Here is a 72,089-nt window from a genome sequence, read left to right on the forward strand (position 1 = left end):
TAGAGTGAAAGAGAAAGCTGAGTAACCAAGTTTGACTAAGGACAGAGACTTGAGCAACATCATACATTATGGTGGCAGGAACATCAACAATGGTTGATATCACAGGGTACCAACATCAGGGTGAATGGCCTAGAACTATTTCCACGCGTTCATTCCTTCTACTCAGGATTCTTTTTCCCTGAAAGTCTCAATGGCATTTCTTGGGCTGGGCCCCCACCCTTGGTCTTTACTGACAATTTTAACATAGTTATATCCATGAAGAAGAGTGCTTCCCCAAAGCAAAAATAGGGCCAAAAAAGAAGGAGATTGGAGAATGCAGACTGGGCAGGCAAAATCAACAGAGACTTTCTTCTAACACCCTCACTGAATTGCAAGGGGCTCATTCATATCAGTCTTCCCAGAACACAGCTCAGTGTCAGGCTATAGAATGTGCATAGTGTATGTTAATAATGGATCACAGTAGGTACTGCCAAAGGCATGGGACTGGGATATAGAAAGGCAATGCCATCCAACACAACTTGACTAAGTTAGATGTTTTGGGAGACAACAGATGAAACCAAGCAGAAATAGGATGAGAGGAAGAAACAAGAGAAAGGCACACTCTAAGTCAATCACACAACTCTACAACAATCAGAGGCAGCACATCCTTTTGAAGAAAGGTCCAATGAGATGAAAGATCAAGGTGCCGCATGTACACATATATCATTTAGACTATTTCTTGATTTGTATATAGAACCTCCAACTTTAAGACAAAGCTACGAACAATAGGAGACTCTGCCAATAGTGACTACAGTATTTTCCACTGGGTGAGCAGTGAACTACTGATCACATATTGATCTGGTAGATACATCCTGACATATTTTTGTCAGTATTATCATTTCCGAACATGAAGGGTAACAATATTTTGCCATTCGTATTAGGAACTACCATATATTGCAGGACACAATTAGACAAGAGGCATTCTTTATTGAGATTGAGAATGTTATATGAGCAATTATATAAAATATGTCAGTGCCTAGTCATGTCTAAATCAATATTGTAGCCCACTAATGTTTACATGCAATTTATGAAAGGCTGTGTGTACAAAGCTCTTTTTAAGTGCAGGTAACTTTAATAACAACATACATGCAGGAGTAAATATTATCTCACACTTCATTCATGTGAAATGTGATATTATGAAATGCACTAAAATTTTGCACCAAAATATATATGAAAAATAAGTTGCAACAATAATGTTCAGATTCTAAGATAAACATAAACAAAAATGCTGTACAATTCTAAAACAACCAAAACATGGTTTTCTAGTCCAGAGATAGGGCCACTCAAAATGCTAAGGGAAAGTTAAATTATACGTTACCCATTATTGGCTTATCCTGAAGAGTTTGAGCACTTCTGCACTTTGCTAATTATTTCTGTTCCTCCACAAAGATATCTGATCCGCTAGCTCAATCAAAGTTGTTTAATAACAACCTTCTGTATATATATATATATATATATATATATATATATATATATATATATATATATATAGGCATTGATGGGAAGAAACCTTGTTCCAAAAGTACACCCCTTCTCTAATTGTGTTTTATTTGAAAATGGCTTTATGGTCTCAGTTAAGAGGAGTCTTAAATGTCAATCCTTCAATACAAACTAATCTTTCAAAGAAAAAATTTTCTTCAGAGACGAGGGGAATAAAGGAGAAAGAAAGCCTTTCTCACATAAAATATGCTTGGGAAATGCCTATTGAATGAATCAGTGATCCCAACTTGAGCCTGAGCTGCTACCGCATTTCAGAAAATTCTGTCTGGACATCTCAAGCAAACTGGTAAAGAGGACCTGACAGAAGTTAATTTGCTTCAGGGGATGAAGAACTTTCCAGAGAAAGTCATCCTGAGAGAATAAAAGTGACCCCAAAACAATGACTTGGTTGCTGAAGAGAGAACCCAGGCACTGGTACTCACCTCTTTCCATTCCCTCCCTCTGATTGTCTGTCTGGCACCAAGGAAGAGAGAGGGAGGGCTCCGGGTAAAAACCCAACATCCTATTTCAAAAAACTTCATACGGATAGAGGCGCCAGCAGTGCCATGTGTGTACACTTTAAAAGATTCTAACAAAAAGTGGGAGAGGGGTCTCATCCCCCATTTTGCCACAGACCTTCCTGAGGTTTGGCCACTGAGAGAGCTCTGTCTTGTCCCTTGTATACCCATCAGGGGGCTGCAGTGCCTGACTCCTGGGCAGAGCAGCCATATCATGTCTGGCGTCTCACAAGCACATGCGGGAATCCTTGGATTTACCATTTCAGGGGAGCCCAGATGTGGTTTGAGCAGGTGATAGTGAAAGCCTATAAAATTTGGGACATTACTGATAATGCAACTCTGTGGTATCTACAGATTAGTGAGCCTGAGTCAACTTGGAGGTCAAATATATTAACAAGTCCTAGTCGCTTTAAAACACTTTCCCCTTCACAAGATTTGAATTCAATCAAAGTAAGAAGACCGTGATGTCACAGAAGACTGATGTATCAAGACAAAGGATAACGGTGGGAACTATCTGGTTTATCCTGGATAACAGGTTGTGACAATTATCATTGTTTTCTTTGAATTCCATTGTTGCAGTTAATCAATTCAAGCAACTCCTAAGCTCCTTAAAGAGTTGCTTGATCTTTTACAAAATGCATTCTGAATAGTTTCTTTCAACTGTTTTAATGTCATCTTGTCCCATCATATCTGATAAGCAAGAAAAATTAACTCATGTTGACATCCTCCCTACTAGCGATGCAGAGCTATTGAATTATCTAAAGATGGCTCTAAATATCAGCCTTTAAATGATAAGTAATCTGCAAAAAGCACACATTGTTTCCTACATGCCATGTCACATTTCTACCTTTTCACTCTGCATTGTGCTACATCCTGCAATGTCAGCTAATGTGGAAAGCAGCAGTACACAACATGATGGGGTGACTTCAAATTGAATGAAAGCCTCTATTCAGGCTGAGTGTCCATTTTATGCCATCCATTAGGAGAAATATAAGGGCAAAGAATGAAAGGTTATTTTCAGAAACCATTGTTTGAAATAAGCTATGCTTCCTTGAACACTTACATAAAATGTATCTCTCGTCTCTGTATCTTTACTCTGTAATTCATTATCGTGAAAGCCAATTTAAGAGATAAATTCTATGCCATTTCCCTAATCAACTTGCACTTATGCATGCTGTCGCTTCACTCCATAATATAGTTTTTGGCTTGAAATCATGGACTTTTTCAAATTGTGGAGTTGGAAAGGACCTGGGAGATAATATAGGTCAACACATTTACTGTGCTGATGAGGAAACAGAGCCAGGACGTAAAAAGATTTGTCCAAAGTCACATTGCTCATGAGTGGCTAAGCTCCTGCTAGAACCTGCATCCCCTTTCAGTCAGTGTCTTTCAATTATACCATGTGGGATGAAAACTGCTATGAGGAAATGCAGCAGGCAGGAGAGCACCTTGAGATTATTCACAACACTATAAACAAAAAACAATTAGACCTAATGTGCTCTGATTAAATTTCTACTTTCTTTTCATTTCTTGTCACATTTCAGTGGTTTAAGAGAGGTTGCTATTTACATAAAATGGTCAAGAAACAAAATCCTGTGACCTTGGTAAGACACTGTATAATAAGCTACGAATAAAATGAATAGAAAGCCTAAGAAAGAACCAAAGAAAACAAGATCGAGGGCAGGGAATCTGGAGAGAGAGAGGAGAGAGCACACTTACCACCACCTCGCTATTGCTCCTATTTCTGAGGTGAGAAAATCAAGGATCGGAGCCATTAGCTTGCCCAAGGTGACCAGGAAGCAAACATTTATCAAATCCTCTCTCAGCTACCTTTCCGAATAACAGTTGCTAACTAGACCTCTCATAGCTTCTTCTCAATTGTCTTCCCCATATAAATAGCCATAATACTAAATTTGCAGGTTCAAATTAGGTTATGGGAGACACTGAAGGGAAAGGACAAAGAGCAGTCAAATTCCAGAAAGGTACATCTAAAAGCTTGCTATATTTCAGGGGGTAGGAAAGGGGGTGCACGGAAGGATTTCAGGGGAACCGCAATCTCCCCTCCCCTCTATCACTAAGGCCTAGCACAACAATCAGTGCCTGTGTTAAGGATTTTTGTCCTTTGTGCACAGATTGCCCCTGCTGAAGTTCGTGCATGTTACCTGCCATGTTGCTCTCATTAACACATTTAACCAATTCAGTTTGTCTTCGCCACTAGACTCCCTTAGCTCTGTGATGGTGGCACCCATCCCCAACTTTGCTTCCCTTTTCAAATGTACATAAATCATTGTTTAATAATACACCCTTCCTTCTTAAAAAGGGAGACATAGTACCCAGTTTCAGGCTACTATCAGTTCCCCCATGGTCTCTACTCCCTCACGGGCAGTCACACAGTGATTGATGTCTCCATCGGAAGTAGACAGGGGTATCTAGACCTGAAAATCTGAACATTGCTCCCTGATGTTTTTCATCCATATCTTGGCCTTCTAGCTCTTTTACCAGCTGTTCTTCCACAGCCTGAAAAGCATTCTGCCAACCTAGAAGACAGATATAAAAGAGGACTTAAAAGAATGGGCTTTTTTAGTATTGTTCATTGACCTGGCACCAGCACTCCCAACACTAAGCACTGGTGATAACTTTAAAAGTTTCTTGTCCCCTTTGACATTTTCCAAAAGTCTCTGTTCTTTCTGAGCCTTAACCTTTTGGACTCTCTTCTTGAAGCTTCCTGCGTGTATTTCATGTTTGTGTTAGGTCATTTACTCACTCTTATTTTCTTTGAGCAAAGCCTTTTAAACCCAAATGGTTAGACCTCAGCCAGACTTAGAACCTCCACAGATACCACCCTTTTTGAGGAAAGGTCTATTTCAGAAGTATATTTTCAGAATTACATTTAAAGTCTCCTTTTTTTGTCCTGAGTTACCTTGCCTAGTAGAGTCTTGGCTGTGCAGAATCCTGAGGCAGAAGGGAACATCAGGAGCTGAAAGGTGGTAAAAAAAAAAAAAAAACAGACTAAAAGTGTTTAAGACAGGGGTTAGGGATCTTAACTTACAGCCTTCTAACATTAGCCCTAATAATACTAAGAAGGACATCATTGCCTCTCCTCTCTTCTACTGAACACCATAGAGCCACTTCACAACCTTGAGGAGAAGGGAAAGGAAGAGGAGAGAGGTTTTAGGACTCTTAGGCATAATCATTGTTAACATTTCTGATTGAAGCCATTGGGAGGAAAACCAATGGCTAAAGTGAGATTTGATATGCTCTGCAGGAGGCTGAGTAGCCAATAGTTAGTATAAACAGCAGTGTAAGGTGAGTTTTCACACATCAGGAACTAATGCAACTAACCCTGAATGGATAAGAGGCACCTACATTTTCACATCTGCCATTCATGGAGGCTCCAATGTGCACTAAAATTTGCCCCCACTCCAAGCCCCATTTGGACCCAATGATTCATCATGGATGCTGAGATATGGCAGGTATGCAACAGTACCCCGAGTCTCTCTCTGCCCACCTGTATGTCACACCTTCTGTCACCAAGCATCATGTGGCTTGTAGTCATTGACTCACCACTGCCAGCAGTGGAGGTGCCAGTAGAGACAGGTGTTCCTGCTGCTTCTTTTGAAGTCACGGTGCCCCCAGATGGCTGTCAGAAACCAGTGACTGAGTACCTCATGTCTTCTTCCTCCCACTCTCAACTTTCCCCTTCCCAGAGCCCATTTCCTTACTGCAAGGTTGGAGGGCTCTGCACACTCCAGAGAAGCTTCCAGATATGGTCCTCACCACCCCAATAGCCACCACTTCAGGAAACCAACCTGGTACCTCTGAGAAGGAGTGAGCTGCCTTGGCGAGCTTCTGCTAAACACAGGAGCAAGACGGGGAGCATACTTTCAATTGTCAGAATTTTCCATAACCTGCCAATCAGTTGCTTTTGCAGTCCTTTATTATTATTATTATTATTCCAGTCCTTCAATGGGGAGGCTTGTGCTCATTTGCATGGCTGCTTTTTAAAGATGAAACCCAAAAGGTGCACGAATGCTCTAACGTGGCCGCAATTTAAGCCATTCAGAGAACACAGCAAGATAAATAACCATGCCATGAGAAATTACAGCATTATGTACTGCAATAAATATGACAAATGATAGGCCAGATATTCATTGGCTCATAACAGTTGGCAGGCATAACCATCTGTGGATCCAAAGTTCGAACTATTTGTTTTTTCTCCTACAGCTGCCTTGATCTTTGTCTTCCTCAGCTGGAATCTCTGGCCTTTCAGGTAGCCTAGACAACCTTGAAAAACCTTTGGCTTTATTAGGTTTTAATTAAGAAATGCAAGTATTGTCACAGAAAGGGCAAAATTCTCTGTGTGTATGAGACAGAAAACACAACCAGAGATCTTATGCCCCTTCCTTAGCATAGAGAAGCTTTTTACTTGCATAGAATCTGAAAGCAGGAGAGACAAACCTAAGGATAATTAAGAAAAATGATGGTGTTTGTTGCCACAGAAGAAATAAATCTTCTGTGTCTCTCATTTATTTATTGATTAAACAAGCAACCCTACAATGGATTTAAGTTCCTGCTTTTGTCACTAGAAAGGTAATACTGAAGTCCATTATTTCATTATGTGAAATGTGAATCTATATTTCTCATTTAGAACCTAAATCCTCTGCTTAGTTGAAATCTCACAGCTTACGCCACTGATAAGAGAAAGCCTAGTGAGCCTTAATGTCGCCACAGCAAAACTGCCCAATTAGACCAGCTGTTACACACAAAAAAGTACACTGTAGACTTCTGATCCAGGATCTTGAGAGTTTGGAGTTGGAAATTCCATGCTAAGAAAAATCAGATTTTTAAACAGGTGTCTTTCTAAACATAGCTACTTCTTGCTCTTGATGCTCTCTTCTAAGCCCAGGATATAAGGAAGGATTTCATAAAAAAGGTGGAGAAAAGGATTTTTCAGGTGGTGAAAGATGCTAACAGAGTTCTCTGTGATAGAAACCTTTTCCCCAGTTACACAGTCGACCTGGGAATGAGACAGCTGATCAGCACAACTGATTTTCTGATTAATAGGTATTTTGTCTTTTGTATGAAAGTTTCTCTTTCAGCCCTTACTAAAATAAAGCAAAATGACCATACCCAAGAGCAAAATTATTTCTACCCTCCTGACACACAAAATACCAAACCAAATAGTCATCAAAGGCAGATTTTGGAAAAACAAATACCACAGGATTAGGAGAGCACTCAGCTACCATTTTTGATCCAGGTACCATACCATCAAATCAACACTGGGACAGGAAAGTCAATCTATTCAGCAATATTTATTAACCAAATATGCATTGAGCATCTTCTGCATACAAAGCAACAAGTAGAGTTTGTGGGGATTGAGGGATAAAGATAAACAGACACTATCCACACTTTAAAGCTTCCAGTCCTTGAAGATGAATAATCATTCTTACAGAAGTCAGAGAGGCATGAGACACGCGAGGGATATGCTCAGTGTTGGGGTTTCAGAGGAGAGACGGGGTGAGCTCTGAGAACAGAACAAAGGGAGGTTTCCTGGAGGAGATGGGACTTGAACATTCTGACATAAGGAAGTAGAAGAACACCCCAGACACAGGAAGAAACCTGAAAATACAAAAGCAGGAAGATAGAAAAGTCCTTTTGAGCCAAATAGAGTGAGAAAATGATCGAGGTACCAGGTGTGCAAACAAGCATTGAAAATCATCTGTTCACAAACATTAACTGAGCATTTGCCTTAGTATATTTCTGGCACTTGTCAGATCACTGTGGAGACAGTAGTGAATAAAACAGAATTTCTGCTCACCCAGAGTTATTTCCTCTTCGGGGAAGATATATATTGAAAAACTATATAATTCAGGAGATGTTTTTAAAATATATAAGTATTGAGTAGCTGAGGTTATAAAAGGTGTTCAGGAGAATTTCTCTGATAACTCTTGAACAGAAACCTAAAGTGAAGGGTAAGTTAAGGGTCTATTTTGGGAATTACAATCCAGGCAGAGACCCTGAGGTGAGACTCGTAGTGTGTGGCTAATGACAGAGAAGGCCAGGATGGCTGAGCAATGGTGAAGGAGACAGGAGGGGATGTCAGACAAATGGCACGGAAACAAACGGTGGTAGCTGGCCACATCCTCAGAGCTTGTCTACCAGAGTTAGGCCTTCATATCTTCCTCTGGGTGGGATGAGTAGACATTGGAGGGTTTAGAGCTCAGGAGTGACATGACTCACCTTACATTTTGGGATGGTTACTATGGCAGCTGTGTGGAGGATAGACAGAGGATAGTAAGGATGGAATCCAAGAGACCCATTAGAAGACCACAGCAACAGCACAAACAAGATGATGATGGCATGGATGAGGAGTACATTGTGAATGTGAATATGGTTGGGGCAAGAAACATTATAAACAGTATTTATAGGGTGCTTATTTCTAGTCTAAATTGACCAAAATTTCCCTTCTTCATTTAAAAAAAATTAGCTATACAGTTGCAAGTTCATTTTGGCCCTGGCAGACAATCATACCATTCAAAACATACGAATAACAAAATCAGCTGGGATTACTCAGCGGTCCCAGCTATGACCTCCACCTCTCCAAGCCATGGTGTCCCAGCTAATTTGACGGATAGCATTCATGATGCTGTTGCAGTGGACTTTCTCACCCAGGGCTTTTGGGACACCAGTTCTTTCTATTCACGGCTAAAACGGTTCCTAGGTTAAACAGCCAACCTCACTCCTCTCTACTCCTCTAGCTCATGTGAACCATTAAAAGTAATGTGATCTTCGTGTCTAACAGCCACTCCTTCCTTCCTAGTAAATTCAGAATAAGCCCTCTCCAAGATGATAGATCAGGAAATGTGTGGCAGCAGGTGCTGTCCGTGCTGTCAGGAAGCAGAGGAGCAGGGAGTGAGTGAGGCCATTTCCTCTCCATAACTAGTGCTGCCAAAGAAAGATTGTTGGCTCCGCATCCTTCCACATGACTTAGGAATACCGCTCTCCTCACTTAGCCCTTTCCCCTGGCCCCTCCCCGTCCAGGGCACCACTCTGACTTCTAAACTTCTATTTTTCCCAAATCTCCTATCACAGCATCATATTATTATTAACACAAGTTATCCTGTCATGGGAGAGGTGCTTGCTGATGGCTCGGGTATCTCCACAGTCTCATCACTGATAAGCTCTTAATATCACCCAGGTGAGCACTGCCGCTGCAGATACCTCAGATCGAATGGAACACACAAGGAAGACCATATTTCCAAATGCCTGCGGCAACCTCTAGGTCAGTTTCCTTCTCTGACCCAAAAATAAAAACGGAAGGAAAAGCATCCACCAGCATAACGTGAGGAGAAATGCAAGGCGATGTGTCAGAAATAACAATGCAGGTCAAGCGGGCATTTGTTGTTCCTGGAAAACGATGAGTGAGATTTCTTCTCCCATAGCTACTTTTGCTCCTCCAGGAAAAAAATAATTCTGTATGAGTCATTATCTTTCAGAGCAATGGAACGTGAGGATTTTTCCCATTATGAAATGACGGCCCCATTGTAAACCTAGGAAGAGCATTCTTTCTTGGTATGTGATATTGTTTTTTAAAAACAGCAATTATTCACATAATATCATTCTCAAAAACACTTCAAATGATTTTCAAGCTTTACTATACATATAAGTCACCTGAAGACCTTGCTGAAAATTAAATTCTGGTTCAGAGGGCCTTGGTTGTGGCCTAAGAGTCTACATTTCTAACAAACTCCCAGGTAAAAGTCACTGCTGTCGGTCTGACAATCACATGTCATGGAGCACAACACTAAAGAGTATCTTCAGGTTTATATTTTTGGTTACTCTGTATTTTTTTTTCCTTTCTAGAATATTCCAGCTCCTACTAGATTTGGATTTTGATCAGGACCTTTGCTCTCCCAGTGCTTGAAAGTTCTCTGAGAGCAGTATTTTGAATAGCTCTTAACAATTATGGTTGGTTATGTATTACTGTCCTCAGTGTTGCTGGATTCTTTATGATTCATGCTCTGCATTTTATTATTGTTAATATGTAAGTCACCATGCTGATGAGTTGATGTGGGAAAACGTTCTTTCATAACCCTTGGAAAGTTCGTAATTAAATCCTTTAGAAATTCAGTAAGCAAGAGTCAAATTGTTAAGAGATACTGTATTTCTTTGGAGGGAAAAATTTTAAATGCTACTTTTTTTACTTGCTCTTTTGTACAGTGAGAGCTCTGAAAAATCTTAGAAGAAAACTTAGAATAAAAGTATTTTTATTTTACATTTGACTCAGATCTTGTAATTTCAAAGAAAGCCGTTGAAGATAGATTGATTTTGATAATTTCCTTCATTCCACTTAGCATCACCTGGAGCCAATCAAGAGAAATCAAAATATCTTGCTCTGACATTTAGGTGTAAAGCAAAAACAACACCTTTATGTTTTAAACTTCACTGCTTCTGAAAGTGAGAGGTTGAGAGGCTGAAGGGTTGAAAGTTCTGCTTCATCCATGCACATAAGAAAGGAATACAGCATTTGGCCCACAGATAAGTTCAAATCAGGTTGGCTAAGCTGGTATTTCCACCTGAAACTTCTGTTAAGTGGAATCTGTTGATCAAGCCAAAGTGTATCTTACAGTTCATTTTGCAGATAAACATCCTCTAAAGTCTGTGGTTGAGAATATTTCCTTCCCTTAAAACCCATGCCAATTTTAAGATTGTCAATTTATTTTCAAATTGCAGAGTTGGGATGGTATTTGAGTATGCAGGAGGATATATTGCTCAATTGTCATTTAACCATAGATTAAATGTCTGCATAAAAAGGAATGCATTTTACAATTTTCAAATTGATGAAAGTTTTATGGGGAGATGTAATGAGAATGAGGATGTATTTTATGCAGGAGGAAATGCTGTCTGGCACTGAGAACCACAGACAAGAATTTAAGAGTCTAGGATTAAATTGGTGGCATCAGAAAAGATGCCTTCAGGCATGGATGCTCCAAGGTAGGTCAAAAGAGCATCCACTAAATCATAAATGCCCACTGCTTCTTTTGTAACCTCAAAGACTTTGTGGTTCCCAGGTGAAAGGAGAGGGCAGGATCACCACAGATCTGTCTGTGTGAAGCTGGGCACGGTATTAAATGGAGTGTAGCCTGGAGCACAAGTAACATAACATGGTGGTCAGAGGCATGGGTGCCCCAGCCACACTGCCTGTGTTTGAATCCGCTGACTAGCTGTGTGACCTTGGGCAGGTCACTTAACTTCCTGTGCCTCAGTGTCTAAGCAACAAAATGAAAAATAATAATAGCATCTACCTTGTAAGGTTATAATGAGGATAAAGTGAATAACATTTGTATAATGCTCAGATCCACCCCTGTGTAAGTGTAAGCACTTTGCACTTGTTAAATACAACAAGTTCTTGAACAACGGCGTTCCATTCAACGTCTTTTCATTACAAAGTTGATGAGTCGCCGTAGGAACTTATCTCTGGTGTATGTCAATCAGTCTATGGTAAAATTGGTTTTGTTATCCGTCATTCTCCTTAAAGTCACAGAACCTATTGATGACACTAAGAGAGGACTTACTGTAAATGAATGAATAATAAAGCAAGGTGGTTTCGGTGTGCATTCACGAGGTTCATATTGCCTAGTTTCAAATCTCAGCTCTGCCACTCTACTGGGCAAGCTGTGAATCTATCTGAAGAGCAGGTTACTCATATAATACTATCATTATATGAATGATCTTGGGCAAGTTATTAGCCTATCTGAAGCTTGGTTTATTCATGTAGAAGTATACTTCCTAAGGTTGATGTATATTATTAGCTACCTCCCCCATACTAATCTTGTCATCAAATTTGATAAGTATGTCGCTAACTGAAAAATGGTTTAAGCGTGAAACGGCAAATGAAAGGAAACAAAACAAAAATCCCTGTGGTGTTACACCAATGGTATGCTCTTCCAGGTTAGCATTCACGCATTAATCCACTCTTTCTGGGCATGGTCATTCATCAGTTATGACTCTGCTTCACAGCGCTGCCAGGCAGCCCATATTTGACTATTTAGTTCACAAAAATAATCTCTTCTTACTGAATGTTTTCCAACACACAGTACACAATGATAACACCAACATTTATTCAGCACATTAATGTTTTGCAAAGCCTTTCACATCCATTGTTTCATTGAACTAGACACATCGTAAGAGGGTCATTTGTCTTTGAAGGAGTAGCTCTGAGGAAATTTCCAAATTTAATTTAAAACCATACTTTCACTGCTACCAAAAGTTATCATTAAAACAGTATTTCCATTGGTGGTTTCTTTCTGGTGATAAGCTGTAGTCACTGCATCTCCCGGTGTTTGCTGCAGAGGACAAAGCCACCAGAACATTAAAATAGCTGCTCACGTTCTCTCCTCTCCTCTTCTCTCTGCCTTCGTCCAATCCCATGTTACTTATTATTTGGAAAACATCTCTACTTAAATTAAAAGTAAATTCTTTGTTTTCCCTTGTTCAAAATCCCGATACATTTACCATTACTGTGGTATGTAACTACATTTTCTTGAGCTCAGTACCTCAAGATAATATGTCTGCTGCCTCCTCCACATTTAGTCAGTGTACAAACTAAACCTCAGTGTTACCCCAACATCCCTAAACCCACTTCCTCTTCAGCCTGACTAGAATCTCCTGGCCCAACTTAATAATTTATTAACTGGACTTCATTTTTACTTTATTAAATGAGCAAATATACAGGTAACCTACTTTCAAAAGACACCTGAGGTGACTTAAACACACATGAGCAATCGAGATTTCAGAGGAAGAACAAAAGGGACAGCCTTCCGAGGCCTCTCTCTTGCTGTCCGGACATTCAGCCTCAGTCTTCCTTCTTACCGACATTCTGCACACAGACACAGGTCACTTCACTTAGATAATCACAGCCTTCATCGCACGCTGTGAAGTGAATGTAAACTGTGTGGACCACAAAATCTTCTCCAGACCCCTTTTCTCTACTTTCCCCATTTCAGGATCCTCCATTTCAGGCAGGCTCCTGGAGATGCCCTGAGCCCAGTTCTCCCTTGTCTGCTTTCATATCTTTCCTGAGAAGTTTCTTTTATGTATTTAATAAACATTTATATCCAGTCCTTAGTCTGTTCAAGTCTCTGTTTGACGTGCGTTACACAGATTAGCTCACATCATCCTCACAACTCTCATGGGTAGAATTCTCATCCATCTTACAATGGAGGAAACTAAAAAAGAGAAAAGTTAAATGGCTTACACAAAGTTTCAGGCTGAGTAGCCGAGCCAGGATGGGACTCTAGCAACTGGGCCTACAGCCCATGCTAGACTCCACTCTGTTTCCACTCGACTCTCTTCGTGATGTATATTGATCTGCTTGAAACCCCCTAAGATGTGTATTGATCTACTTGAAGCCCCGTTAAACTCCTACAAGGTCAGAGCTCATGCTGCTCTGACATCCCAGCATCTCCGAGGCCGTTTTGCTCCTCCAACATTGACTTCAGTGGCCGGTTACTCCCTGGCATGAAAAAAATAACTTGAATTTATTGAAAATGAGTTTAATGGACCCTGGTATTTCTGTATTCTCTGAAGAATGTAAATTTTACATTGATCCTCATAAAAACACATTTGAATTGAGAAATGTAAATGTATTGTCTAGATCTGAAGGGAAACAGAGATGAAATAGAAATAAAACTACATCCCAGACTTGTAACAAAAATATTTTTCTAAGTTTTTCTTTTGGAGAAAATACATAACCTTTATAAGAAAACACAGAGGGAAATAATTTTAAAAGAAATTAAAATTTCCAGATCTACTTAGTAACTGTGTTCTCCTCTTCCACTCACCTATAATAAGTAAAACTCTAGAAAGTTTCTAACTTACACAGACCTTCTGTTTCACCAGTCTAAGTATTTTCACCTCTAGACTTTTGTATTGTTTTCATTATTTCATACTGCCTAATAAATTACAAACGATGCACTGGCTTAAAATATTTATTATCTGGAGCACCACATGATCAGTGAAGGGTGACAAATTTCTGTCAAAATAACTCACCCCCATTGATTTTGTGTGAAACCTGGCTTTGCCTGTTATTACCTGGCTCTGTAGGAAAAAAAAAAAAAGTTTAATCCTTCCCTATTTCTCTGTTTCTCCCCAACGATACCACTGCCAGAATGTAAACTGTTTCTCAAAGAAATCTTCTCTACCTCCATGACTGTCACAGAAAATGCATTGTGCCACTTATGGAGCAATTTTGTTCTCTAAATGGGTAGCAACTGAATGTTAAAGCAGATTACTTCACACTAGAAGAATATAGGTTCAGGTTTCATTTCTCAATTTTTTTAGTTAAAAATGCAATATTGGTGAAAAAATTATGATATATTTTACCTTTACCATTTAAATATTTTCTTAATTGCAAATATTTTTGTTGCATTGTTGAAGTTTTAATAAGCATTGTGTCATTTTGTTTGTACCAATATAACTTGTATCAATGAAATAAAATATTTTTAATATATGTATGCCAGTACTTAAGTGACAAGCATCAATAAGATGTAGCCCACATCCAAGACAAGATTGTCATTCAGCAATACATTTGTGAGAGAAGAATATACCTCAAACACTAACCTTTATAGACACCCTAAAGCTTATAACATTAGCACATGATCAAAAAAGCACCACAAATAACTGAGTAAGGAATAGCTCACTCACTGTTGGGGAAATTGGCCGTTTGGGGTGGGGGTGGGGATGTCGTTTATTATACCACATATCAAAATGTATTTAAAAATCTAAATGTAAAATATAAAACACCTGAAAAATATAGTAAATATTTAATCATACGAGTGGGCAAGAATTTCTAAGCAATAGAAAAAATCATATGGATAATGGTTAATTATTTTATTAGACCACTTTAAATTTCCAAAATCTAAAACTAGCATTAGCATATTAGAAGTAATATATTGGGGAAATATTTGACAAAATTCTAGTACACAACATGCTACATGAAGTATTTTGGAAAAGCTTATTTTTAGTAAGAGAAGGACTAAAACATTATTAGAATAATGAACAAAGAACATGAATAACTCTATAAAAGAATAAACACAAGCTACCAATTAACACAAACGAAAATATTTCCTCCTCAATAATAATCAGAAATGCTAAGTAAAATATATTTTTCAACTATCTTATTAAAGCATTTTTTAATATTTAAACATTCACCTGTGATGACGATGTGGGGAGAAAAGCATTCTCAAAGATTGTGCCATGGATTTAAATTGATGTAAACTTTCGTGAAACCTATCTGGCAATATAGAAATCAAGAACTTTAAAAAAATTACACATTTTAGCCCAATAATTTTTCTTTTAAGAATCTAGCTGAAGGCACTAACAGGCATTTATGTACCAGAATATTTGTCATAATAGTATTTGGTAGCAAATTTTCTGACAATGAAGGAAGGAACACTTTCAAAATTGGTAAATTCATGATAGGCTATTACGCAATTATTTTTAAATTCATAATTCAAAGGAAGATTTCATGTCTTCAAGTAATGCTTTTAATATGTAAATAAGCAAAACTGGCAAGATACTCTGAGGTCTGACAATTAAGTTCACGAACTTGTTGCAACACTGTTGCTAAGTGTTTTTTATATCAAAGGGATTATTCTTTATGAATTTGTACCAACTGGACAAACCTTTAACCAAATTTGTTGTTTAGAAGTGCTTAAAAGGCTCCGTGAAAATGTTAGACGACCTGAACTTTTCGCTAACAATCCATGGCTCTTGCATCACGACAATGCACCAGCTCACATGGTACTGTCTGTGAGGGAGTTTTTTGTCAGTAAACAAAAAAACTGTATTGAAACACCCTCCCTACTCACCTGGTCTGGCCCCCAATTACTTCTTTCCTTACCCAAAGATAATGGAAATATTGAAAGGAAGACATTTTGATGACATTCAGGACATCAAGGATAATACGACGACAGTTCTGATGGCCATTCCAGAAAAAGAGTTCCAAAATTGCTTTGAAGGGTGGACTAGGTGCTGGCGTCGGTGTATAGCTTCCCAAGGCGAGTACTTTGAAGGTGACTGTAGTGATATTCAACAGTGAAGTATGTGGCACTTTTTCTAGGATGAGTTCACAAACTTATCTTTCCAACCTCGTATACTGTGCATAACATGATCTCCATTTGAATAAAAAAATAATTATATATTAAGGCATTAAAAAGGCCAGTATTTTAATAGAGATTACCTCTGAGTAATGAGATAGCAAAAAAGTTTTGTATTTTTCTTTGTACTTTTTTGCATTTTATATAATGACAATGTATTACTCTTACTATGAGGAAAAAATAAGATATATGTATTGACAGAAATATACTTAAGGTAGGAAAACTAGCTTGTGGGATGATTTGGAAAACTTAAGTTAGACCCATTCATAAGCAAAGTAGATGACTGCCTCCAGTAAACTAAAAATTTGCCAAAGATAAATTCCCAAAATGATCTCTCCCAGTCCTCTTATTGATGTGCAATTATTGTTGGGAGACAAATCTCCATGGGTCTCTCATGTTTCAGCATGCCTTTATTTTTTACTATCTTCTCTAGTGTGTTTGTTCAGTGAACAGCCTTGAAATATATACTACCTCCCTTCAGAGCAAAGGGCAGACACACCTACTGCCTATTATAAAATATTAGAGCTCACTAAGTTCTGGATTCGTCTCCCGTGACACAGCCTGCTGCATGTGCAGGTATCACCTGGCCCTTTTTACACTGCTCTGTGAGAATTAGGGCCAAAATCTTGCTATTGATATTGCTATGAGTAATAAATTGCCCTTTATCTCTGACCTAAGCATCTCATATCTTCTGCCAGCATCCATGAAACTATGACAGTCAAACTTGTTAGCTTGCAAGTAGGGTAGTCTCAAACTCTTCACCGTGCTTCACAATTATCTGATTAAAGATGTATTTCTTTGGCTTTAAAAGTTTTTTTTCTATTAAAATGAGCACATGTTTAAGAGAGATGGCACTTAAGCTTTCTTAGTAATTTATAATTTATTATGTGAAAGAATTTATAAAATTCTTTGTTGTAAACAAATTTATACAGGGGACAATATGATAAGAATATAAAATGCATTGCTAGTGGTTGAGCTCAGCAGACAATGGTATACACAAAACAGGAAAGGAGCGCCTCTTGAAAGGGAAATGAGGAAAAGCAGACAATCAGTGAATAGGATGACCGTGTAATTTATTGTCACTTTGGAGTATGGAAGGAGGTGTTACTGAACAATAGAATACAGTATTAGATTTACAGCATAAAACAAATTACAAAATCACTGTAAAAAATGTGTTCAGGCTACTTTATGCTTAACACCTAGTTTCCTACACCCAGAGATACTGTACCCTGACCCAAAAGAGCATTCCCACCAGTGCAGCAGCACAATGCCAAGCTCAGTAACACTGACTGATTGACAGATGTGGGTTTCAGGCGATGTATCACAGAGACTGGGAAGATTGTTATTTATAGTCCTTGACAGGATATTTGGTACAGTTTTGATGTTTTTTAAAAGAAGGACATAATATATTTTTCAGTAAAAGATTTTTCCCAATGGAGAAATTTACAAGGAAAAGTAGTAGGGTCCACATAAAAGCAAACCAGCTCCATTTTCCAGGATTGAATGCTCTTACAGCACATAGCCCCCACCTGGAAAGCCATCTGTGCTGTGCCAGTGATGATTTGCACGCTGGCATTAACCAACATTGATGTTAGACTTGATTCCCATGTAAATGCTCTTGCAGTTCACCTTCGTAATCTACAGATTGTTTTCAGTTAAGTTGTTGTCTAAGAGAGAAAAAAATCAATAAATGGATAGAGTTTAAAACAAAAAAAACTTTCCAAGAAATACGATTCAATGATGAAAGCGTTAAAAAGAAATGAAGTGGCTGATTCAAACGCTTATACCCTACAGAGGAATCATATCATTGTTAAGTGAACAAGTGAATAAAAATGGAACAACACACTTGAAAACTGAATTTTCAATTCTTGAATATTCCACAGGTTCTTTACCTTTCTGTAATCTCCAAATAAGGGAAGCATGGGGATTCTAAGAGAATTCTACACTTCCAAAAAAACTAGTAAGCAAAATCAAATTCAATCTTAATGAAAATTACCTCTATTTGGATAGGAAAATCAGCTCACGGGGCCAGAGTCCATTTAGGCATATGGAAAGCATCCGTGTGTTCACTTAGTATTGTTTAACTGGAGTGCTCTATCTGCATAATCTTGGATAAAGCCTGTTATGATGCTAGATTTCCCTAACCCACATTGAAGCTAGCTAACTCTATTTTCTCTCTTCTCTGCTTGAAAGAAAAATAAAAAATAAAAAGAAGAAGAAAAGCTTCTGGATTCTTACATGGTGCGTGAATCCACTTAACACAATTATAATGCCCAATTAATCTTAGCAACATGAGTGATGAATCATTTCTCCAGGTGTCTCTTCAAAAGAAAGTAAATTTAGTTTCAACATTTGACTATTGTTTTAACCAACTGTAATCTTGCCAGATTAATCAGGAAACTAATAATTGAACTCAAATCCACATTCACAAATACTCTCTCCCCAGGTACCAACATAACAGCACACTCACTCCCCTGGATACCTATTTTTCCAGGTAATACAAGGAACAATGACTGATTTTTGTCATTTGCTTCCCATTTTTAATCTTGATTTGATGGTATCTCCTGCCATCTACTGATAGATAAAAAAAAATAAAAACAACTTTTTGAATCATTTTGCCATTATACCATAGATGATCAATTGCCATCTTTTGCTCAAATGTGAAAAATCACCTAATTTTAACCTCAGGATTTTCATATCTAGAAACTACCAATAGGTTTGTTCCTAGTAGAAAACCTTGGGTTGTATTTATAATGTTTAACATTTAAAAGCATTATCATATAAGAAAAAAATACCACTGGCTTTGGAGTCACAAACTCTGGATTTTTGTGCCAGCATCCTAGGGCACAGACCTTGTTCTCCTAAACTTAGGTTCCTTATTCTAAAATAAAAGTGTTGGGATGGGGGCACTTCTTCCCAGCGTCAAGATGCTCTAAGTCTTACAGGGTATTTGAGTACTTGATAAATATAGCTCCAAAGACCAGGTTGCTCACAGTTTCACAGGTGGCTCATTAAAAAAATCCAGAGTGCCGCCTTTCAGTCATGGTCACAGAGCCACTCAGTACCTCCCTGCAGAAGGCCCCTCCCCATTTTGTCTGTTACATCCAAACACTGTACTTTCAGCCTGGCCTACCATGTAGCATCTTTAGGAGCTGTTTGCTTGCTGCTGCTCCTCATGCTGACGCAGCATCTTCACTGTGGAAGATTCCTCTGCATTCGCTCAGAGCAAGTCAGCATGGGAATAGCGATTAAGCTGTTGAATTTAAATGACTTTGCCACCAACTCTTGCAGCTGACTCCAACTCCCAGTTGGGCAATAGATATATTTGATTCTTTTTCTAACCTTTGAAGAGCAGTCAGTCCAATGACTCCTTCCTTATCTGAGGGTCACTTATCTGGTAACTTCAAATGTCTAAGATACCACTGAGAACCACCGATGGACAAAAAAATGTCCTGAGAAACGTCTTTAAAGGTCTCCAAGAAGCTGAAATATATGTCACCAAACTCATTTCACTAAAGTTCATGCACTTGACTTAAGAGTTTTCTTCTGTTCCATTCAGAGACATATATCATCAAAATTTCTAAGCTTATCCACGGTAAATTTTTAGCCATTGCCATTTAGAAGCAGCAAATTAGACATGAGAAGAACGTCTACTAAAGGCAGGAATGGCAGACCTGAGAAGTGACAGCCGAGTAGCTGACAGCAAATGCAAAAATGAAAATGGTATATTATCTTAACTAAATCATTTAAGAAAGCAAAGAAGTGCGTAATTCATTTTAGAAAGATTAGCGTTAAAAATTTGTTAAAGTAAAAAGTGGTCAGAAGCCTTAAAGGTATACGTTTTAGATAAGAAAAATTCACTGTGTAGATCTTCACATTTCTAAATGATTTTAGAAAGATGAAGTATTACTGTAGAATAAAACAGGGGACCTGATATAGTTGGGTTCTTCCATGGCCAAGTTCTTCATTTCAAACTTAATTTTTCAGTGAATTTTCCCAGCCTATTCCCATACACCACACCCCAATTCTTGTATTCTTAAGGGTACAGTGTGTTCAATGTAACCTTTTTCTTGATAGTCCAGATTCTTCTCTATTAACATCATTGGTCATGCTAACCTTGGGGCTGACAGAGTTGTAGAATTCTGAGGCCCTCTACAAAGTGGCCCTTGGCCAGGACATTGTTGCAATACTTCTGCCTGTTTTGTTTTGGTTTGTCAACTCGAGTTCAGTTTTGTTAAATGGCTAGGAACACAATTGAGCATGTGACATTCTTCCTTCAGGGGCCTCCCCTACAACTAAATTATTTTCCCAAGCCCTCAGCAAGACCTTCCTCCTCTTCTCTAACATCCTAATTCTATCAGGGCTCAGGGCTTACCCCACCTGAGTTTAAACAGCCATGCAAGGCAGACCAGCCAAGTTTCTCATCACACTTGACCTCAGTTTCCACATTAGCACTGTCATGTGAAGCAAAGTGTCAAAAAACAATAATGTGTAACAGATTGCAAGAAAAAAAATATGAATATGCTGCTGCCTCCCTACGATTTGCCCTTTTACTATCATGCACTGGGGTGTGAAGAAGCACAGCTTGGGAAGAATTTGACCTACTCTGTAAAGGTCATAGAAGTTTTCAACAGAAAGTGATGACTCATGTTCCATACATTCTGCTATTTCAGAGTGTTCAGGAAAAATGCAATCTCGTCCAACACACCCTTTCTTTCCATCATTTTCTTGCCAGGTCACTGTACTTGTGAGTTTCACTACAAAAGGAATTTCAACAGCCGAGGTGAGGGAAATTGCTTAATGTGACCAAAAGTTCAAAATCAGGGCAAGAGAAGTCAGGCTTCTCTATGACTTGTGTTTATGAAAGAGACAGGTTTCATCCAAACACACAGATCTTTCCCATACAAATATGTGGCTCAGTGTTTTGGCATTTTCAAAGCAAAGTTTTAGAGGCTGCCTTTCCTCTCCAGCTCTGTACACACACATATGCACGCACACAAACACCAGCTTTGAAATCGGCTGGTATTGTCTCAGAATTTGAAACACATCCAGCATTTGACCTTAACTTTCCAGCACTTCAGGAAGCAGGAATTCTCACACCCTAAGGCCTCTAGTTAAATGAGGCCATGAAAATCTCTCCCCAAAAGATGCTTAATGGAAGACACTGTGTACGTATCATTTTTCCTTCTCACTGAAAACATACAAGGTCACACTCCAAATTTTGATATAAATTCCTCATTTAACAATCAAGAAATATGGCTACATAACAAACACACAACTTGTGAGATCAACTTGCCATCTCTCTGCATGTGGATCTAGGAAGCAAGAGCTAAAAGACTCTCCCTTCCCAGTGCTCTGTAGGGAAATAATCAGCTCCAGCATTGCTCAGTCCTGTGTCACAGTACTCAACGTTCCAATTTCCAAGAGTCCGATTGGCCAAGTGTGGGGCAGTCCCCACCCCTCAGCCTGGAAAAGGCAAGGAAGGATCTTTGATTGAGAGAACCAACAAGATTGCTTGCAGTGGGAGGGAGGCAAAAACTCAGCAGAAATGGGAACGGATACTGAGCAGGCAAAATCCTCAGGTTAGCTCTACAAGCAGGGAAGTAACAAGATATCAAAACAGATAAAATCTTAGGAGGTTGTTCAAGCTATAATAACAATCCATGGATACTTAGCCAATGTTGTAAGTTTTTCTTAATATATGAGTACGTACTCCAAAAGAGAAAATAACTCAAACATTTAAAAATGGATGTATGGGCCGGCCGAGTGGTGCGATGGTTAAGAACTGGCTTGGGATGCCAGAGGGCCCCGGTTCAGATCCCACATATGAGGGCCAGTGACACTGCCCTCCACAGCTAAGATGCTGAACAACAGCTCAACCTGGAGCTGGACTGCTGTGAGTCGCTGGCGACAGCGTAGGCTGCAGCCCCTGTGGCAGTGGGTTGCCATGGGCTACCGTGTGTAGCCAGCAGCCAGTGTGAGCGGCCAGCAGCCGCAGTGAGCAGCCATCCAGAAGCCGGCAACTGATGTGCCTCGCCCGAGAAGAGCGCAATGATGGTGCCAACTTGGGCCAGTGAAGCAACGTCCTCCACAACTAGACCGAAGAACAAAACGACAGCAACTTGTTTGTTCCCCTTCCCCCAATTCCCCAGCGCTGTTCCCATCCCCCCAATTCCCCAATAAAAATCTTAAAAAAAAAAATGGACGTAAGAACAACTCTGTTAAAGCCATGGAATAGCTTAGTTGGCTCAATTATCTTATCCTATTAAGGGATGTAGGAAGAAAAAAAAAAGGTTTTTCAAGCCTTTATCAATCCTCTGTCAAAATGAAAATTGAACAAGAAACTCCTAATTCAGAAAATTGTAGAATACGAGTATTTAAATGGAAGGAATCTTCACAGGTCAGACTTAGCTCTTATTCAGTGCAAGAATCCTCTTTACAAGATCTCTCAGCTTTTGCTTGCACATGTATATTCTATCACTGCACAGCTCTAACAAGTAGAATGATCTTCCTTATACAGACTAAAAATCTGTTTATCCATGAATCCCGCATATTGATTCTAGTTCTGCTGACTGGAACTACGTAGAAAAAAGAAAAAAACAATTTGCATTTTCACATGACACCTTTCCAACATTTGGATCATGGCCCCTGCCCCCCTACTAAATAACTAACTAACTAAATAAATAAATAAAATCCCCGAACACCTCCAGTTCTTTAAACAGGTTCTCATAGTACTTTGCTGATTCTTTGCCATTCTTAAAGACCTCTTTTATACAGGTACTAGTGATGCATACATGAATACCATCATTTTTGCTCCTATCTTGTTCCAAAAATAAGATTTCTGGTGGCTGACCTTCAGTCTGTCAATACCCCTTTAAAAAATATGAAGCCCAAAATGAAACACAATGCTCCAGAGTCAGAAAGCAAATGAACTGCGTTCAGCACACTTCGCAGATAGACTACCATATGTCACTAAGTGTTTCGGTATCTCATTGAGGAGGAGGAAGTACAAGACTGCAGGGGAGTTAAGACGAGAGTCCTGGGTTGTGTTCCAGTATCATTCAGTGTGAAAAATACCCTATATAAGGAAAACAACAGATGTAAAGTGCTGCTTGTCATACAAAACTCTTCTACCATGGGAATAGCTTATCAGAGTCACAATCTAATGTTGCCTCACGCCCCCTAGGGGAAATGTCCCTGGGATGTGTTAGAAGAGGAAACTGCCTTGAAAAAAAACTTTTCTGGCACATTAGACCTGACAGAAATCAGTTCTGATGTCAGGACTGGGTATGTGGAGGCTCTAACCAGGAACACAGCCGGTACTGAAAACCACCTCCTCACTGCTCCTTGGCGCTGGAGATTTTAGCTAAGAGGGGTGTAAAAAGGGAAAATATGAGGGTTTGGAAGGTAGGACGTTGTAATCACAGGCAGATTTTGTTAATGGGTTATCAAAACCACATTCAGCAAGTTCAACGCATTCCCTGTGCCTACTAGGACACACAACATGTAGGAGCCTCCCTTGATTTTCAGTCAATTGTGAACTGCCTGTCTCTGTGTGATTTTGACAATGCTTTCAGCTAATTCAGAGATTTGAAAATTCAGCCCCAGCAGCCACTTGTGCATTAATAAAGCATCTGAGAGGTTACTGGTTCTGAAACCAGAAGATCCCTTCCATTTTCCCAGCTCACAACCCATACTTCCTCTATTTCCTAAACTTACCTCACATATACAAACATCCACACCATGCTGATCTATGACTTATGTGTGTTAATAGTCTTTTTTTAAATCCAAGCATAATTATTTAATTTCTGAACCTCCTAAGCAATGACAATCAATTCTCCATGCTTTATCCAAAGTCTATTTCTTTATTCTTACCACTAAAAATAGTAGAAGTTACTATTTTTGAAAATGTAACAGTGAACTTTATTTTATTTAGCCATTTTTGAACTCTGTCTTGTCAAAAGAAAAATAAATGAAAGCTCTGCATGGTGGCTCCAGCTGACTCTGACTATATTGTTGCTTATGCAAACCTGAGCTGGGGTTGTAGCATTTCACAACCAGAGGCTAAACCTTGCTTAAGATGAAAGGCATGTCACACTGTTATTCTGTATAAGCATGGAAAGGTATCTTGCACGTATATTTCCGGAGAAGCCTGCCAAAGCCCATCCTGTTTGAAAAGTCAGCCTGTGGCATAATTTTCACTTTGTTGAGAGGCACACTGTTTCCAGTACAACACAAACTGCTGCCTCCCAAAGGCAAAATGCAAGGAGAGCTGTAGGAGGCAAGCAGGTATAGAAATCAGCCTGCATTTTTATCTATAAACATGTTAAACTGAAAATAAAACCCCATGAGGGTAGGGATTTTGTATTTCTTTGTCTGTCTTGTTGACTGATTTATCCCAAACACCTAGAAGCGTGCCTGAAACACATTTTTTAATAATGATATGATTGAGAACAATGGTTCTAAGTTCAAGTCTAAGAAGATGTTGTTCCTGGACCCAACACTCTGCTCATAAATATTAAGAAGTAAATAGTCCCATGTTGGCAAATATCAGCATATAGACCAACGTGGTGACGGGCACCAAAGGAGGCGCCTTGGTAGACGATCATATCTGGATCCATGTAGATATTTTTTAAACTTGTTTTGATGTCTTACTGACCAAGGACATCATTCTTCATGTCTTCCTGCATTATACAAAATGAGTTTACACAGAAAAGACTAATAGTCATCATGGTCAGGCATTCTCTTATGTTTACAGGAAATTACCACCTTCATAACTCTTTTAACTCAAGATATTACAAGGTGTTAAGGCAAAGAATAGGGCATATATGTTGAGCTCTGATACCAATAAAAATCTCTACCAAGTAAGGTGGAGCCAAAAAAAGAGCGCTAGACTGGAAGGAAGGAACTGGGATACTGAGGACCGAGTGTAGACAGGGATGTGAAACTAAAGCTGAAGGATAAATGTGTGGATGCTGGAAACCAGCAGAACAGAGGGCCTGCAGGCAGGATGTTAAGCAAGGATCAGAGCCCAGAGGAAGAGTCCTCCAGCTTCTCCATTGCCCACCTGGAAAGATGGAGAAGGAAGGGGAGATGCCCTTTGGCAGATGTGTTTGGCTCTCACTACAATTCTCCTAATTGTTCTGTTTTACTGTATGCCCATGGTTGTTTAACAAATAGCAGATCTGGTAGATGGAGCAGGGTATCCTCATGAAGATCCTACAAACAAAATTCAATATTGCTATTTTTTTTAAAGATTTTTTTTATTGGGGAATTGGAGGATGGGAATAGCACTGGGGAATTGGGGGGAAGGGGAACAGACAAGTTGCTATTGTTTTGTTCCTCAATCTAGTTGTGGAGGACATCTCCTCACCCGCCCAAGTTGGCACCATCATTGTGCTCTTCCCGGGTGAGGCAGATCAGTCGCCGGCTTCTGGACGGCCGCTCACGGCGGCTACTGGCCGCTCACGCTGGCTGCTGGGCGCTCACGCTGGCTGCTGGCTACACACGGTAGCCCATGGCAACCCACTGCCACAGGGGCTGCAGCCTACGCCGTCGCTGGCAACTCACGGCAGCCCAGCTCCAGGTCGAGCCGCTGTTCAGCATCTTAGCTGCAGAGGGCAGTGTCACTGGCCCTCATATGTGGGATCCGAACCGGGGCCCTCTGGTGTCCCAAGCCAGCTCTTAACCATCGCGCCACTCGGCCGGCCCCAGCATTGCTGTTCTAGTCACACATTAGCAGCATTATCTCTCATAGATATATTAATAATCATAATTAAAATCATAAGATATTTATAACCTCCTCATATATGTGACATTTTTCCTCTAGGAACTTCAAAACTTCATTCATTATTTGTACATACATAAGAACTACAGGTTAAATAACTTACCTATGCCTCTTGTAGCCAATAGCAGAGCCAGAAAAATCCATGCTGACCTATATCTTATACATTTGTGCATTCTATTAAGTTAATACATAGTTTAGTTTGATGGTTTCACAACAATTCTATAAATGAGCCACATATGAAAATGACAGAAATAATATTTACACAGGGTTGTATTATTTTTCAATCAGACACAGAGGCCAAAGATTGAGATCCCTGAGTCAGATATTTTTTATCCTTCAACACTGTACTAATTTTAAGGACTAGTGTCTTTGGTCCTACACTAATTATACTTAGATTGCCCGGCCCTGATGAGCAAGGCAGGGCAATATGTGGTGGGTCACTGAAAAAAAAGTTCAGTTACATTGGAATCATTATCTGTATTTTAGAAGTGTTAAAACCAGCTCTGATGCACAGATTTCTGCCAGAGTCAAGATAACATGGAAAGATTCTCACGTACGTGGAGTTGCGAGAGGAATGGAGAAGAGCCAACTTCTATCATCCAGTACAAATTTCCAAGGGGCAGATTGGGGTCATAGGACGGCCTCCTCAGACCTTTCCCAGGAAAGTCTTCTAACATCCCTGACAAAATCTGCACATGTGGGAACTTGGGAGTCACTCCCAAAAGAGATGACATAGAAACTTCTTTGTTTCCAAGTCATCATTTCATCCCCAATGGAGATGGAAACTTAGCCTTCCAATTAGAAATGATAAAAATTTGGATTGAATGAATATAGATTTTTATTTTATAGACCTTAGCCCCTTAGATGTATATAAACATAAAAATTAAGCTTAAACTCAATCAAATTAATATCTGCCATTTTTCTATAACAGCCATACAGTAGATGTTGGGGGTAAAGATTATGATGATGCCAATATGCTCTTTAGGGACATGAACGCTGGAGAAGAAGTACAAAGGCTATCTCTAGAGCTGCTGGAGGCGCATAGATGAAGAGTCAGAAAGATTACTCTGGTGTGATGTAGGGCAGGTCCTGTAACAGATTTTTGTCTATTTCTTCATTTGTGAAATGAAGGGGCCGAATAAATGATGATGATAGTGACAATAATAATACAGGCAATTGTTATAAGAGCTAACAATGATGGCTTATTAGTTGCAATTTAATTTAATCATCTCAACACCCCTGTGATTTAAATATAATAATTATTATCTCCAGTTTACCTCTGAGGAAAGTGAGGCTCAGAGAGGTTTAGCAATTTGCTTGGCTGTGTGGCAAGTAGCAGTGAACTTGCAAAATGAATGACATTTAACCTTCAGAGCCCCTTATTTGCATTGGCCCCCTTCCAAGACTCTGTACCTAATTTTATATTTTCTATCTTAAAAAGGGCTTCCAAAATTATATATATAATTCCAGGCAGGCCCCACAAAAATTGGATTTGCCTCTGATGCAATCAAGAGGTAGAGTTGGAATGCAGATGTGGGTGATCCAAATCCAAAACCTGAGGTCTTACTCTCTCTGCTAAACTGGCTCCCTCTGTTTCCCAGAACTTCCTAGTCTGTTTGTTATGAAGTGAATTGTGTCCCCTCTACACACAAATTCATTGTATTTTGCCCAATGACACTGTATTTAGAAATAGAGCTTTTAACAAGGTAACTGGGTTACATGATAGGCTTGTTGTCCCTGTAAGAGCAGGAGAGAGCAGAGCTTGCTCTCTCTCCCCGAGTGCATAGACCCAGGAAATACCATGTGAAGACATGGCAAGAAGGCAGTCTACAAGTCCAAACGAAAGCTCTCACCAGAAATGAAATTTGCTGGCTCCTTGATCATGGGCTTCAGCCTCCAGAACGGTGAGAAAATAAATGTCTGTTATTTAAGCTGCTCAGCCTGTGGTATTTTGTTATGGCCGCCCAAGCCGGCTAATACACTATCCTATGCCTGCCTCATCTTGGAGTTTATGTCTCATGTAATAGGACTGCTGACATTTCCGTAAGAGGGTCATTTCACAACGCAGCATCTTAGATATGGCCAGGACAACATCTTTTGGAACCTGATTTTAACTTATTTCTCCTAGAAATAAAAATTCCTTCCTCTTCTTTTTTGATTTTGGGGAAACAGCACACTGTTAAATGTTGATGAACAGACAGCAAAAGTCCAAGTTCTAATCTCAGTTATTCCTGATTTGCTAATGATGTGCTGGAGTTGTGTGTGTAAGTCATTCTAGCATCCTTAGGTTTAATGATTTCATCTACATAGACTTGCTGGGCAAAATATTATAGTTCAACAAGAGTATACTACAGAAACTTTGCTAATATAATGCAACAAATACCACTTGATTTCCCTTTAGATGTATAATAGTCACAAGCCCCTCAGTAAGGAAAGTGAATTAAATGGACAATCAAATCACATGATGTTTTCAATTCATATAGGATACTAAACATATATCAGAATCCATAGGCAATAGATTATTTTTACTTCCCACTAATGCCTTGGTTTTTACTTGTTTCCCTGGCATTCATTCATTCATTCATTCATTCACAAGTATGTATTAAATACCTACTAAGTGTCAGATGCTCTTCTAGGCCCTGGGGCTACAACAGTGTGGTAGACAGAAGTATAAACTGGTAGGATTCCCACTCCTGGCATACCTGCCCTGTATACTCCTCGTCCCTTGAATGTGGGCAGCACCTATAAATAGGATGAGTTACCACTCTCCTGTTTAAGTTACATTATGTGGTAAAGATGACAAGATTTTGCAAATATAATTAAGGTCCCTAGATCAGTTGACTCTGAGTTCATCAAAAGAAGATTACCCTAGGTGGACCTGACCTAATCAGGTAAGCTCTTTAAAGAAGATCCAGAGATCAGAGACTCTTGCTGATCTTGAAGAAATTGACATGTTGTGAGAAATTCTCATGGCTGGAACCCTGAGCAGCTTCTAGAAGTTGAGACTATTCCACCAGCTGACAGCCAGCAAGAAACAAGGGACCTAGATCTTACAACCACAAGGAATCGAATTCTGCCAGCAACCTAACTGAGCTCAGAAGAAGACTCCAAGTCCCAGATGAGATTAAAGCCTGGTCAGCACTTTAATTTCTGCCCGGTGAAACCTTGAGCAGAGAACCCCGATAACCCATGCACAGACGCTGGACCCACAGAAACTGAGATAACAAATGTGCGTTGTTTTAAGCTATTACATTTAAATGGAAATATAATACAGACAGTGGATACTATAGACAAGATTCCTGCTCTTATGGAACTTTAGAACTAGTGGGGTAGATAGGCTATAAGCAACTCACAAATAAAGAGTATTATTTCAACTAGTGGTATACACCATAAAAAAATAAAAAAGGCAATGGAGAGGTAGGGGAGGGAGGCTAAGGCTCAGCTGGAATGGCTAGGGAAGGCTACTCTGAATGATGCGAAAAAAGCCAGCCACGTGAGAATCAATAGGAAGAACATTCCAGGCAGAGGAAACAGGAAGGGAGATGGCCCTCAGCTGCACTGGCCACATCGTTGCAGAATTAACTCTAAGTGCCACATGGAGACACTACTATGTAAGCTCAACGAATGTTTAATTTAATATAAATGTGTAGCTGCCGAAAAAACATGCTGTGGTAGAGTGGGTACTACAGGACATTACTCAGTTTAAGTGCCATTATCTAAAGTTCTAATTATAGTACCCTTTTAAATTTGACTTTTCTTCAACTTTTGCCAAATTTGCCTTATAAGACACAGTACTTAGCACATAATGGAAATCCAAAAGGATAATTATGGAATTGGAGTGAATTCTTCAACTGTATTCAAAGTTCCCTGTTTGTTGGATTCCTCTGGGGTAGACTGTTATTCCCTTTTAGGAAAAAAAAAAAAAAGATCTATTAAATTGGACTTTCTCCAAGACCTCTAATATGTAAGTCAAGATCTCAATTCATGTATTAGTAAGGCTGTGTTACTTGAATAAATACATAATGGGGACACATTGGTAATTTTGGCTCGCTGGCTAATATTGGGTTGTCAGAAAAGGCATGATGCATTTTTGCAAAGAAAAACATAGAAAAAATACATCATGACTCTTCCGAAAACCCAATATTTTTGTGTGTTCAATACAATAGGCACCGTACGGTGTCATTAAATCTGTGAAACAACACTACAGTAAGTAGTAGTAGTAGTAGTAGTAGTAGTAGTAGTAGTAGTAGTAGTAATAGTAGCAGCAGCAGTAGCAGCACAATTTTTTTAATGAAGAAATTGAGGCTTAGAAAGCTTAAGTAATTTTCTCAATATTATACAACTAGTAAGTAAGAAGCTGGGTCTTGAATCCAGGTGACTAACTCAAACTCAACCTGTAAACCACGAGCTATATGAACACTGCAGTGACTAAAATTTAAGCACATTACATCTGTAAACTCAGTAATCCTCATAGCAACCCTGCGAAGTAGGTACTCTTAGTGTTTCTCATTCTATAGCGGAATCTCAGAGAAGTTAAGAAACTTGTCCAAGGGCACTTAACCTCTCTGGGGCTCAGTCCCTCGGGGCATCAATAGTACCTTCCTGTAATGTAAACAGCAGAGGATGGGTTTGATCCCAGACAACCTGGCACCACAGCCACCCTCTGAACCATCACATAGCACTGCTGCCCTGGCACCAAGCCTATGATCCAAAATAAAGGAATAATAACTATAAAACCTACCTGGAATATTTTCCGTTCTTCATTACTCAGGTGGCAGGTTTATATAGCCAAACTAATTATATCTGGACATTTTAACTTATTCTGAATCATTCATTTCTTTAATTAGTGTGAGTTGCCTTTTCTCCTCTCCTCTGGATTCTTTCTCTGTCTTACATTGCTTAGTCAGCATTCAAGGGCTGGAGTAAGGTGTTTTCCCTCCTGGTCCTCCCCAAATCTTGAAATTGAGTGGTAACAAAAATGACATGATCTGCAATTGAAGCCAACAGAATCAATTAAAACAGATGGGAACTGCTAACCTGCAGAACAACCTACTATAAGATGTATCTTGTAAATGTGGGGCTGAGACCAGTGGACTTTCTTGTGTGGTAAAGAGAAGACCAATGTGACCTCTAAATCCAAACAAACTAGAGAATATTTCTCAACCTAAGCAAAATAGCACGTAATATCCTCTGGACACAGATATGACTAGCATGAAGTTCTTATTTAATCAAACGTATTGTAATCTTTCCAGGGCAACAAAATGTGCAACAGGAGGGATGTAATCTTAGTGGAACCTAAAAAAGGAGATCCAAAAAGGAAACACCTGTCAGTGTTTATTCAGCTATGTCCCTGAACGAGAGGGCTCTGAGTCTAGAGCAGTGTTTTCCAGATTGTAGATTGTGACTCACTGGTGGGTCATGCAGTCCAACTGTTGGATAGCAACTGACATTTTTAACAAGTAAGATAGAATAGTCCACAGCATAGTTCATGAGGTAAAATTAAGCATCATTTTGTGGAACTTTATTTCTAATGTACATATTTATATATACATATTTATGTATGTATGAGTTGCATGTGATAATGTTTCTGTGGATCTTGGTCAAAAGTTTAAAAATCATTGATATACAGATCTTATTTCAGTGTTCTAAACCAGTGATTCTCAGATTTGGGGATTTCATGGAACCATAAATCACCCTCCAAAAAAGGAATAATTGGAACCTGCCTGTCATAGGGTTGCCAATATTTTCATTCTGCCAAGTTAAAAAAAAATTTACAAAGATAGTACTATAATTCCCTGAAATCAAGAGGTTTGACATCAAAAATAATAATGGCATAATCACAGAATAAAGCATATTTCATTGAGTTAAATATATTTGGTTTTATGGTAAGTCCATTTGTATTTTCACCATTATTATTATTATTATTATTATTATTATTAATATTTACTATAGATTTGCGAAAATACCCCCACTGTCATTCATTGGAGAATAGACAGAAATGTGCCCAAAATGTGAAAGACCAGTGCATATGGTTAATCTCATCTCAATAAAATATTTTCTAGTAGTATCTACCTTCTTTTGCTTTATTTCAGCACTTACTGAGCTACCCTTCAGACATGTAAGTTTGTACCTGAGGAGATACGACTTCCACGACAAGGAGCCAGGATACAGGAAATGACCACTGTGGTTTGTTATGCCAGGTTGCTCTCTCTTTAATTGCTACACATGCTTTATAAATCACTCTCTTGTGAGTTTAATAGCATGAGTCAATTTCCCCTAAACCTTATCATCTAAGAATGAGTGGATAAGATTAGATATTTGGACCTACGAAACAGAGAATTAGATATTTTAGACCACATGACTCTGGGGGGCAGAGTGGAAGGTCAGCTCATGACAATTCCTGACATTTTAGCACCACTGTGATAAGCTCCGAAAGCTGGCCCCAGAAGTTTACAGTGTTTCCCACGTTTGCAGATGCTCTTCAAGAAAACCACCCAGGAGTTCCTTGTCCCTGGCGGTTACTGCATCCAGACTGCTTCCCATTTTAGGATACTTTTGAAACTTCATCATCATCTCAGCTTCTCCTTAGCTCTTGCCTGGATGTGACCTCCTTCTTTCCTGCTCAATAGCCGAGTTTGAGCAGACTCTGGAAGGAACTCTCCTTTACTTTGTTTTACTTTCATCTTCCCAATGGCTGTCGATGTTTTTGTGCCCAAGAAGAGCTTCCAGAAGATCATCGGTCACGCCCTTCAGATGGCATATGACAGCCTGGACTCCCTCTTTGATAACTTGTTCAATGACAGTTTTTTTAGAGATAACGGTTTCAGACTGATTGTGATAAAACTGTACCATTTGTAGTAAACGAGAACCAAAGTAAGACAGCTTTTGACCAGACCCTACTAATTTGTAAAGTTTTGAAAGCTAAAAGCATATATTACCTCTGAACTGTTTAAACAAAAAGGGAGGTCACCAAGCAAATGGGCATCATGAACAAAATTTAAAGAGCTTGATTAGTCATTTTGATTTAAACATGTTAACACATAAATTATACGCATTCAAAAGATAGTGCTAATGAATCAGAACTTATCTATCCATTAAAAGAAGATTCCAATAGCATTTAAACTTAGAAATGCTTTTTTAGCAATCAGTTCAACTTACCATACATACTTGAAAATAATATAATTGCATTAAAAAAGAAAGATCCTATAATTCAGATAATATTTTTCTCTAATTTACATTGGGCTTCTCCCATTTAAACTAAATTAGTTCAATTTTATGTCAGGGATATTTACACCAGTTTCCTCCACTGGCTTCATTACCCTCTCTCTGCCCTGATTCTTTTAAAGGTCAATCCCTGAACTGGAAAAACTCCATCTTCCCACATTTTCATTTCTTTTACACCCTGTAGAGTGCAATTAGCAGTGAGATGGACATGCCTAATCACCATGGTAGATTGGGGTTCTAAGTAGCTGTTGCAGTGAATTGTATATGCTAGTTACAGTGTCTAAAATGCAGACCAAGTACACTTTTCCTTACAAGGCTCTTCAGCCACAGGTGAACATCAGCTTTCATAACACTTGAAAACTCAAATGCATGCCATGCCTTCTTTGTGCTCCTAGAACTGTGTGGGGTTTTTTTGTTTGTTTGTTTTTTGTTTTGTTTGTTTTTTTCCTATTACAAAGCTTAACTGTGACTTTTTTTTTCCCGTTGGGTATGTATTTCATTGAGAGCTTCTCCATGTCTTTATCTTTGTATTTTCCCCAACTCCACCCTTATGTCCTGTTGAAGGGTCGTGGTGTAGAAAACCATTAATAAATGTTTACTGAATTGAATTAGATCATCTAGTCAAACCGTTCGGGTTACAAACAAGGACACTCATTTCCTCAAGGCTGAGTACTCAATGTCATCCAATTAGTGTCAGAACTGAAACTCAAGTTCAGGTCTTTTGACTTCCCAACCCACTCAAATGCCACATTTGTCAAACTACCTTGGCTGTGAGCAGAAGTGAGATCCAGTGACCAAAAGGTGCTGTGTTGTTTGTTTTTTTCAGCTTTCTATTCATATTTTACTTTTCTTGTTTTTTTGTCTGTTTGTTTTGTTTTGTTTCAGTTTTTATTTAAAAAAAGGAACAGAGGGAGCAGGGCTATCTATGGTCTCTCGGGCTATTAGAGAGAGACACGGGTCCTCTTCTTCGTCTGTTCAAGGTGCATTGTGTGCTGGGCTTGAGGTGTAAGCTGAGCAGGAAACGTAGCTGGGAGTTCTGGGAGAGGTCAGGGGTCAGGACCTTTGCCCCATCCACCCCACCCAGGAAGACTCACGGACAGGGAGGGAACCTCCTGGACCCCAACTGCAGCTCATCCCAAGAGCCAGGAGGGCTAGGACCTAGGCTCCAAGCCACAATGTGGGACTTCAGACCCCTTCTTACTCCAGAAGGAAGAAGGAGGCGTGTGGGGCAGAGTGGCTGGCCTCTCACTCCTGGACGTCCCAGATCCACAAGTTTGTTTGTTAGTATTGTTTTTAAAGTGGGAAATCTGAGGCAATACAAGTAAAATTACTCTGCATAAATGTGTTCAAGTGTTCATTAAATTATAAAATGTTATCACTAGAAAAGGCCTTAGAAATCAAGTGGACGAGTTTTGCAAATGAGGAAAGTAAGGCCTGAAGACACTGAGTTCCTTTTACGTTATAACATATTCCATCATACTTGCCATTAATCCAGTCTGATATTATGATTGTGTCTATGCCACAGCCTAAAATTATTTTTGAAAGAGAAACTCAAAATATGTTTTAATAAAGCAGTCATGGACATGAGGACAGGCAGCCAAACTCTTACTCCCTCAGCACTTGTCACCTGTGCTTGTTACCTGGATTTCTGGCTCACTCAGTAGTTATTTATTTTTTCAATTGAAACAGAGCCATGGCTTCAACTAAGACAACAGTTCTTTGAAGCCAACAAGTGTAAGCCCAGAGGGAGAGGAATTTGGAATCACACATTTTTAGCATTCAGAGATAATTCAAGATACTTCAAGTGCTTTCTAAACGTAAACCACCAGGCAAGTACTGCTTTCTACCACCATTATTCACCTACAAAAATATTTTATTGCTAACACATGTTGCATTGCCAAAATATTTTTGATAAAAAGCATTTATATCAGTGGGTTCTAGATAGATACAGCCTCAATTTAATCAGGGATTCTAAATTTTAACACGGCTATGTGGAAATTACAGAAAGATTATTAATAGGTAATTTATAGAACTCTATTATGTAGATGTTCATTAACTCAAAAACAGAACGAGAGGAGAGGAAATGGTTTTACATTGCTACAATAAGGATTTAAATGATCTATGAAGAACTTCCTGACAAATACCAGACTTGGTTACCAAAATGGTTTTGGAATTTCCTTTTTTAAAGCTTTCAAATTAATATCACTTCCTTTTAAGACAGGGTGAGAAGTTTTTGTTGTTGTTCTTGAATTTTGTTTGTTAGTTTGTTTTTTGAAACAGCAAATAACATTCTCAGTGCTCATCCATCATGATACCTCAAAGAACAAATCCACAAAATAGACCTCAAAATTAACTATTTAAAAATGAGACTTATTGGGCCGGTCGAGTAGCGTGTTGGTTGAGAGCTGGCTTGGGACGCCAGAGGGCCCCGGTTCGGATCCCACATATGAGGGCCAGTGACACTGCCCTCTACAGCTAAGATGCTGAACAACAGCTCAAACTGGAGCTGGGCTGCCATGAGTTGCTGGTGATGGCGTAGACTGCAGCCCCTGCTGCAGTGGGTTGCCATGGGCTACCGTGTGTAGCCAGCAGTCAGCGTGAGCGACCAGCAGCCACCGTGAGTGGCCGTCCAGAAGCCGGAGACTGATCTGCCTCACCCAGGAAGAGCGCAATGATGGTGCCAACTTGGGCCAGTAAAGCAACCTCCTCCACAACTAGACTGAAGAACAAAAGGACAGAAACTTGTCTGTTCCCCTTCCCCCAATTCCCCAGTGCTATTCCCATCCCCCAATTCCCCAATAAAAAAATCTTAAAAAAAAAATGAGACTTATTAAACTCTGAAAAAGGGCATCAAAGGGATCTCTATAATTATCTTCATAGGGGAGATTTAAGTTCAATAAACAGGAGGAGGGTATGGGGGAAGGGGGGGAAACAGGCGGCTGGGAAGGCCTACTTGTTGAGGAAGGGAGAGAGTGCCAAATTAATCTGCTCATCTCACAGTTCTTGGGGAGGCCTAGGGAAATTGATATGGGAAAAAAAATTGATATGGGAAAAAAAAACAGCAGAACTCCTTCCCATTTCCTTCAAGTGTTGTTTTTCAAGGTTTTACAGTATCTTGAGACAACATGCATGGAAAGCACTGTATTATAAGCAAAGCATTATTACTGAGTTACTCTTCTAATTTAAATCTCTTTGCCTCAATTCCTGTTTGCTTTAGGGCTCTGTAATGAGAAAAGCAAACGCTAAGGTTACTATGAGGTTAAGGTGTTTCCTGAGACTGAAAAGGGACAACTTCAACGCCTCATTAGGTATTGCCTTGTATTGTCTTCTAATTGCTTCTTGTGCGTAAATCTTGGTTTTCCCAAAAGACTTCGAACTTCTCCAGGATGAAGACCTTGATACATACTTTTCGTATTGTCTGAGAGTCTAACTCTATGCTGAGCATGTAGCAACTCACTTACAGTAGTTGATTAATTTATCAGTAGGGAAGGCTGAGGCGCCCCCACGTATTTCCTCTGGATATGCCACAAAGTGCTCCGTAATGTGCAAGTCAGAAAGAGATGGCAGAAGAAGTATTCGTTTTGAATATGACATATGCAATGCAAGACATGAACATATTTATGAAAAAAAATTAAATTACATCTTCAAAGCCAAGAAGCTAAATTAGACAGTTATGTTAAGAATTTTTATTTATTTAATTTATATATTTAACACATATGTTACTTACCATGTTACAGGCACTGGTCCAAGCATTTCACAAACATTAATTGATTTAAACCTCATAAAATTTATAATCATATGATAAAAATTATTATTATCCTTGTTTTATAATAAGAACCTGGGGCTTAGAAAGGAAAAGCAATTTGCCCAAAGTCATACTGCCCTGCTGGAATTTGAGCGTGAGACTCCATGTGTTTAACTATTGTTTTTGGTGCAAGCTAAATCACCTAGGAAGGGGCAATGAGAGAGAGAGAGAGAGAGAGAGAGAGAGAGAGAGAGAGAGAGAGAGAGAGAGAGAAGGAGAGGAAAAGATTTCGGGGAGCAAGAGTAAAACAAGAGGAAGAGCTGCCATCTTCAATCTTCCACTCAATGGTTTCCATTTCTGTATTCAAGTCAGCTTTACCATCTCCCAGGGGAAAATATGGAAGAAAGAGGGATAAGGATCAGTGGATCACGCACCTAATCCTTCGAAGGGCAGTACTTGGAAGTAGCCATATCACTTCTGCTTACATCCCTTGAACAGAACTTGGTAACATATCCACACCTAGCTCAGAGAGAAACTGGAAGTGTAATCTTTGGCTGGGTGTACATGTGCCAGCGTGAAATGCTATCACTGTGCTAAAAACAGTATGTTACTACAGAAGAAGTTCCTCTCCTCTCACCTGAATTCCTGCAACATATCTCTGCTTAGATAGCCCTGTTTCAGAGAGGACTTCCTTGCCCACCCTAAAATCCCACCCTGGTCACTCTCTGACACCTTATTCTGCTTTATTTTTTTATAGCACTTATCACTGTCTGAAATTACACTGTATTTTTATTTATCACCTGTCTCCTCCACCACCCCTCAGAGCATAATCTCCATGCAAACAGGGACTTTGTCTCTTGTTTACTGCTGTATTCCCATTGCCCACTTCTTGTTCAGTAATATTTGTTGAATGAATGAATGAATGAACAATGTTTTCTAACTCATCTCCCTGTCTCTGATCTTGACAATAAAACAAGATGGTAAAGAGTTTCATTATCTTAACTGGCACCAGAATTCTTTTTAGGAAGGTAGGAAACTGTCTTTTATGATAATAACAGCATATCTCCTTAGGGTAGAGGATGAAACCCAAGATCCCGTAACTGAATAAAATTTCCCTTCATGAAATAGGAAGTGGAGGTGAGGAGAAAAACAGACATGAAACTGGGAGAAGAGAAACCAGTATGATGCCAGCAATCTTCATGGCTGTGGCCCTGAAGTTTCAGTAACGTTCATTACACTAACGAAAGCTTCATACGAGTAGATTCGTGATGCTTAAAGCAGGGGTTGAGGTTCATAGCTCCGCAGGCGCAGAGCGGGATGGAGATGGCACAGAGGGACATTGGAGTCCAAGAGGCAGAGGAGGTCTTGAGAATGAAGGCTCCTCTAGAATTTCCCAAAGTTGTGGCATTTCCTAAATGACAGCACATGGGGAGTGGAGTGGCATCTACTTTAATGTCAACACTATTCATTATTTTTGCTTCATTGCTCCCTTATATAGGATTTCCTTCTATGCAGCTGCATTTCACACTGACATCATGGATAGGTTACATGGGGACTTAGGCTGGGAGAGGTTAGGCTCACGTAATCATGTGCTTTTCATCGTTGATATTTCTAGTGAAAGTGAGTACTATCCCTCTCCATTGCCCCAGCCAAGGATGAGAAAAAGGCAGGACCTTCAGGCCTTCTACAAAGTGCACCCTGACTTCCATCTGTACCCACTGCAGGATGCAGGGTAGAGTGAAGCCAGATGTGTTTAGAGGATCTTTCCACTTCCCCTTCCTTTCTGCCGAGTTCATTTTATCTTAGTTTATGCTCATCCCACCACCGTTGGTATCAAGCTCCAAGTTACATTTTTCTTAGGGTAAGAATAAATACACAAAATCTTTTCTTTTGTAATGTTATTTTAGGAGTTAAGTTTTGGGACAGTAGTACATATAAAAAGTATAAGACATAGGCGTTCTGGGAACAAACCTAGATTATTAATAGTAATTCTTAAAGAGCTGCATTTTCATTGCAAACTACATGTTCATAGTTGTCTATTACTGCATAACAAACCACCCCAAACCTTAGTGACATAAAACTAAAATCATGTTATTATGCATACAATTTTGTGGGTTATAGTCTTAGGCAGGCACAGCAAGTATGGCTTACCTCTGCTCCACAATGACTGGAGCATGCTATGGGCAGGGAAAGGGACAGGATGTGCTCAAAGGGCTACAGGCCGCTGACAACGGAGGCTCGCCAGGTCTTTTTCTCTCCTCATCCCCTCTGCATGTGGCTCTTCGGCTTCCTCACAGCATGGCAGTCTCAACAGAGTAGAGTTTTAACCTGGAGCTGGCTTCCTCCAGGGTAAGTGTCCCAAGAAACCCAGGAGCAAATTACCAACTTTCCCATGTCCTAGCTTCAGAAGTGCAAGCACGTTACTTCTGGCACACTCTATTTGGCCAAGCAAGTCACTAGGGCTATTGCAGATATAAGGAAATGGAAATTAGAGTCCACTTCTCAGTGGGAAGAGTAGCAAGACCAAGAAGGTCAGACTTTCCATGGGTTTAAATTGAAAAGGCCAACCAAGGAAGCCGCTGAGCTGCCGCTGGTGTAGCAATTATGCTAAAGGGTTAACCAAGCCTTGGGGTTCCCTAAGGATCCAGAATGGGAAACCACAATGGATTGGGACTGATGCTTTCGCCAGTAATAAAGTAGTCATTTTCTTGGAGCGACCTCTGTGCTTATGTGACTTAGAGACCCGAGGGGACAGCAGGCAGTTAGTGATCAGTTTGAGAATTCAGATCCCCACACATACCATTGTGACTGATGTGGCTAATGTCATGTAACCCAACTCCAGTCCCACACATGTAAATCTCTACCCAGTATTTGTCAACCTGCCTAGTTCTCAGTTCAGTCAAGTGGGAGCTTTTATAGGGTAGCAAATCTACGTCACTCATCTTTGCATCCCCAGTGCCCAGCACTCATTTCCCGTTCAGCAAACATTACCGACTGAGTGATTCCTTACTACATTTTGTTGCTGCCCTAATCCTTCTTAAACACACCACTTTCACATGTTCAAAAACCTCGAGGAGCTTCCTGTCTGCTGTTGTACACATATCAAGTCTAAATTCCGCTACTTAACTTCTAAGGAACATGATAGTATGTAATAAGTAGATTTAATTTTTCAAAACTTTCTTTTAAGAGTTGATTGTTGGGCCGGCCGAGTGGCTCAGTTGGTTAAGAGCTCGCTTAAGGGTTTGAGCTCTGAGCAACAGCGGTTCGATTGCCGGCCTGAGCTGAGCAGCCGCTGAGCTGCCAACAGGTGGCAGGATGGCTCAGCTTAAAAAAAAAAAAAAAAGAGTTGATTGCTGAATTTCACTCATTTCTCTCAGACAGAAATAGAACTTCATTTAGGTCAACTAATTGGTGAGTGTGGCTGCTCAGGGTTACCTGCCTCAAACTCGAACTCATCAACGGTGCTTTCTTTCACTGCCTTTGCTTTCCCCTTGTATAAACTCTTGCTGCCCTTAGAATTTGTGTCAGAGTCTATTACCTGGTTACAGCTGTCTTGTACAGGATAGGTTTCCATTATATAGCTTCTAATTCCCATGATTGTAAAGTTGTGCAACAAAGCAAATTATGTCACAGCATGAAACTATTCACTAATGAATTGATCACTTAATAAATATAATTTCCAAAGGTTAGACTTGAAATCCATAAAAATGATTACTTTTGACAAGAGGTGAAAAGAAATGGTATAAAAATGGTGATGGAAAGGGCTTTCAGCTTTATCTGTAATAGTCTTTTGAAAGAAGAGTGTATTTATGTTGAGGTAGATTGTTTCCAAAGGTGGCCACAACAATCTGTCCCATTCTGCTTACCCTTTATCTTGGGACTTAGCTGTTCCTTCCATACAGGAGTCTATTACCTGTCCCCTTGAACCTGAGCTCAGCCTGTGACCTGCTTGGGCTGATAAAATGTGATGGAAGTGACAAGGGGAGCGTTCCAGAGCCTAGACTTAAGAGAACCTGCGTCTTCAGCTACCACTTCCTGGTAACCCTGAGGCATGTAAAGAAGTTTGGCTTCCCTGATAGAGAGCTCAGAGGGAGAATCCCTGCAGGCTGAAAGATCAAGGAGAGAGAAATCCCACATTCTAGTCTTCATCGCATCTAAGAAGCCAGGCATGTGACTGAGACCATCTCGGATTCCATTACAGTTGAAGGAGCATTCCTGGTGAAGATGACCCATCCCAGCTGAGCCCTGTCTAGCCCATCACACAACCATGAGTAAATAAAGCTCATGATTGTTATCATTTCAGTCTCTGAATTTGAGGCTGGTTTGTTGCATAGCAATAGATAACTGTTATGACATGTTACTTGTGTTACTTAAAATTTATTTTTAAAAATAAATAAGCCCAAAAAATAAAAAATGAAATAAATAAATAAATAAGCCCAATTGCAAACCTTTCTTCCTTTTTAACATATAGCCTCTCTCCTTTTCCCACCTCAACCCCATATCTTTAGTGTCTCTATTCATCTAACTGATTATGCAATATCCAACAATGCAATGTAAAATCTGTGCAAATCAATGCAAAATCAGGGCAAAGTGATTATCATTTGAAATTGCAAATCTTTCAAAATATGTAAGAAATCATGAAGCTGATGAAGGTAATGTTAGAGAAGCCCTTGAATCATGGGAAACTCCTCTGACAAATGAGAATCTGCAGCTGGAACAGTTAACATTTTAAGAAGAAAAAAATCCACACAGATGATGGCACAATAAGTGCTTCAAAAGGGAATGATTTGAATGTCAAAATTTAAGAGAGGCTCTTGGGGAACTGATGAGGCCCTCAAATATTTTTGCAGTAATGACCCTCTTTACGATTTGCCCACAGAAGTCAAATGTAAAATGATACTGTATCTATCATGATACCATATAGTTTTGTTACAAAATTGTGCTTCCCCAAATCAACACTTCGTTCATCCTTTGTTCTAATATTTAAGAAATCATTGATCAACTAAATTTTGATAAATTAAGGTAAGTTAATTTTAATAATTTTCTCACATTATTTAAAGATAAAGTCCCAACCAAATCTTTTCATTTTTTTCGGTCCCTATTTTTGAAATATTCACTGTAAGTGCGTTTTGGGGTACCATTTATCTGAGGAAATCAGGGGACTCTGTAAATATCTTTAATTCATCTCCCTAACTAGCAGGTACATTCACTGAGGGCAGGAGCTTGGATCATGCCACATTAGTATCTTCTGAATAGTTCATCAAATCATGGAACTGAGCAGGTAACAGAAACTCAAATATTTAATACATCTGACAACCAATGGCCCAATGATTGATTGGCTTAGGTGTGCAGTTTGCCATTGAAGAATAGCACTTTTCCATTATCAATCCCTGATCCAAAATGAGTGGGCTTTTGTTCTTCTCAAAACTGTTCATAGAAGGCCTATTACAAACTTCCTGCTGAAGCACTTTCGAGGGCTGAATACATTCAAAACAAATTCAAGCATGTGAAGTCATTTTGGGAAATAAGTCCCACATCCTAAGGGCTTGGCTGAGGAGGGCCATGGTTTAGCACAGGTGAGCCACTTCACTGAACAGGAATTTGGAAATGTCAAACATTAGAAGCACTTCTGAAACTCCCACTCAACCTGCCTGACACTCATACTTCTGGGCACGTGTCAATAAATGCCTTGCAGAGATGGGCATTTGAGACAATCTCTCAGTAAGAATTGAAAATTAGTTAAAACACATAGGCATGGTAGGTTCTTAAAGAGACCAGGCTTTATTTACTGCAGGAGGGAGAGTTCCTCTTTCAATTTCACTTCTCAAAAGAAATTTTATATAAAAAAGAAAAAAAAAGTGGTCATTCAAACATTTGCCTTCTATTACATGGTAACAGTCCATCGTGGCCTTACATGTCTTAACATTCCTGAAGTTCAGTCTCTTTTGACTAATCTTGCTTCGCCAATTGCAAAGGTAATAAGAACTGGGCTGTTTTCTTTGTCATTATCAGGGTTACTACCATTCCTTCAGAAATTAAAAACTAATAAATACAAGCTTGCTGCCAGCACCCTTTAAACTCGGCCCCTCCCAGTAGGACGCAAGGAGTTCTGTAGCCCATCAGTCAGTTCTAGGGCAAATGCAAACAATACTTTCCGTTACAATAACTTGTATCCAGGGGGGGGGAAAAGAAAAGAAAGAAAGAAAACAGATTCTCTGTTGCATCTGTAACATAGCAGCCAGAGAAAAGTTTACTAGCTTTAGCCAATGGGAGGCTGTGGAGCTGGGCCAAGTTAGCATGTTTTTCTCCGCCCCCAGATGAAGTTATGATTGAAATAGGGCATTGAACTTATTTTTAAAAGGGAAGAGGAGTAGAAAAGAAAAGCTAAACCTGCAGGAAAGTGCCCTGTGCTGGGGAGAACGCAGTTAGGAAGTGTGTGCATACTTCTGAACCCTGATTGTTTCTCAGCTCTGTAACCTTCACCTCCCACTGGGTGGAGTAGGGCTTTTAAGAGCAACTGGAATGCAGTTCCCCAGATCAGTGTAGCCAGTTGTTGCCTGTCTGAACCTCTGCCAGTCCTAGAGAGCGGTGCTCCAACCAGTGGGTTTTGCTCTGCACCCCTCACCACCGTCCTTCTCACCGGAGGCAAGAAGAAGGTTCCCACCTGTCCAGCCATGGGGGAGGACGCTGTACAAGCTGAAAAGTTCCAGCACCCGAGTTCTGACAAACGGCAGGAGAGGCCAGTCAGCCCCAGCCCAGAGCCCTCCTCCACACCGAGCCCCAGCCTGAACCTAGGGAGCACAGACGAGGCCATCCGGGACAACACGCAGGTGAATGCCGTCACGGTGCTCACGCTCCTGGATAAGCTGGTGAACATGCTGGACGCTGTGCAGGAGAACCAGCACAAGATGGAACAGCGGCAGATCAGCCTGGAGGGCTCCGTGAAGGGCATCCAGAACGACCTCTCCAAGCTCTCCAAGTACCAGGCTTCCACCAGCAACACGGTGAGCAAGCTCCTGGAGAAGTCCCGCAAGGTCAGCGCTCACACGCGCGCGGTCAAGGAGCGCATGGACAGGCAGTGCGCGCAGGTGAAGCGGCTGGAGAACAACCACGCCCAGCTCCTCCGACGCAACCATTTCAAAGTGCTCATCTTCCAGGTCAGTGCCCCCTACTTTTCCTTCCACCCAGCTGGGACGCCTCAACATTCCTGATCTCAGTCGGCCAGGCTCTCACAGCCATTTGTACATCTGCCCTGCCTGTCAGGGATCACACTCACAAGGCACTGCCCCTGTCTGCCTTCATCAGGCGAATGTGAAATCTGCACACAAGGGTGGAAATTTCCCAGGTCACTGCAGCCTAAACCCAAGGCATATGCTCCAGGGTTAGTAGGCCAGGGGTCATTTGTCAAGGAGCACCTGGATGCACTCCATACAGGTTGGGAAGTTGAGCAGGTGCACCGCACCCTAGTCGAATTCATTTGTCTATTTGCATTATGAACTTGGGGCTCTGACTGCAGCTGTTAGCTGGACAGGGCATATTAATTCAGTGGCTGTTTATTAACTCTTTGTGGAAATGAGGTAGTCTTGTGACGTTTTTGTTCATTCGTTTTTTGTTTTGTTTTTTTGAATCGAGAATTTAAACTCATAGCTGTTTAAAGTATCCCTTTGTCCAAAGGCTATCAATGTTTTGGGGGCTAGCCAAATATGAGAGACTGATTCCATTAGAGTTGAACTAGCCTGTTCCTTTTAAGACTCTTTTGGCCAAAGCAATGTTGAGTTCTTTTCTAGCAAATGATGCACTAAAAATATAGGCATAACTCTTTACAAACACACTAGATATGCTTCTCATTGCTCACAGAGACCACAAGTGCAAAGTAAAATAAAAGCAGTGTTATCAGTTATAGTTACAAAGGCAAGTATTGAATATTTTCTGCTTCAAAAGGTTGCCTTAGAGTAAAAAGGCCACTTAATTTTTTTAAAATGCCTCAATGATGCAATTAATGCAGCAAGAGGCTATTTGGGGACAGGGAGATTGCGGGGCTGTTGTTCCGACAAGTTGTGGGCATTTGTGAATCCAAGGGCAGCCCTGCCTAATGCTGGAAGCCCTTCCGCCCAGAGGAACCCAGCCAGCACAGAGCCGAGAAAGCAATTGCCATCCCTGCCCCAGGGCTGTCTTGTTGTGACCATGTGAATAGGAGAGGATTTCAAAGCCATGGAGGGGAGAGGCTATAACCAACTGTTTGACTGTGAAAGGCACACAAGAAGAGCCTTCATCTCCCAAGAGAGATTTAGAAATTGGGATGTAAACCAAGGGACCCTTCTTTTTCTAAATGAATCCTCTCTGCCAAGTTAGAACCTAAGCCTCCTTCCCCCCATAAAAGGAAAGACTCATCTGGCTGCTTTTGTGTCCTCCCCAAATTGCACTCGATGTTGTAAAGCTTCAGGCAGCTGATGTCCTCCTATACCGTGCAGGCTTTTGCAGCCCGGAAATTTTTTTAGCTTCTAATGCAAATAGAATAGCTTTTCATGCACCAGATGAACTGAAGAGATACGTTAACTGTGCCTTTCTTAAGCCATATAAGATCCTTACTTTATTTGCCTAAAAGACATCAGAAATCTTAGCTCTCAAGGCATTTCTAAATTAAATACTGATTTCCAAACAAAACTACACATGTACAGACCCGTTTAAATCTGTCATCAAAGGAAATTTCCCTCCTTCCAGTATGAATCAAGATTATCTCTTGTCCAAGTCCTCAGTTAAGGAGGAAAAAAACAAGTATTTATCTAGTAAAGGAAAATCACCATTTGTCAGGCTCGGTTCTTGTTTTGTTTTGCCACGGGTGTTCTGTAGATGTTGGGGGAAGGGATGGAGAAGATGCGTGACTAAAAATTCAAGAGAATTATAAATCTGACATTTAAAAAAAAAAAAACAATTGTTGGGGAACTTAAAGACACATGCTGCTGCTGAAGCCCTGCCACCGTGTGCTCTCCTGTTTTGTCACCTTGGATTGACAGGCGTGAAATTGCAGCCAGAAATGGTAGAAATTCCCCTTATAGTGAGTAAAAGGTGAAATGGGTGCTCAAGACCAAGGTGGAAGTTAAGAGAATCCAAAGCAATGTGTTCAGGCTCCATTCTGGGCCTCTTCGCAGGCAGCCCCCTGCAGACACTTATTTTTAAAAAGAGCAGCTTTAGGAAACAAGGAACTGGACCTTTCTTAAGCCATGTAAGATCCTTTATTAGCCTGAAGGATATTAGAAATCTCAACTCTCAAGTCATTGCATGATGATTATTTTGAAAAAACAAAGACAAGTGCAGTTCCTCAGTGGAAAAGTTGCTCTTTCTCTTGATTCTTCCTAAGGTAGAGGTTTCTAGGGTCGTAATTATACCAACGGATAAAATAATAACTTGTGTTAGTGAGTCATCCAGTATAGGAGTTGAGAAGATAAATTTTGTCATAAAACAGTGCTTAAAATCCTAGCTTCAACACTTGCCAACTGTGTGCACGTTTTGTAGCTTCTCCAAGCTTCTGTTTCCTCATCTGTACACTGAAGATATTAATAAAAGCAAAAATCTTTTGAGCTGTTAATAAGCCCTGCATACCCTGCTAAGCATCTTACTGTGCTTTTTCCCCAGTTTCCAGATGAGGATGTTGAGATGTTTGTACCTTGTCTGAAGTTATATAGTAAGCAAGCATTGAAGCTGGGGTTGGAACTCATGTTTAATTTATTCTAAGTGTGTGCTCGTAAACATTAATGCTTCCTCCCTCTTATCTCTCTCCTAGGGTGAGGAATAAATGGAATAGCATATTTAAAATGGTTAGTGATTGGCATGGTATAAGAACTCAAGGAATAGAAGCTTCTCCTGGGTGGATCTGAGATGCATTTGCATGGAGAGGAGCCACTCTTGCCTGGTTAGAAATATATCTCTTGGGTAAAAACTGACCCCACCCTACCTAGGATCTTAAAACAGCTATGTTTATGCTTTTTCAGTTGGAACTTATTAAAAGTTACACACACACACACACACACACACACACACACACACTCACGTTCACGCTCACACACCCTGCCGTACATTATATGACAACTACCATGTTGAAACTAGTATCATGTCACCACTGTTCCATGAAAGCAAAGCACTCTGCCCAAAAAGTCTTCCCTAAATAGATGCTTCTCAATCTTTACAGTGTGGCAGAGGGTAGATATTTCCTAGACCTGCAGAGTGAGGAGGGCAGATATTGTACCAGATACCACTTTACATCTTCAAGTTATTTTTGTCATTTTCAGTTCACTTGAACACTATGCTGGCCTTTCTCTTAGTAAACCCATGGGTTTTCTAGTCTAAGACAAAACATTAATGTGAATTAAGACATTGAGGAAAGAAAATCCGTCACCTGGCTTGAGCGTATGTAGTACTATGGTGTTTAGAAGATTGAGTCTCTAGCTTATAAAGTCCTGTTGTGTCCCCCAAACCTGCAGGTGCTTTTTGGTTGGTGGGTGGGATTGTCTACTAGGTACTTAACACTTTTGCATTTTTTAAAATCCCAACCTTTGTCCTTAATTTGCCCTATTTAAAACATGTTATTTATTTACTTAAATCCGTGCTGCACTTAACAACATTGTTGTATTATACCTGCTAAGCCTCTCATGCCTTAGCAATTACTTCAAATTATAACCAGTAGTATCTAAACTGGAGAAAATTCCTCTCCCTTTGAGTACTAAAATAAATTGTAAAATCCTTGTTAAGCTTAGCAGCTTTCCTTTTTACATTTTTCTTTTTTTTATAATAGCTTAAGGTCAATGTTCGAATTCAAAATACTGTGACAGGACCCAGTATAAATGAAATAAGACTCAGAGGGGTTGCTGATTAAAACGCAAATGCTAAAGACTAATTCTTTGCCTGTAAAAACTTATCTTTTACTAAAAATAGCATTCTTATCAAAAATCATTGAATTTACAGGTAAGAGGAAATTTTCTCTGTTGATTGAAGAGACTAGAATTTCACAGGTGTCTGACCCTGCCTGAGGGTGTGATGCCCACTTACGTCCTCTTAAGGTTCTGGTAATGATTATGTGAAAAAGCAGTGTGGGAATGATTTCAAATCCAGAGAAGAAAATGAGAGTACTCATGGACAGCGTACACTTTCATCCACATAAAATTGTGAAATTGGGTAAAAAGAGTAAAGGTTAGATATTTGCCATGGATACATTCATGGAGAATCAAGCCTATAAATGCGTTCAAATATTCATCATTTGGACCCCTTTGATGAGATCACAACGTTAGAAAGGTGCTATAAGTGTAACATCTTCAGACTATTTTTAAATTGATTTTTTTTTACCAAGTCTGTACTTTCTCTATCCAATGCCACTGCTCTGAAAACTGCTAAATTAGTACAGATTTAGAAGAAATGGGATATAGATAATCAAAGACACCTTTACATGACAACTCTCGATGTTTATAGCACGTCAATTAATGTTTCCATAATGGGATATTGGTTTTGATATGCTACTTATCCAGTGCCCTTATACTTTATGAGCTAAACAGAATACTGGTTCTTATTGTTATTATTTACACTTACTGAATATCAGTACTCCCTCAGGCACTTTAAGTGAATAACTGATTATTGCTGGTATTTCTTCAAAAGAATCATTCCTTTCTCTCGTATATTAAAAAATGAAACTCTTTCTCAGATACAGCCCTTCCAAGTAAATATTGCCCCTTCTGTTGTTTTTTTAATCTCTATTTGTTTGAATTGAATGAAAAATGTTCTCCAGTGCAGTTCAGGTCCTATAGTTTTGATTCTTGCGTGAAACAAAAACATGTTTGGCATTAGCAAGAATACTGTTGAGATCGCTTCTGCAGTTTGTTAATTCTTTTTCATGGGATTTAGGTTAATATCACAGAATCAAATATTTTAGAGCTGGAAAGCACCTTAACAATCATTTAGTTAACCTCATTTGATATCAAAGAAGAGGCCCTGAGAAATAAAATGCATAACAAGGTTTCATTTTATTAACAATACAAATTATAGAGCTGCATTGTGAAATGAGTAAAAATAAACACTATAATCTCGTTATGGCAAAGTTCATGTTTACTGGGTTTTCTACATCAGTTTTTAAATAATTCATTGTGATTTGCTTTTTGTTTTGTTTTTGTGTTTTTGTGTGTGTAACAAAGAACACCTAACCAGTGTGATCTTAAAAAAGAATTAAACCCTTGATAACACTGAAAAATAATGAAACTTTTAAATCCTCCAGAATGTAAAAGACTGCTCAGGGATTATAACTAATGCATTTTAGTCTTATGACTTGCCGATTCCACCAACAGCTGCCTTAGGGGTGCAGTTCTAATCAATGGCTTTATCCACTTGACAATCTATACCTCAGAAACACAAATCGGAGAAAACCATCAATGTGTAAAAGAGACCTATAAATCAGGATGTCAGGTGGGCACAGTTCCATTTTAATAACTAGTATTTAGAGATTATTGGCTAAAACATTTCATGGACACAAATTTATGGTCCTCATATCCCTCCAGGATGCCACCACATCCCTGTGGGAATATGACAGTCATTGTTATTTTCTTCTAACAACAGGGATGATAAATTAGTGACAAAAGAGCAAATTACTGGCTTGTCTTTCCTTATTCAAGCTTTTAAATGACTTACTGTAGGCTTCCTCTTCCAATGCTAGTTATAGAATCTCCTTTTCTTAAAAAAAAAAAAACACAAACACAAGGGTGCCAAAAGACTGTATATACATTTTAAGAAAGAAAAAAATTGTATTAAAATTGCAATACTCAATATATTCCAATAACAAAAGAGGGGTACACGTCACATTTGACTTCTGCAATTACAAGAGATGATCCAAGTGGTTACTTTCAGCGTCCAGACACTTCTGATTATGGCGAACTACTACTTGAGCAACGTTGACCAAAGTGCCTGCTTGTATACATTTTTTTGTCACCCCTGGTATATATATGCAAAGACGATTTACTTCCATGAGCTCCAACCCAAGAAGTGTCCAACATGTTGGCAAGTTTCTCTGTGTTGATATCTATTATACATGCACAATTAGGATTATTAATGCACAACGATTCATATAAACAGCAAACAAGCTCAAGTGTAAGTAAAAATGCCACTTCTCAAGAGTTCTTACCATTCTTTTTCTCTTTTATGCTGCAAGCATATCATTCATGTATGTTTGAAGTGTGTAGTTTAATCCTCTCTTTCTCTGAAAAATTCCCAAGGGTCTTTGTGAAAGGTCAGAACCAGGAACAGCTGCATCAGTGGAGCCTGAGTACCTTTTTGAAAATAAATCTGCATGGCAAATAGTCAGCTAGAGCTTGGGGCCTCCACTGGGTTGAACTACCCAAGGAAGCAAGGCAACCCACAAAGGATTCTTAAAGCCATGTCAAGGTGTCACAACACCTAGTAGATATATGGGTAGTATAAATAAGAAGTGACAGAATTGAAGATGTATATTTGATCCTCCCCCATCAAAGAACTATCAATCTTGAAATCAGAATAGAAAGCAGATCAAAAACATGATAACAGTAGGCTGAAGGCCGAAGTGTCACCTACCTATAGGAAGGTGAAATATCAAGTATTTCCTTGAGGTGTGTGTGTCCTGAGCAAGAGAAACATGTGCAGGTGAGACTGGGCACCTGAGGGACAGTACCTACAGAAGAGGATCCACTGTCTGAAGTTCAGGTTGAATTTCCACCATCGTAATAGTCACTTCATAGTCAAATGCCATGCATACATTTTGCTAAAGAATAGAGATTTTAAAGAGAGTCAGTTTCCTGCTTCTAAACAAACATGCTGAAAAAGTAAGACCTACATGTGCTTGGACATTCACAAAATCCTGTGTGAAAGGAAAGGGCTCACTTTCAGAGTGGATGCCATAAGAAGCCACAAAACAAAGACTGTCCATTAGACAGAAGACAAAATACTGCTTGAGTAATTAAAATGACAGCAGAAGCATAGCAGTTAGCCAAGAAGACATATCTCACTTGTTTCCAGTGGCATAAAGACACATCCAACTCATTCTGGATTATGTCTGTTCCTGCTGGGTTGATTTTCATAGCTGGCATCAAAGAGCACTTGTATAAATTTCCCTGGCATTGTACAAAAGAGTTCAATTGGGTCCCCCACCATCCCTCAACTGCCCTCATTATACGCAGTGTGTATCTACCACAGATCACTTCTGATTCACTCAATCACGCACTTTTCTCAAACCATCCTCAAAGGACACATGAAGAGAGAGACAAGTCTAAGATTCAACAGTAACTATGCTTTCTTAATAATAAATTTACAATTAAGAAAAGATGCAATATCGTTAGTTTAATTCTTTCAGAAGTACTGTTAATATGCCTCCCTTTTGTTGAGGTTGAAGAAAGGAAAGTTATCAGAGTAATCCTTCGATTACCCTGAGAGATTATACTATATGAATGTACCTCTTCTCTGGTAACCAAGACTTATTTTTACAGTTTTCCACCTGAATTTTGCCTTCTTCACTGAGGACTTGTAATTATATTTCACTGAGCTCTTGGTTTCTTCCTTTCCGGCGAGCAACTCCTGTCAAACTTTCCCAGGCCTCTTGTCAAACTTTCCCAGGCCTCTTGTCAAACCCCAGAAGTAATTTTGCTTTTGGGCTAAGCATCAAAGCCCTTGCTATTCCTGCAGTCTGCCCCTCTTTCAGCCATGCTCATCCACGGAGAACAAAATCCTTCCTTAAAAATGGAAACCACTGTACCCCTTAGGCCTTAGGTTCTCCTCATTTCCCAGTGACAGCAACAATCATCAAACTTCCTTGTAGGCACAGAGTGAAACCCATTCTTTTTTTCATCTTCAAGCCCAGTTAACAGAGGGACAGTCACCACTCCAGCCACCCTCAGGACTGTATTAGAACGCCACCTTACCCAACATGCACCATTCGACAAAGAGCTGTTGAGCTGCCAGGAACTATTCTAGTCACTGGGGCTTAACAGTGACCGAGAGACAAAAATGCCCACCTTCATGGGGAGTACGTGCCAATGAAATAGAGGCAAGTAGAGATTTGAAACATGGGAAAGCTGCTGTCTGTAAAAGTCCATGTCGTATGTGACTCATGGGAATCCCATTCTCCTTTCGGTTTTTCACTTTGTCTTTTATACTGTGTTCCTAACACTTTTTTTGACACTGCAAACGGGACGGTGTGGAGAGAGCTTTGGAAAACAGAATCTGTGATTTCTTCGCTCTACTAAGGACTCTATTGGAAAGGGCCCTAGTATGTGTGTGTATAAGGGGGCGACAAGGGGCAGTGTCTTTTCAGAGAGTATCATTCAGTGGTTACAAGGAGAGGAATTTTTTTAAGTTTCTCTATATCAAAACTTTGTCCATTTAGGTTTTGTAACAAGAAGTTAAAAAATACATGTAGGCTCACTCTTGGAGCATGTTTTTGACCATAACCCTAATATTTCCATCAAAATTGCAAAATGAGGAGGGAAATTCTTACTGTTAACATAAACTTTGCATGAAGGTTAGATTCCAAATAGAGTTTTCAATGAACTAGATCTATTGGGTTGTCGGAAAAGTCATGATGTATTTTTTTTATGTTTTTCATTGCAAAAATGTGTCATGACTTTTCCAACAACCCAATAGTTATTTTTCAAGCTGAAAGCTTACTGGGCCATCCACAGTGTCATCAAGTAACATCGCAGCTTTGCCTGAAGCCAGGGTGCATGGGTCCTGGAGGCGGGCCAACCTCAGCCTTCTTGTAGAACCCCTAGTGTCCCTGGGAGTGCAGTTTGAAAGCTGCTAATCTAGGTCAATCCTCTTGTTCATATTTGGAAGAAACTGAGACCCAAGGAGATTAAGTTATTTGCTGACAGCCACACAGCCGTTTAGCATTACAGCGAGGACTGGGACTCAGGCCTCCTGTCACACATGCTTTCTGCTGTGTTTCTTTCAATGAAAATGTGAAGGTGCCTTGCTGGCTGGCTCTTATTTTCTAATATTCAAAGAAACATATAGAAGTCAGAAGGATCCTATGCTGTGTGACCCAAGTCTGTCTAGATTCAAGTCTCCCCACTTAGCAGCGCTGGAAAACCATCTTCCTTGCTTGCGTTCTGGAGGCAAGTTCTCCGGCTCTGCTCCCTGAGGCATGGCAAGGGGCAGATATTTGCCTGTGTGCCTGGAAGCTAGAGAAAGAGGTGTGCTGGGAATAGTGGCTGGGGTAGGGTGGGGGTGAGGTTTCCTGAGCCTCTCTCCTCCCTCTTAGCTGTAGGTAGAGGCCAAAATATTCTTGCTCCAGGAAACCCTGTTTAACAATAGAGGCTTGATAAGCCACACTTGGCAGCCTAATTCCCCTTTACCACTCTAGAAGTGGCCATAGTATGCTGCCTCGTCTTAATATTGCCCACAAAGAATATCTAAACCACAAGGATCTGTGAGTGGGTCCCCAGTAAGGCTGGCCTGTGCTTCTCTTACTCTAAAATTATGTCATCAGGAAAATTAGTGTGTACTTTTGAACAGATACCAAGGTTGACCGTACCTTCACTTCTGACTTGTAGTTGGGGAGGGAACCTGATCAAGGCATAACACGGTGTCTGACACTTGAGGACTTCCCGGCTCTCTTCCTGCCCCCACCTTTTAACTTCCAACTAGACCTCTTGGCTCTTTTCCAGTGAGATTTTGGCAAGAGCAGAGCTGGGTAGGAGAGAGGGCTCACAGTAACTTACTTTAACTGCTTTATCTAGGCAGCTTTCTGGTCTATCTGAGCCACAGCCCACTTCCCCCTCTGCCTGTCACTGATAGAGCCCTTGCCAGATAACCCTCATAATCTTCCCAATAGGCAGTTCTTGGCCTTATCCAGCCTAGGGGAAATGCCTTGACCAATTTAGAATTAACTCTTCATGTTCTAGAAAACTGAAGCCACAAACGTTTGGTTTCCATCATGCCAGCAAACACATATACACAAATTACAGCAGTTCAGGACTATTTGTGAAATGTGTTATTCACCTGAAATCTACATTGTCCGTCTTTTCAGGAAGAAAATGAGATCCCTGCCAGTGTGTTTGCAAAAGAGCCAGTTTCCAGCCCAGCGGAAGAGAAGGAAGAACTTGATGAAAACAAGTCCCTGGAGGAAACTTTGCACACGGTAGACCTCTCATCGGATGACGAATTGCCTCACGAGGAAGATGTCCTGGAAGACAGTGCCGAGGAAAAGATGGAAGAAAGTAGGGCAGAGAAAATAAAAAGATCCAGCCTCCGGAAAGTGGATAGCCTCAAGAAAGCATTTTCTCGCCAGAACATCGAGAAAAGGATGAACCAGCTGGGGACAAAGATTGTATCTGTAGAAAGGAGGGAGAAGATTAAGAAATCTCTCACTTCCAATCACCAGAAAATATCCTCAGGGAAAAGCTCCCCCTTCAAGGTCTCTCCCTTAACTTTCGGTCGAAAGAAAGTCCGAGAGGGAGAAAGCGCAGCAGAAAATGAGACCAAGTCAGAAGACAATGACCAGATGCCGAACGACCACGAGGAAAGCTCGTTTGCGGAGGGTCTTTCCGAAGCCTCCCTCCCTGGTGCCGTGGTGGAAGGGAAGGGAGCAGAGGGTGATGCCGGAAGGGCGGCCTCCAGAGGGAGTAACTCTGGCAGAGACAGCAACGTGGACTTGACTATCGTGGAAGATGAAGGAGAGGAGCCGGTGGTCCTGGAACAGGCCCAAAAGGTGCGCTATGAGGGAGGCTCGGTGCTAACCTCGCAGGAGGCAGAGCAGTCGGAGGAAGGGCAGGTGCAGCCGGCTGTGCTCCAAGTGGACCAGACGGCCTGAACGGCGACAGTCAGCTGTGCCTGGCCTGTGCCTTCAGTGAGGTCGGGTACCAGAGCCCAGAGCAAACTCCTGCACAACTCCAGCACCACCCACTCACTACTGAGTTACTGTCCAGGCGGTAATCATTTACAACATAGCAACAGCACACATGTGACCAAGATTTACTATGAAAGCAACCTGTCCGTGGTTCCACGTCTAATTTGCTCTTAGGTTCTATCAATATGTCAGTAGAATTTCTCTAAGATTGTCCAGAAGAGGAAATGGAGCAGTTGAAAAACACTGGTCAATTAGGCTTAGTCAGATACTACTTAAGATACTAATCATGAAATGTGATTCACTTTTTTGTCATTCCATAAGATTGCAGAATAGTGTACCAGTAATATATTGGATTTTCTCAGAACTCTGTGAACCTAATTATTATTTTTAAAGTGTGATATGTAATATACATATGTATTTAAGCTAAAGGTGTAACTACTTTATATTTTAAGAAGAAAGCTTTGTTTAAAAGGGAGAAGAGAAAGTTCAGTTGGCCATTCACTTAATAGAAACCCTTGTTTTATTGAAAATGAAGTAAAAAATGTAAGGTTATAATATTAAGCTAATGAAATAAGATATGCAGAAAAGTCAGGACTATTAGAAAAAAAAAACTAAGAAGGATATGTTGGAAAATAAGAGAAACAAGAAACAAAGAATGCTAGAGAGAATGAAGACAGAGAGGAAAAGTATGTGCTTAAGAGTAGAATATTTACAAGTTCAAGTATGTAACTCTTTATATAACAATGCTAAGTATGTTCCTATATCCTGGAATAATATATTTTTCCTAACATTTGCAAATAATACAAAAAAGCATTTTATTGTGTTAAAGCTGCATTTTTTTCTTAATAAAAGAAATTACAAATATTTCTCTAAGGAAGTTCAAAAGGATGTTGTCTCTTTAACATTGGCATGAACATAAATTTATCTTAGAAATTAATTAATACATATTGCCTTTTCCAGGAAGTTGGATCACACTATTCTTTAATGTAATGTTTTTCGAACTTGAAATAACCCCTACATTCCAAATGTCATGTAACTTTATAATACGTTAAAATCAACAGATTTGGGAAGGGTAGGCTTCTGTTTTTCCTTTTTTTGTACATAATGGTAATTTCATTCCAGGTTATATTTTATTTATATATTAATTTCACAAAATGTTAATGTTTCTTAATTTCTTAAAGCATGCTAGTGTTTATGTATATGTGCACATTTATTTAGACAGGGTAATTTTGCCACTGCCTAACTTTATACTAAAATATTGCTTTGTGTATTTTTAATTATGGAATGCTAATGTTTTGAAAAAACTATTAAACTCTAGTTTGAAGACAGACAGCAGGGAGATAATTCCCTATCTTACTACGTACCACTCACTATAAGTAATCTTACAAATATAGGTAATCCAAGACAGTATTAACAAACTGCTTTGTCTTATAAAAAGGATAAAATTAACAAATGTATTGATGATATAACCTGTATAGCTATGTCCTTATTTTCCAATAATGTACCCCAGTATTTGATTGTTGAACTAACAATGGCTATGTTAAAGAAGACTAAATAAACCAAAATAAAAAAGTATATAACAATGTCAGTTTTTTGGCAGAACAATTTTAGAACAAGCAGAAAGGATTGATTTTTAAACTCCCCTCCAAATGTAGCTGTAATGTTGATTGTTTCAGTCTTGATTTCCCCTATTAAGTCTGCTTTCTCTTTTCCCTGATCTCATTTAGAAATCCAAGTCTCATTCTTCAAGTTTAACTTTCTTGACATCACCTTGCCAGCTCTAGAGAGCATCTGAATTTATTGCAGCATCTTGATGAATTTGATAGTTCCATCTGCATTTTTATTGTTTGGTACTAGACCTTATAATACCTTAAGTAGCCTTGCAAACATGAATGTATTGAACTGTACATTCAGTTTATTCAAACAGATAAACCTTGTCTTCTGCAGTGTCATACACTTGGTAGAAGACTTAATTTCACTCAGGGCCCTAAGCATGCCTGTTTAACCTTTACGAAGTTGCTATCACTTCTTGCCTCTAAGGAGTTGGAGGACACGTAGCTAATGTCAAGTTTACATTTCCTTTTCAAAAATGCTTATGTCATGTAGTGAAAACCTACATTCAGGCATCTTTATAGATTTTACAGGCAAACATTTATTCTATGTTCCACATTCAAAGCATTAAAATCCTCAGCAATAAAACAGAGAATTAGGCCACATAATTGTTAGAAAACACATACTGCAGGGATTACAGAGAGGAGCAATTGTGAAAATGGAAGCTATTTATTCTGTATTATTGTTGAATTATTTGCATTCTGGTGAGGATTCAAAGTCCCCAAATTAAATATATCTTCTCTCCACCCATCCAATAACCCATTTGTAACTTTATGTGCCTGGAGCTCAAGGACTGGATTAGTTTCCCCCCAACGATTGGTTATACATTAATAAGCACTGAGATCTATATCTTAGAAATATAATTCAGGAGTCAGAAGCGTCTATTACATGGATCACAAATCTCACAGAAATATAGCAACGATGTCACTTTTCTACCAGATTTTATTTTTTAAAATATATAGACATATATATTTCAACAGGAGTATTTCCCTCCTTCCACTTAGGAATCTAGTATATGGCTGAATTTCTTTCTCTACATGAAAATAAAAGACTCACACTAAGGCCATTTCTACACAAAATAAAGATTTTTCACATTTATTGTATGGTGAAAGCCCAAAACGTTCCTGCTTTTAGTACTACTGCTCATGCAGAAGATCAAGCTTTGAACCTGATGCATTTCGGTCCACTATCAAGAAGCTGGGAGCTCCTTGGACATAGCCATGCTGCTAGTGTTAGTAAAGGTTATATTGAAAGTCATTTCCTACATTAAGACACTAATGCCCAAGCTCAGTTAATTCTTGCCCAAAAGTTTGTTTACTGCCCTACAGCCCAAGTCTAAGTGATTTTATATTGGAGATTGAGAGTATAAGGAATGGAGGTGCAGGCAGCAATCATTATTAACAGTTCCATAGCAACCACCAGTCTTCTCCTAAAAACCAGGGCTCTGACACTGAAAAACAAGTTTCAAATGAAATTGGCATTGTGACCTTTGTATTCTGCCTGTTTTGGGTGTTGAGATAAAGACTTCTGCAGCCAGGAACTCATTCCTAAAGGGAACAGGCTGTATCTCCCATTATTAAAAATACATTCTTCTTATTTTTTTTGTTTTAACCATTGGATTGTCCTGCAGTATTTGCAACACTGAAATTATTTTTAGCTTTCCACATAAACTGCCCCAACAAAGAAGCCACACATTTAGCAAAACAGCTTGATATTCATACATTTAAAGACTTTCTGCTATAAAATCAATTCATTAAATATTTACTGAGCAATGCAACCATTCGTCCCTCCCATTTGCTAAAATTCTTTGTGCCCAAATCAGTAAGACACAAGCATGGGGCAAGGAAACCAACATTTCTAATAGCTTACTTTACACCAGGCTGGGCACTCCAGTGGGCAGGTGCTGTGTACCTACCACACTCTAGACACAAACACTATCTCATTTAATCAGACACATCCTATCAGGAAGGTACTGTTTTTGTACCTGAAACTTTTGAAGTTAAGTTACTCCAACTAGTAAGATGCTGGTGGGGGAGTGGGGAGGGCAGTAAGGGCAGGTGGAGGAAATTCCAGAGCTCTTAACCACTCTAAGTTCTCACTCGTAGTGTTATAATTTAACTGTTTTTCTTTTGAAGGTTACAGAGTTAAAAGACTTGCCCAAGTTCACATAACTATTGAGTGTCAGAGTCAGTGCTTGATCCTAGCCTGAAATCCAAGCCCCTGCCAAAGCACACTCCCAATTATATCACCCAACTGTGTTTAATGATGAATCACTTTAGAAGTTGTTCCATGGTATGGAATTAACTTCATTTTATCACCCCTTATACAGCATCACATACAGCTGCTCTGTGTAAATGGTTTTGATGATTGTCATATGAACGCTAAGAAAAAGCAGCTCATGGTTCTTGGGGAGCCACAGAGACACTATTATTCAGGTCTGCTGGGGCCATGGAGGGGTTCCTTGGTATCGCCCACTGTCAGTAGCTGCAGGATTCACTTTGGGGCATAGTTTAATAAGGACAAGCTGTCAACAGAGAATACTGAAATCGGCTAATTCAAAGATGGCACAAGAAGTCTGCCTCAAACTTTTTAAGCTAAAGGAGCCATATCATACTAGAGTAATCGCTATATTCTGCCTGGACACATTCTCTCATAGGCTGAAAAAAACAAGCAAATGGAAAATCAGTATTGGGGGGCGGGGGAAGTGGGGACATTATGAAGGTTCAGGAAGCAGGGTGAAACTTGAGGATAGGGAGAACTAGCCTCTGCCTATAATTCCCACAAAATCATACAACTGTCTTTGGCCGTGATCACAAACTCAGACGCCTAAAGGGCGCACACCTGAATAAAATGATTCAAGGAGATGGCAGCAATTGTGCCAAATCCGTTATACATGGACTGTGTCCTGCCTGATGAGGCATCCTTGTAATTCATCCACCAAGAGGTGATGCCTTTTTCTAATTCCCAAAAAGAGATGGTACATTCTAGGGGCCACCCTGGATTGCCATGCAGGAAATCAGGCCCAGTGTGGCCAAAACTTCAACTTCTTTTAAGAAGGGCCAGAATTCCGAGTTCTTCTTACATGAAATTCTCATTTTAAATTTTTGGCACGTAGCTCAGATCATTTTAAATGTTGTGCGAGCCAGTCATAACTGTCTGCTCTCTGGATGCAGCCTAGGCACAGACCACAGACTCTGCCTCCTGGTCTATAGAGATGAAAGCACTGGGGTTGTCCTTCCCCACCCTGATCACAGGCTCAAGAACAGAAGCTACTACCAAGATTGGATCTGCCTTGAGAAAAAGCACAAAAACCTTCTTACAAGAACCCAAAATGCAAAAATACCCATGCCAGGACTGGTAAAAAATTGTTTCTTGCCAATTAGTAAATCTGTAAAAACGATTGCTGTTAATGCTGCATACTTAACGCCCTACAGCGACAGTCGCCAATCATGTTGAAAGGTGGTTATAGTTTCTGTAATGGAAAAGCACCACTTCTTGTCGTTAGCACTGCTAGCTACCTGTGGGTTACCTGCAGAGACCTTGAATGTTAAAGGGGTTGATATTTTGGGTAAACTGAGCATAGGATGGGACTATCCTATTTCTATGTTCCAGTTGAAAAATGTCTACTCCTGTCAATAACTTAGAAGTCCTCTAAATGATGAAAAGCAAGTCTGCATTCTGCTTCTTCATATATCATAGTAAAATTGCCAACTGGCACTCCAATTCTTCAACTCTTTATTGTTCGTAATAAGGTACTAAAGGGAAAGAACACAACTTGATTTTGTGGATGCTTAATTGAGCCTTTAGAGCTCAGAGTTGGGGGAAAAAACCAGTACAGATTCAGCACAAGGGGCAAGATGTCCTTTGTTAAGGAGAAATGTTATGTTTGCAACCATTCGATGCGCAAAGGAAGAATATGGAGTAGCTACATTCCCCAAGGTCCATGGCATGGTTAATTGTCTCCAGACCCCCAGTGATGTGGAGAGAAAGACATTGTATTCTTAGTTGAAAAATCTAATTTCCTAGGGACTTTAGATTAATAATTTTAAATCCCTACATAATAAAAGGAAGCTCCCTCCCAGGATGGTGGGGAAAAGCAATATCTTAGTTTATGGGATTGTCTCTGAAATTAACCAGAGAAAGGGAAACTGATGTACACTGGGTATGATTTCATTATAATCTTTAGTTTTCTCTCTTTTTTCTTTCTACCATCCCTCTTTTTATGTCAGAGACCAAAAGATCCTTCCCAACTACCTTGTAGACTTTTTAGAGATTAAAAGCAGTTAAACCTGAATTATCCAATAACCATAGGAAGTTTTCTTTGCAAGAAATGTTCTCCCGATAAAGGTATTTTTTATTAACATTTATTACATTTATTGGGCATCTATATGTGCCTGGCCCTGTGCTGGATCTGTGGATAAGACAAGAATAAGGGAAGAGTGTTTTTGCCACTGAGAAATTATCTATTGAGAATCCACTACATAAAGAATTTGAATTTATAGTAGCAAAGCAAGTGGGAACAAATAATTTGAGAGAAAAATAAATCTTCAGCCTTTAGGAAATTGTTATTTGAGAAATAGTCACTCAACATAGTTAATGGAGATACTGTAGCTCGGCTGTGTAACATATCATAAATGTCCAGGATAAAGGTGGAAGAATGCTAAACTGTGGAAGCTGTAGGTGTATGGACTTCAAGAATACACAGGAATAGAAATTTCTCAGCTCTAAAGTGTGAAACAAAATGTTGGAAAGGAGAGTCTGAATGAAGAAAACTTAAGTCTTTAAAATGCAACATTGACAGCAAGGGCATTTATTTGTTTCAATTAACAAGTAAACACGGAGCACATATATCAAGACCTGTGAGAGGTACTGGGTTCACTGGATAGAAAGGAACAAACCTAACAGATGGGCTCTTCCCTCCTGTAGTCCCAGCATGCCCTGGAATATATTGCTTGTTTAGTCACTCTAACAACAAAAAGTTTCAAATTGGTTTTGTTTTGCTTGTCTGATTTTAAGGAATTTTCCCTCATGAAAACACATTCCTAATTTATAAGGTTATGTAATATATTTTTCTAGGATAAGACAGGGTTGAATAAATAAAAAATATACAATGAGAATCAATGAGAAAATCTGACTTTCTTTAGGTACAGTAACTTTATTTTCAACTTTGAAACAGCACATGTTATCCTTACAGTAACAGTTGGGTTTCTTAAAATAACATTTATTATGATTCCCTATTTAAGTAAAAAGTATTTAAGTAGGGGGAAAATATGGCCCATAATCCTAGTGCCCAGATACTCTCTGCTATAATTGTTCATTTTCTTAAAAATAACACAGAAAACTATTACTGTCTGACAAATTACCACAAACTTAGCAGTATCAAACAGCACCCATTTATTAGCTCACAGTTCTGGAGGTCAGAAACCCATGATGGTGTGGCTGGGTTCATTGCTCAGTGTATCACAAGGCTGAAATCAAGGTATTGGCTAGAAGCTCTGGGGAGAAATCTGTTTCCAAGCTCATTTTCCTTAGCAGAATTCAGTTCCCTGCAGTTGTAGGATGGAGGTCCCCATTTTCTTTTTGGCCATCAACCAGGGACTTCTCTCAGCTCCTGGAGGCTGCTCACCTTACCATGTAGTCCCCTCTATCTTCAAGCCAGCCACCGCACATCCAATCTTTCTTGTGCTTTGAATCTCTGACAATGACGACTGTGATTATCACTACTTCTACTACTACTAGTAGTAGTAGTACTAGTAGTATAGTAATAGTACTACTTTTACCACTCCTTTACCTGCTCCTCCTCCTCTTCCTCCAAACAGCCAAAGAAAACTCTCTGCCTTTAAAGGGCCTCTGTGATTCGGTCAAGTACACCTAGATAATCTCTCTTAAAGTAAATTATGTCATATAACATAATAAAATCACAAGAGTAAAACCCATCATAGTCACAGACCTAGGGATTATGCAGGGCATGTACTCCATGGAGATGGGAAATCTTGGGTTCATCTTATAATTTTGCCTAATACATATTGGAACATGGTAAGGAAATTCGAATGATGCAAAAAGGTATTAAATGACAATTGAAGCTAACTCTTACCCACCTCTTTCAACACCATGTCCCATTGGTAGCGATGGTCAACAATTTTCCTACATATCCTCCAGAAAAATATGTAAAAGATATACACAGAGGGTGCCAAAAGAATGTATACACATTTTAAGAAAGGAAGAAACTATTAAAATTGTAATACTCAATATATACCGATAACAAAAGATGAATACAAGTCACATTTGACTTCTGCAATTACAAGAGGTATCCAAAGTGGTTAACATCAGTGTCCAGACACTTCTGATTATGGTGAACTACTGCTTGAGCAACATTGACAAAAGTGTCCACTAGTATACATTTTTTTGGCACCCCCATATACATTTCTTTATTTCCTTTTTAAGTAACCAGGATCTTACTGAGCCTAGCTTTTCTCATTTACTCTCTCTGGGTGCTCCTTCCTTAGAAACAAATCTATGTTATTCTTTATCACAGCTTCTTAGGAGTATTTTTTTTTATTTCTTTAATAGTTACATAAGAATAAGCAAAGAGATCAACAATCAATCATCCCTAAAACCAAGACCTTATTTATTATCCCAAGGATTGTCAAATTGTGGAGAGAGTTTGTATCAGACCCATTGTTCTACCTGAAACACTCCCTTCTCTTAGAGTAGATGGGTTCTCCAGGAGGCCTTGTTTTGGAAGAGTGTCAAGTAATTTTTTTTCTCCCAAGTAAATTTAAATAATAACTTATGGAGGAAGGGATCTATTTAGACACAAAAGGATATCAACATAAATTCCTCGCATGTGAAGGAAGGGTACCAAATAATAAGAAGAAAGGTGAGGGAAAGAAGGGGGGAGGAAAGGGGAAGAAGGGAAAGAAGACAAAGAAAATAAAAAAGCTAAATAAATCAAGAAAAATTAAAATGAAGTCAGGAATTCATCTATGCTTCAGAACAGGAATAAATTTCCACCCTCTGACCATCAGCACATCTTTTCTCCATAGCAGCATCAAAGAAATAAAATATCTTTTATTTCTTTTTTCCACAGAAGATGCATTTCTTTTTAATTTTTGGCATTCTAAAGTTCTTCAACTATCGTGTTTGATCTATGGCTTTAGAATACCAATTTTTCATTTCTGTTTCTTCTAAGTACAAAAAGACAAAGAGACTTCCATTACCTTTCATTGTTCTTTGAATGGGACTAGACATTAAAAAATAGACTTACATTACTAGTCATAACTTGCAACTTCTGAAGCTCCCACAAAACACATATATTCATTTTTTTTTCTACTGAAGTGACAAGTTGCTCTGCTTTCATCAATTTAAGTGAAAATACAGTAAGCAATAATAATGGCCCCAATTTCCATGAGTGTTTTCTCTGTGTGAGGAACCCATGAGCTGAAAGTTTCTCTTCAGAGCTTGGTCCACTATTCTGAAATGAAGATGAACTATTAAACATAATATGAATGCTTATGAATTTATGCTTGAAGCATGGGTGATTTGCTCTTAAAATCTTAGAATTCCTCATCTCTATTACAGGGAAATGTCTTAAATACACACCTCTAAAGGTTGCCTATTGGGACATGGAGGAGAGCACTTTAGTAGTACCTTAGCAGCAATTAAGAACACACCCCAAGATTATATGAGGCAATTTCTAGTGAGACAAATTACAAGAAACTATGAGGAAATCCCATACTATCCTTAGACCCAGACAAGTAGGAACCCTGTCCTTCGCCTGTTTTTCAAAGAGCCCCATGTTTTAAAGTACCTTCCAAGAAATTTTCTAAATTCCCTTCTGATGCCTGGGACCAGCCAAGGCTGGGGTTATCATTGGACGAATAGACTCAAATCAACTCAGGGCCCTGTGGGCCCCAGTCTCTATTTTTTCCTTTTCAGAGCACTGTCTAAGCCTCTAGCCTGCACAGGGGTAAACCAGATGTCCCAAAGAGCTTTCAGAAAGAAATACTCTGCTGGCTAGCAGAGTATTTTTTTTTTTTAATGAAGCCATGAAAGCCTGGATGAGATTGAGCCTCAGGAATGGTGTTGGCATGCTGATTTAGGGCAACTCACATTTCTGAGGGACATGGGACAAGTTCAGGGCTCTGGAATACGAATGGTGTACTGCTGACCCCTGGGCTTCAGTCATGCTTGTGGGCTGGTATAAGAGTGCTTTGAACAGAGGTGCCACATCCAGTCTATAGCACCAACAGAGCAAGGTGGACCCAGGGCTGTTATTCCACTTCCTCCTCAGGTTCCACATCACATGTCAGGCTGTTTTCCAGGATTACGTCACACATCTTCCCAAGAGCTTTAGAGATCTTTGTTCCCCTATATCCAGTGATTCTTCCAACCCATGTCTTCTCTTGCCTTATATCATATGTTGATGTCACTCTTTGCCAGGCTGGGCTTAAGCCATGCTGGACAAGAAATGGACATTTCTTGCACAAATGGGACCATTCTTCTTGTCCCCCATGGTTCTCACCTATCTTCCTGGTGGAAGTGATAGAAGGCAGGGATAAAGCCAACACTGAAATAGATCACATTTTAGGAATGCTGTGGTCACCGCCAAAACAGCTTGGGAGAAGATATAATTGGAAGATGTATCATTTCTATGTTGATTCTATAACATTCTGAACACTAAATTTGACATGACCAGCAATAATTTATTGTGTACATCTTCCTGCATATATTGGATAAGACATGCATTTGTGGCCATCATCAGCAAAGCACAATAACAACCTTTGAGACAGTCATGGAAAACAAGTGTTCATGGCATGATGGATGATACAGACTCATGAGTAATGATATAACCAGCATTAAATGAATGGTGTTAGAAACTACAGAGGCAAGAAGATCTATATTGTTTCAATTCAAACAGGCTCTGAAGAGCTATGGCACTGTGAATAATAACAGCATTGCTACCTTTTTTTTACATTTTGAGAGATATGAAATTAGCCAGGAACCATGCATTTGACAGTAAAAAAACAAGAAGATGCAGTGCTTAGCTACTAGCTACTAAGAAGAATCTTTACATGCAATGATTGGACAATAAACAAATGTTTACGTAGTTCTCCTTTATCCATTATTGTGAAGCTTTATTGAAAATTACCATACCTTACATAGGCCCATGAATTTTATAACACTTTTCTTAAATCAAAATTTTTATATAGACATAGACCCTATAAAAAAGAGTTGCCTGGAGCCCTGTACATCCTCGGGATGTCCCAGGGGAAAACTGAGGAAGGGTAGCAGGTAACTTGCCAACATGCAATTTCACCTTTTCTCAGTACAGCTGCAGTAGACTTCACATTACATGGTTTGAGAACCTACATGACTTAATTTAGCAAATATTTTATATACACAATGAAATAATTACCATTATGTGTTACAAAGACTTGGAAATTTGCAATTTTTTTGTAGCTATTATGGTGTTTGTATTTTTTCCTACTTGAACATACTATTTAATTACTCAGATGTGGCTTATTCACTTAGTAAATTAGTTGCATAAGCTTAAAGTTTTATTTCTAGATTGTCTGACCTCCAGCGCTGAGAGTATTTCTGGATAGCCTCACTATGTCATTAGTTGGTAGAAACTGAGAGAATACAAATTAATTTTGATGTTAGCCTTAAAAGTTTTAATTATGGAAGAAAATCTTCTCTAACAATCATATAAATGCACGTTAATGCTATCAGGTTAATTCTGAAGTACAGATCTCTTGGATTATCTTTGCCTTTTTTATGAACATATATAATTGGGTTTAACTATTTTAAGTCTCCCATTATATCAATGGTCTCTTTTTCCATACATCACCCATATTTGTATCTACAAAAATAATTGCTTATTCACAGCTGATTAATCTGTCTTACTGACTTAAAAATTATTAGTCTGGTCAAACACCTACTTGGCCAAACTACTGAAAGAGGTTGATAGCAGAGTTCTAGCTCCAGTTAAAAAAATAATAATAATAGCTTATTTCTAGAAATGGGCAAGAAAGAATTAGAAAAAGAAAATCAAAGGAACACATTAAATTTTAAACCAATATATTAAACTAGCTCAGAGATGATATAGCCTATAAGCATGTGTCCCCCCTCTTACCCACTAATTCTTTTGCTCTACTAGGTTCTGACCTAGAAAAATGCTACTAGAAATGCATGAGCAAATCAAAGTCAACATTTTATTCTCATGAAATTTTAAAATTTCTAATTCCATTGATTTTCCTTTTAGTGAGTCTTACAAATATAAAACTGAAAGAATAAACATTCTAATAACACAGTACATTAAAATGTGAAATTTGGAGTTCATTCTTATATTCCCAGTTTTTGTCTGATAATAAAACTTAAGGACAAACAGTACCACCATTCTTGTTTTCAAAACTTTAACAGATTTTGCATTTAGATAAAGGAGGTTATAAAATGCATTAACGCCATAGGGAAAATAGTAGGGAATTATTCAGGTTTTCTGAAGTAATTCTTCTTTTGACTTACAAAGTCTTGCTTTCCTTCTATCAAACAGAATAAGAGGTACTTAACTTTCAGAGATGCTTCTTAAGTTATCTAACCCTTTCAAGTAGCATGATAATCATATGGCAAGTGGGAAAGGATTTTGAATAAGAACATTAGTGACTATAATAATTACCTCTACTTTCTTAGCAATGAATGGCAAGTGCCAAGCTTTTTTATTTGGAAATTCAACAACAAAATGTGTTTTTATTTCTTTATAAAGCAGTGGCCTTTTTGAAGCACAATCCCTGGTGAAAGAGTTTTAGAATGTAAAGATCTATGATTTTCACAAATAAACAATAAATTATAATATTAAAAACAATTACCTGACTTTTCAGTAGTGTCCTTCAAATGGATGCATCCTATTCAAAGATTAAATGCTAACAACTTTACATCCTCCAAATCCAGCAAATAAAATCACTTGTGAACATGAAAAAATTGAACAAGAATGAACATCAAATGACTAAACAGAAAATAGCAAGCACCTGCTTGCTTTAAAAATAATGTTTTAGATTTAATTACAAGGCATTGATTATAAGTAAGCAATAACATGGTAGAAACAAAGAGCTGATTTCTTTAGACAAAAATATTATATTGAGAATCAATAATATACAATTTGCAGCATCAGACAGCATATTTTGGACAATATGTTTGGTGCAAAGCACAGTTTAGGAGTCTGTGAAGGGTTCAAACTTCCACTGTAGAATCATGTATATTGCCCCACCCAACAGGATGATGCCTTTAAAATATGTGTTCCCTATGTCCTTTCTCGTCACCTCTATGTATGCTCTGTTTCTCTAAGCAGCAGGATCAACCTGACATTTCCTCCAGGACTGCACCTGTCAGCTAGAATCACCATTCTTCCAATTGCTGAATCAGCCCACCTTCATACCACTAGCTGGTAGTGATACAAGGAGACCTTCAAATTTTGCAAATATTTTGTCTGGATTAGAATGGGCTCTAGGCCAATTTTTTGAAAATGAGCACAGATTTTCAGGCATTTACACAATCACATTTCTAATTACAGAGTACCCTGAAAATACATACCATTTCAGACTTGGATGGACTATTTGATTCTAGGTGAAGATCTTTTATTGTGTCACCCAGATGACTACCACAAACTAAGGCCATCATAATTACTCCTATTGTGGCAAAACATCATTCTAATTTGAAAAGCCAAGCTTTTAGAAGAAATGCTATAAATAGAGTTAATATTAGATGAATTACCTAAAACTGGAAGAAAGGGAGTAGGAATCGGTCATTGAATTCAAATTTCCAACCTTTGTGTCTTTGAAGCTTTGCCAACCATGCTTCTCCTGTGTGAGCTGATGGAGAAAGGCTGCACAGAGAATACCACTGAACTCACGGAACTTTTCTTCTTCTGTCAGAAAGGCTTATTATGGGTCACTGGAACAGGCTTCAGCGTTTTGGAGAGAAAGGTTATTGTTTTCCAGTGGAATTCTGGTTAACAATGACATTGTATTGTTTAATTTATCAGGACAAAAAAAGTTAAAATATGTAGGCAAACTCACTGTCATAGGTCTGGACATCCTGGAATCAAAGCCTAAGACAGTAGGTACGGCGCGTGAAGTGTATTGAAGGAGTGCTCTTCAGGGAAAGCTCTTCAGGGGAGGTCTGACAAGCAGGAGAGGGAAGGAGAAAGGGCTGAGCAAGGATGCGGTCCCATATACAGGCTAATCTTGACCTGATCCATGGGATCACACAAGGCTAATTATGACTCCTTTGATGCAAGGGAGCCAGCCATTTGTAGCCCCATATTCATCAATCATTGCCTGATCCTAGTTGAAGGATCATTATCTCTAGGGAGATGCAGCTTCCATCAGCTGTTCTCTGGAAAGGGGTGGGGGCTGGTTGTGGGTTATTAGCAACCAATACCCACAGCAGCTGGAGAAGAGAGCTTGCGCCTGGTAAAGGGACCCAGGCAGGGCACCCACAACATCCACTACACTCGCTAGTTGTGATTCACACAGAAATTAGAAAAACACCTAGGACTCTGTCAGTTTTAGACTGACCAGAAAGAGTCACCTCTGGCATCAACGAAGGAAGTGATAGGGATGGAATAGCTGGCAATCCTACCCAGTTGCCCTTAATTGTATTACACTCTATGACTTGTGCTTCCTTTGCTTGTTAACAATCTACAGCCTCTGACATAATGTATTCTTAACCTATTTTGGTGCTCTTAATTCAGAATTATTCCTTCTTCCCGCATGAAAGAAAAGCTGCCAGTTTTGAGAATATCCATTAAGTTAAGGGCACAAGGCAGAACCTTAACATTCAAGTTGAAGGAAAAGCGAATAGACTTTATAAATCACAAAGCACGGCTCTTTTTTAATGGAAGAATGAAAGTTCTGATTGAGAGATTTGGGGGAGTAGAAAGAAGTCTCCTTCCCGAAGGTGTAAGTTTTATTGGCATTCCATGAGTCCTGTTACATGGAAACCCCTCACCCAGTAATATCATACACTATTCTGTGGTTTGTGATCCCCCTCCACCCCCATTTCTCAATTAGGGGGACTAGAAATTCCAAACATGCTGTGAGTCACGTTCCTTTCTTTCTTCCCAGACATTGTGCTGGAGATGGAGTGATGCGCATTTTCATTGTTGCTCTGTGGTATACTGAAACAGTCAGAACAAATCTGGGCTTTTATTATCATTGAACATGTAGATTGGAAATGAGACTCCAAGGCTGGATAGCAATAAATTTGGTAGTCTTCACCCAGATGGGTGTTTTGAAGACACACACACACACACACACACACACACACATACCAGCCATAAAATTTTGCACTTCTAATTTTTCTCCTCTTCATTTTGAGGTGATTCATTTCACCTGGATGTCTAAAGAACAGACAGCTTTATACTGGAGTTCATTATAAAAACAAAGAAGGAATGAAAAGATTTGCCTATCTCCATAGGAAAGTCCATTTCTTTCTCTTCTGACCTAATCAAGAAGAGAAGGCATTAAATATAATGGTTTCAAAATCTTAACTAGAAATGCCAGTTACACCACAAAAGTCTTTGTTAAAAGGGGATGTAAGAATCCATGGGGAGGGTCATCATTATAATAATCCATCCACCCAAAATGGTTTGATTTTGATACCTCTGAGTCCAGATATTTGTCCTGGATTCGGCAGCCAGACAAGGCAGTGGGAGATTTTTTTCTGAAGCAAACAAATCTCCGTTTCATACTGATCCAACCTAATTCTAGCTACCCAGCCTACACATTATATATTTCCTATTTTGAGAAAAACATTCCTGGAACAGGGAGTGGGCCGTGGACTCAATTCTATTTTCCACTAAATTAAGACACCTTACAGATAAGGAAAGCCACATTTTCTGTGACAGGGGAGAGGCAGAATACTTGCTGCAGTGAAAAAAAACTCACAAACCAAGACCTAGAGGATAAGAGAAAAATGGCAAATTGACTTCCGGTTAAGGACCTGTATAACCTATTACAAGGCGCCCTCTGGCCTCCTCCCTTATTCCTCCGCTCCATCCACATGCGTAAAGAAATGATTTCCCCAAAGTAAACAAAATTCCTGGCTTCATATAACAAAGGCAAGACCTTCAAGTTATAATTAGCTTTCATTGACCCTTCTCCAAACATCTTTTAGCCTAGGGGCAATAGAAGCTGTCAGTCAGCCTGTCCAATTCACTGCTGTTTATTTTGGGGCTCAGTGGCCATCATTGTGGCCACAATTGTGTCCTGACCTTCTCTTGAGGGAGTACTGGGAGTCAGTACAGTTTTGTCACACTCACATCAAGTTTATACGAGTATATCATCTCTGGGGATTAGAATTTTGATTTGTGTAAGTAAATGGCAGCTCTTGGCTGTATTATTGGTGCAAGAGAGTAAGACTTTATTTTTAATATTTGTATTTAGTTGGGGAGAATCAGCAACTACATTTACAAAATGTATTCATAAAATAAGCGAGGAGAGGAATGTGGAGAAGAAGGGAAGGGGTGAAACTTACTAAAAATTTCCAGCATTTACAGGAGTCTAAGATTAGACTAGTTTTCTAGGTTAGCACTAATACAAAGGTACCTCTTTAATGAGCCTGAGCTCAGTCTTATAACAGAGAATTTTACCTCTTCAGAAATTCAGCTGAGCAAATTGCAAATCAGGTGGACACAAGCACTAAATCCAGAGGAATCACCTCCTTGCTAATAGAATTAACTGCCATTTATTTTAAGTATTTAAAGGTGCAGGGTTCTGTTAAGAGTGTAATGCTAGTACACAGTGTTATCACTTCCAGAACAAAAGATAGTCAGCAGGGTTGAAGCCCAGCTAGAATGTTTACTAGCTGTGTACTCCCAGAAAATGTATTTCTGTGTTTTTTTCCTCTGTTGTTTTGTTTTTTTTTCATTTATAAAATGAGTGTTAAAAATAGTCCCCACCTCACAGCTTGTTATAACATTAAATGAGTTAGTATATGTTAAACACTGAACATAGAATCTGGCACATGGAAACAGTTTAAATAAATGTTGGCTATTACTACAATCCACTTGTTACAGATGCAAAAGGGAAGTTTAAAAGCTAAGTAATATTCTCAAGGTCACACAGTGAATAACGGGCAAAGCGAGGATTTGAATTCTGGTGATCTATCGCCAAAGTCCATGTGCTTAAGTAGTGAACCTTAACGTCTCTCTGACGAGCACATTACCCAGTGTGGTTTGAGCTCAGCCATTTCTGACATGGCAGAGGAGCACAGAAATGGGATGATGGGTGTTTCCGGCCAAGAGCTTGTGGCAGGCCATGAGTCTGAGAATAGAATAGAACTATTATTAGTCACCAAAAAGGCTGGTTGTAGTCGGTATTATAAGTAATCTAGAGATGATTTAAAGTATATAGGAGGATATGCATAGGTTATATGCAGATAGTACTCCATTTTATATAAGGGACTTGAGCATCTCAAATTTTGGTATCCATGGGTGGGGGGGTGTCCTAGAACCAATCCCCCTTGGATACAGAGGGATGACTGTACTTCATTTCCTATCTTTGGCAACGTTGTCCAGAGTAGGTGATTAAATGATCTAAAAACACACAGTTTCTACAAATATAAATGGTTTATATCAAAAAGCAAAACTCCAGATGTTCATATAGCCATTCCAACAACC

At 39.4% G+C, this 72,089-nt stretch overlaps 1 protein-coding gene across 1 annotated transcript; it reads left to right on the forward strand.

Moving 5' to 3' along the window:
- The first annotated feature begins 43,293 nt into the window (after nucleotides 1-43,293).
- On the forward strand, nucleotides 43,294-56,384 carry CAVIN2 (caveolae associated protein 2). Its single transcript, XM_019662357.1, has 2 exons — nucleotides 43,294-44,108; nucleotides 53,981-56,384. The coding sequence occupies exons 1-2, from the start codon at nucleotides 43,626-43,628 to the stop codon at nucleotides 54,761-54,763; spliced, it is 1,266 nt and encodes a 421-aa protein (XP_019517902.1). The 5' UTR covers nucleotides 43,294-43,625; the 3' UTR covers nucleotides 54,764-56,384.
- The last annotated feature ends 15,705 nt before the right edge of the window (nucleotides 56,385-72,089 follow it).

The sequence above is a fragment of the Hipposideros armiger genome, unplaced genomic scaffold, assembly GCF_001890085.2.
Source record: "Hipposideros armiger isolate ML-2016 unplaced genomic scaffold, ASM189008v1 scaffold_372, whole genome shotgun sequence".
NCBI classification, from domain to species: Eukaryota; Metazoa; Chordata; class Mammalia; order Chiroptera; family Hipposideridae; genus Hipposideros; species Hipposideros armiger.

What these genes read in the sequence shown, in the direction of transcription:
- CAVIN2 (XM_019662357.1), top strand. Translation starts at nt 43,626, where the DNA reads ATGGGGGAGGACGCTGTACAAGCTGAAAAGTTCCAGCACCCGAGTTCT. An exon ending in TCAAAGTGCTCATCTTCCAG is followed by an intron (nt 44,109 to 53,980) that starts GTCAGTGCCCCC and finishes CCGTCTTTTCAG; the next exon opens with GAAGAAAATGAGATCCCTGC.